Source organism: Corylus avellana, chromosome 8 (genome assembly GCF_965113065.1).
Source record: "Corylus avellana chromosome 8, dhCorAvel1.hap1.2, whole genome shotgun sequence".
Taxonomy (NCBI): Eukaryota; Viridiplantae; Streptophyta; class Magnoliopsida; order Fagales; family Betulaceae; genus Corylus; species Corylus avellana.
This window is the reverse complement of record NC_142497.1, coordinates 14,993,973-15,066,061: the sequence shown is the minus strand read 5'-3', so window position 1 is coordinate 15,066,061 and position 72,089 is coordinate 14,993,973. Positions and strand designations below refer to the sequence as shown.

The following is a 72,089-nucleotide window of genomic DNA, read 5'->3' as shown; positions in this document are numbered from 1 at the left end:
AGTCACACCCAACTCGGCGGACAAAGCCATCACAAGCTCTCATCTCTTACACCCAAATTAGCACACAATCATGTTCAACTTGCAACGCGCATTTCAAGGCCAAATTTCCCAGTTTCTCAAAATTACCTTTGCTTTCTGGCCGTCAACTCAGATTCCATGTGAGCACCCAAGATCTCCCATTTGTTTTTTGTTTTTTTTTTTTTTTTTTTTTTGCTTCTATGTTTTGTTGGTTGATAGTTTTTGTGTTTGGTGGGCAGGTGGGAGTACAGAAAGAGTATGCTTCTGGGGAAGAGGATGAGTCGCTTGCCTCTGACGCAACGTATCAGGACGAATTTGCTTGGTCTTCTGTGATTTTACCGTGCGTCTCTACCACTTTCTCTTGATTTCATGTTTTTTTGATAATGGGTATTCTGTAGTTTGGATGAATTTGATGGGTATCTAAAATCCAAAAGTATTGGTTAGCTCTAGCCTCTTGCATTGCATGTGAGAATATTGTCATTTATTTGTTATTGTTTACTTCAAGCTATGGTTTTCAGGATGTATGAATGCAATCGCAAAATTGGACCTTCAACCTGATTACCATATTGAATTACTCTGTTTTAGTTTTGGTGTGAAAGCAAGATTAATTAGTACTAAAAAAGTTGTAGGCTGTAGCTAACCATGCGTAATTCATGGTAGTGGGATTTATATCTTCGTTGTTTTGAATTTGAAGAGAATAGGGTGAATCAAGAAAAGAGTCGTGAATGAGGTTTTAGTGTGAATATGTTTCTCTGAAAAATAAACAAATCATTGCCTAAATTTAACTTTGTTCTTGCAATTTTAGGTTTTTGTTCCCAGCCTTGGGAGGTTTGTTATTTGGGTATGACATTGGTGCCACCTCTGGTGCTGCCCTCTCATTGCAGGTGCATGTTTTGTTTATTGACTTCTTTCTTATATATTTAATTTGCGTTTAGTTATCTTTCTTGTTGTTTTGATAACCATCGATTCATTTAGGTGTGTCTTATACAGCCGATTTAAGCATATACATTTTTTTTGTTGTTACAATGATGATTGTTAGTCACCTGAGCTCAGTGGAACAACTTGGTTCAACATTTCGGCCATTCAGCTTGGGCTTGTGGTATGGTTCGAGGATCAGAGTTACATTACTTCTGCCATTTTCTGGATACTTGCAGTTTGTTTTATGTTCAATCCATTCTTTTAATATTGAATTGAATACAGGTCAGTGGTTCACTTTATGGAGCTCTTTTTGGTTCAATTCTTGCCTACCCAATTGCAGACTTCCTTGGTATGTCCTTATTTACTCTTTCCTGAATTTTGGACCCTTTTTTATGATTTTCTTTCCAATATAATGGGTTTTCTCGTAAAGGGAGGAGGCGAGAACTTATCATATCAGCTGTGCTATATGCGCTTGGTGGTCTGGTCACTGCCTATGCTCCAGGCCTTAGTGTCCTTTTAATAGGAAGGCTGCTCTATGGCCTTGGTATTGGTTTGGTGGGCTTCTTTGAAACTCCCCCTCTTCTTTTCTGCAGTCTTAGCTGCTATTATGTACCTAGTCATGCTCTGACCTTCTTATAAGTGAGTTAATTTGGCAGACCATGCATGGAGCTCCTCTCTATATTGCAGAAACTTGTCCATCTCAGATTCGTGGAACTCTAGTATCTTTGAATGAACTCTTCATAGTTCTGGGAATTCTGGTATTCTTTACTCTTATATTATTCTCTATGTTCACTTTCTTGTCTGAAATAAACTGAGCTAGAAAATGAAATTTTCTGTAGTTGGGTTATGTGGTTGGGAGCCTTCAGGTTGATGTAGTTGGAGGGTGGCGTTACATGTTTGGAGTTAGTGCACCAATTGCTTTAATTATGGGACTAGGCATGTGGAGTCTTCCACCATCTCCACGCTGGTTACTTTTTAGGGCTGTTCAAGGTAAAGGGTCTTTACAAGATTACAAAGAGAAGGCCTTAATTGCCCTGAGCAACCTAAGGGGCCGTCCTCCTGGTGACAAATTGTCTGAGAGGCAAATAGAAGACACCTTTGTGTCATTGAAATATGCATATGACGATCAGGAATCTGAGGGCAGTTTCTTGGAGGTCTTTCAAGGCCCAGTTTGAATGCCTTTCTGATCGGTGGAGGTTTGGTCCTTTTTCAACAGGTATTTCTTCCTTTTTGCTGCTATGAATTTGTTTTTACATTTATCTTTAAACTCAAGTTCAAAGAAGCATGTAATGAAGAAATGTGGATTTTTTCTTGTTGGTAAGCCAATGCACCACCTGACTGTGACAGATATAACTGGGCAACCAAGTGTTCTATATTATGCAGGTTCAATACTTCAGGTACGTCATGGTTGAACTCAAGTCTGTTCTTTGGATAAAATGCTATCCCTTTATCTCATTTTTCCTAATGTAATGATATTCTTTGTGATTCTGATATTCAAGACTGCTGGATTCTCTGCAGCCTCTGATGCTACCCGAGTTTCAGTTGTAATTGGTGTGTTCAACGTATGTTTAATAATGTTCCCATGATGTCTTTGAACATGGGGGAAAGAGTCTCCCTGCCTTTATACCTCCTGGTAATGCTAATAATGATTCATTTGTGATTGTTTTCCTCCTTCAGTTACTGATGACATGGGTAGCTATCCTAAAAGTAGATAATCTTGGGAGAAGACCCCTGCTAATTGGAGGTGTCAGCGGCATTGTATGCATCAAATGACTATCAATCTACTACGTATCATGCATTATTCAATGTTTATTTATAAAGAAACATGATGAAAGCTTGACTATGTTTTTCTTTAAATTACCACAGGCTGTTTCTTTACTTCTACTTTCTGCTTATTATAAATTTCTTGGAGGATTCCCTTTTGTTGCTGTAGCTGGTCTTCTTCTCTATGTTGGTTGCTACCAGGTAACCATTTTCTCTTTTAAATGTTGGAATTTACTGCACTATTTCGTTCGAATATAACAATAAGGAGCACGTCTATTGTGGCTGAATTTCATTTTCTAACATCCATAGAAAATTCTATGTTAGAGAGCTACCTTGAGTTTTAGAATTTTCTGGGAAAAAGAAAGAAAAATGAAAGGGAAAGCAGTTAATACCTGATGAGTAGTGACAATTTTTTCTTCCTGACACGGTTGATGGGAATTTCTATTCATCATTAGATTTCTGTTCTTTGAATGGTCTTTCAGATATCATTTGGGCCGATGAGTTGGCTTATGGTGTCGGAGATATTCCCAATCCGGACAAGAGGGCGAGGGATCAGTCTAGCAGTTCTTACTAACTTTGGTTCAAATGCCCTTGTGACCTTTGCTTTCTTACCATTGAAGGTATTGATTTGCTTTTATCAATCCATTTCTTTCAAAGCTGGTATCTCATTGTTCATAGTTTTCATTCTCCTGTGATTGATTGAATACGGAATTCTGCTAAATATTGCAGGAGCTTCTAGGAGCGGAAAACCTCTTCCTTCTTTTCGGGGCTATTGCTTTGTTGTCACTTGTGTTTGTAGTGCTCCTTGTCCCAGAGACCAAAGGTTTGAGCTTGGAAGAGATTGAGACCAAAATTTCGAAGTGAAAGCTCGTATCTGTCGAAATGAATAGGTGAGCTTCCAATACGCCAAGAATTTTGGTTACTCTGTAGACTTGTATCCTGGCATGGCAATGGAAGATCGTCTCCTTTAAACTTCATCAATCTATCTGTCTTATAATTTCATAAAAGCAATCTTATTATTGTACATTATTAATGAAGGTCATCAAGAAGTTGCAACTTCAGGTAAAGGCTTTTCGGCTAGAATACTACTGGGCTTTCATTAACTAGATTAGAATCTTGGTGCGAGTGAACCAGAGATTAAATACTATACTTGATATTGTCCAAAGGCATAAAGAGAAAGAAAAGAAATCTGTTTTGACTTAGGAGATGAACTAGCCGTAGTTTGTAGTGCTCTTTCAGGACCAGATTTATGGATCAAAACCCATTTGCTTGGAGCTCTGGGTTGGACCTCTTAGATTCCAAAGATCCCAAATTCAAAGATCAAAATCAGATTTAGAAGAAAAAAAAAAAAACAATTTACCAGTTTAATTGGGAAGATTAATCTGATAAACTTATGAGTTCGGGCCTTGTAACCCAAATTATGACGGATCATCACCCTGCTAACACCATATTAATTTTGTGAAGTTCCATTGATCATCATTTCGACACTAAAATTATATCCATTAAAATTGCTGAGTGCATTCACTCTCATTCATCTGACTATTATAGTGAGAAATAGGGTAAGCAGCCGACACAACAAATCTATGTTCATAGATTCTTGAAACTATAGCGCATAAGAGTAACTCTAGTCATAGAGGTTATTTTTGCTACTCAAAACACGCATTGTTTTCATTTAGCTACTAGCTTTTTAATACAGACTCCACCATATTATCAATTTACTATCTACTTTCTCTAAATATTATTTTTAATTATTTTTTCCACTTCTCTCCCTCACTGTCCAGTCTGAATCCTACACCCAAAACAACCCATCTGGACTTCGATTCCTTATCGAGGATGGAGTTTCTACAAAGCTATATGTGATTACCCAACGCACCGAGAATTTTGACTGCAGTAAAGATTTTACTCCTAATGCATCAATGTGACATTCACTTTATACTTGAGTTTGCGATTATGTTAGGATTTTGTATCAATTTAGTAAGACCTTTCGGAGTTTTACATAATTTCATTTGGCAGTGTTATAAAGCAATGACAACTCCAATAGTCCGTTTAGCGCATTGTATTTGTACAAACACATTAATCAAAAGTTACACATAGCATGATCAAGATAAATTATCGTGATTGATGTGTTAAAGTCTTATCAAATGGAATACACAATCCTATTACTGGCCCCAAATATTAAATTGTAATCAAGGTTTATGGTTTAAGACATTCTGTGTGATAATCTCATTAATCACACGATAAATTATATTCAATGCAATTTATGGACCACTTATATGTATATTCTGAATAATAATCTCAAATGATAAACATGTAAATATGTTATATGCCCAATGCTCACAAATATATGAGTGAATAAACTACTTTATTTTATTTAAATCAAAATCTCCTACAAAAGAATTGGAATTTAGGGGCACTATAAGCTACCACCTCTCGGGATTAAATCAGTGGTAGACATGGAAGGAGCAGAAACTTGGGAAAAAAGAAATGACGTGAAATCAAATGATTCATTACTTTTAAATGAACGAAAAGAAGCACTGTGATGTAGTAATTCGCCCATATCAGCATCACCATCCAAAAACTGCACCGCTTGCTTCATGCTAGGCCTAGCAGCTAGTATTGAATGTGAGCAAAACTGGCCTAGTTTCAAAACCAATTCCTTTTCCTCCACCACATAATTACCTTCCAATCTTGGATCATTAGCATTAAGGATCTCCTTTTCTCCAGCACTCAGAGACCCAATCAACCAAACTTACTCGTCCAGGCAATCCCCATACCGCTATATCAGCCACGCCAGCACCTCTGCTACGTCAGCACATCGGCCACGTCAGCACATCGGCCACGTCAGTGCCTCTGCCATGCCAGCACCTTTTCAGGCTTGACTTTTCTTGTGTTGACTCTTGACTTTGACTTCTTTTAGTGTTGACTTTTGAGTTTGACTTCTTTGAATGTTGACTGTTGATTTTGATCGGACTCAAAGTTGACCAGGTGTTTTCTGTTCAATTTTTCATCCTCATTTCAAATTTGTTGTTTGTTTTTTTTTTTTTGCTTTTGGTATCTCTATATGGCACAAAATGAGATTTTTTTACTTTAAGGCGTTTGTTTTATGCGGTTCGAGTCGGTTCATGCATTGTTCAATTTGGTTCCACAGCCTTTTTCGGTGTAGTTCAACTCGGTTCAATCTTCTTGCGGTGGGCACTTTCGAGTCAGACCAATCTTTCCTCTGGTCCATGGGTTTTTGTGTAACAACCCAGTTTCATATTGGAAAGATGAGAAGAAGTCCACATAAAGTCGGTGGTTTATAAATATAGTCATGAGTGGTTTATCTAGGGAAGCTTCAAATTGACTAGTCATTTTGGGGTGATAGAGGAGATGTGGCTAACACTTTTCCTTGGGTTGTTACAAATGGTATAACGCCAGGTCTTGTGGTACTGGAGCATTATATGACATGGCCCTGGCGAGGACGTCAGAAATTTAAGAGGGAGAATTTGTAACAACCTGGTCTCACATTGGGAAGATGAGAAGAAGCCCACATAGAATGGGTGGTTTATAAAGATAGTCATGGGTGCTAAGTCCCACATTGCCTAGTTACTAGGTGAAACTGGACTTTATAATGAATTCTAGGGAAGCTTCAAATTGACTAGTCCTTTAGGGTGATAGTGTAGATGTAACTAGCACTTTTTCCTGGGTCGTTACATTTCTGGCCAAACAAGCCCCTTCAACCGGCCCACTTATGCCTTTGCAGCCGCTATCACTGGTCACTGCAACCTCTTCTTAGGCCATTGATCCATTACTAGTCAGAATTTTTGGGTCAAACCTTTCAACGGTCCACTGGTTTTCGGGTGTGATTATCCCCTTCAACCGGCCTTATTTAGTTCAGCCGACTAGGAGAGATGGCCTTACTTAGCTCACCTGACTAGGCGAGACGACTCTACTTAGCTCATTCGACCAGGCGAGATAGTCCATTACTAGTATATGGTTTTCCAGTTCAAATGCATGCCTTAATTCAATCAAGGCCCAAGGCCCATTACAGCAGCAGAATCTACTATTGCATACTAGCAACTTTTATGGCGTCACTCGGCAACTCTTTCGGCACAAGCAACTTTTTCGACGAATTCATCTTTCTCTTCCTTTCTTTTTCTCAATCTCAAGCTTACACTTTGAGTTTGAGGGGAGATGTTATAATATTTTATATTATTCTCTAGGGTTTATTGCCTTTCCTATTAGGGTTTATTTCTTACCTTAATTAGTCTAGGTTTTAATGTTTATCACTCATAACCTCTCTATATATAGAGGCTTCTGTATTCACATCAATCAATCAGACTCAATATAGAAGAAATATAGTCTATTCTATGCTTCCGCTCTCTCTCTCTCTCTCTCTCTCTCTCTCTCTCCTTCTTCCGCTCGCAATCTATTCAATAATATATTTAACAATCTGATACCACATCAACGGTCTAATGGCTTTCGAGTAAATTAGCAAACCGGCAGAAAATCGTCCAACCACAATATCATTGACCGTAATCAAATAAATGGCCATAATTCATTTGCGTTCACTCTGCTCAGTTTTCATCAAAATTATGGAAAATGATTTTCACAAAGAACATACCAAAATTCTTAGCAATCAAATTTTCATGAAACCTTGACATGTAAACTGTTGAAATTATACTGATGATGGAGAATATTGAACGGAAGTAAGATAAAAAATAAACACAAAGAACTTATAGGTGGTTTGGTGTTAGACACCTACGTCCCCCACTCGGAATACCTTTAAGGGCTACATTATGCTTATTAACTTGATTTGTCTACAATACAAACGTCCCTATTTATAGGGTAATGTCTAAATATAATTATTGTAATCAAATTCCCTTGATTTGATTATAATCTCAATATTTGATTACAATTAACCCATAAATAGAGAATATTTGATATCAGCATAATTATGGAATATACGAAAAATATTATATATTTTTCATATATTCCAACATAAACATTAGAAAATAATTTTTCTCACTTCATCCTCTCAAGTTACATCATGCTACATTTTCTTATTAACCTATAAGTACTCCGCTTCATCAATGCAATAGTTCATTAAATAGGAAACTATTTCTCTTAATTAACCAACAATTTTATAAGATTAGAATTAAATAACATTAAAAGTCTAATTAATTTTCATATGTGCCATGCAATATGGGACATTAAATTATTACATTTGAAACCTAGACGGTATAGTGCAAGTTTCTTCTTTCTCTTCTCTCCAACCTCCAAGTGATCTATAGGCGTTCTATGTGGCACGAGACAGCCAATTCAACGACCAACTCTTAGGATTGAATCAGTGCTAGACATGGAAGAGGAAGGTGCATAAGCCTGGGAAAAAGGAAAAGACATGAAATCGGATGCTTCATTACTTGTAGATTCACCAAAAGAAGCGTTGTCATGTGGTAATTCCTGCAGATCAACATCACCATCCAAAAACTGCATCACTTGCTTCATGCTAGGCCTTGCAGCTGGTATTGCATGTGAGCAACGCAAGCCTAGTTACAAAATCAACACCATTTCCTCCACCACATAATTATTCCCTTCCAATCTTGGATCGCTACCATCAAGGATAGCTCCTCTTTATATATAGAGGCCTTTGTATTCACATGAATCAATCAGACTTAATATAGAAGAGATGTAGTCTATTATATGTTTCTGCTCTCTCTCTCTTCTCTCTCTCCTTATTCCGCTCGCAATATATTCAACAATATATTTAACACTTTGATACCACGTTGATAAGAACAATAGATTGATAAATGAACTCCAATTAGGACTGGTGACAAACCTTTAATACAATTCTCAAGGAATATCTATGTTGCTCCTCTCCTTGTCTTATATATACTACGATTAGTAACGAAATAATAACAAGGAAAAAACAAGATTTAAGAGCTTAGCTACTGATAGACGTAATACATAAGATGAGATAAAGATAACACAACTAAGAGAACTACGGCTAGGATAGATAATCTTTGCATTGATCCTTCTCTTCCTTGATAATCTCCTTAGCAATCTGATCATCTGCTGCTTCCCTCATACCCTCGTATCGTGGAATAGGATCATGAGGTTGCCCGAGTGTCCTACGTGGAGTGCTATGATCACTACCCATGCATGAGACGAGACGAGTCGAAACAGCCAATTCAGCGACCATCTCTCAGGATTGAATCGGTGATAGACATGGAAGGACCAGAAGCCTGGGAGAAAGGCAGTGACGTGAAATCAGATGATTCATTACTTGTATATGTACCAAAAGAAGCACTGTCATATGGTAATTCCCGCAGATCAGCATCACCATCCAAAAACTGCACCACTTGCTTCATACTAGGCCTAGCTGCTGGTTTTGAATGTGAGCAAAACAGGCCTAGTTTCAAAACCAATTCTATTTCCTTCACCATATAATTACCTTCCAATCTTGGATCGCTAGCATCAAGGATATGTCCTTTTCTCCAGCACTTAGCAACCCAATCAATCAAAATCACCCGTTCAGGCAGTCCCAGGCCCTCTATAGGCTTCCTTCCACAAGCCACTTCGAGCAAGAAAGCCCCAAAAGCATACACATCAGTGAAAGTGGTTGCCCTTCCAGTTCTAGTAAGCTCTGGAGCCAAATAACCCACAGTCCCTACCACACGGGTGGTTTGAGGATTGGTGCCATGGTCGTATAATTTGGCAAGCCCAAAATCTCCTAGCTTTCCATTTAATTCAGCATCCAATAGAACATTGCTTGCTTTTACATCTCGGTGTAGAACAACCTGTTCCCACTCTTCATGGAGGTAGAGAAGGCCAGATGCTACTCCTCTGATGATTCTAAATCGTTGAACCCAGTTAAGATTTGTTTTTTCATTGCTATACAAGAACTTGTCAAGGTTTCCGTTGGGCATATAATCATACACCAAGAGGAGTTCTCCCCTTCGCCGGCAATAGCCCAGGAGCTGCACCAAGTTCCTATGCCTCAGTCTTCCCATGCTAACGATCTCAGCCACAAATTCCTTCATCCCTTGTCTGGAATCATGGGAGACTCTCTTTACTGCAATTTGTAGATTAGACGAAGGAAGTATTCCCATATAAACCTTTCCAAAACCTCCAATTCCAATAACCTCGGTGTCATTGAAACCTTTGGTTGCTTTGCGGAGATTATTATAGCTGAACCTGTGGGGACCATACTCCTCTTCCCAATCTTCTCGTACTTCTTCATATTTCTTCCTCCTCCAAATGTAAGCAGCAGCTCCAATGACGACTGTTATCAGCACTAGTGTACTGCTATGAGAGAAGAAATGATCGCTAGGCCAGGTTTCTCATTCCCTTTCTTCCCTGGAAGTGGTGGTAGGCTTGAAACATCAAGGCTTTGTGCTGGTCCACTTTTATTAAAGCTCCATCCAAGAATATATTGGTAACTTGTAACTGCACCTGTGGCTGAAGAGAAACCAACATACATAGATTCCAAGAGAATTTGAGACAGATCAATGGGTGTTGACAACAGAGCCCGGTCTGGTTTTGGGATTGTGGTTGGGGCGAGTGTTACAGTCAGTAACTTCTCTGCATCATCATAGTCTATCCAAAGATGCATTGGATTCCCACTCATGAGATCCAAGCTTATATTCTTCCCTTCTTCATTGGAAAAATACGTTGCAGGAGCTGATTCATTTGATATCATGCTGTTCACATCAACTCCCACATGATTCTCTGTAATATCTTCGAATTCAGGGTCGGGAACAGTATCAAGCTCGATGGCCAAGATGTGGTTTGTTAGATGGCCGTTATTTGAATCATTGAAAAGGCCCAGATACCCACTTGCTAAAACATGGGTGAAGTTTGTGGAGGCACTGATGGTGAAGGCAATGCCATGACCACCAAGGTTGTTCACCTCAGGAACCATGGCAAACACAAAGTTTGTAGAAAATGAAAGAGATGATGAATTTGTTGTGCTGAACTTTATTGGAAACTGATAGAAAGCGCGACCAACTTGTTCTTGTGAAAGGTTGGTTAGCTGCAATAGACCATTGGGGTGGATTTCTGCGATTCCATCAAGACCCAGATTGGCTTGATCATGGAAGCCATTGTAGATGAAGCCCTTTTCATCTTGAGCAAGGGCCAAGAGAATATAGGAAACATAGAGAAGTATCAGAAAATGAAGTGATCTAAGAACTATTGCCATTGGAAAAAGTACTTAAAAAAAAAAGAAAAACGAATTATATTCCTATTTGTAGACAGAAGAAGGCCTTTATTTGTTTAAATGTATCAAACTCATGAGAAATGACACATGCTTGTAGGAATATATAAAAATAATGAAAGGGAGGGAAAAGAAGTGGTTTCTGTGTTCACATGTCATGGCCAATCAATCAATTACCTTACAAAGAAGATACATCGTCTACTTGGAAGTTTGATTTGATATGCACTACCTTTGCTGCCACCTACGTTGCCTATGATTTGAAAGATTCTAACCAAAAAAAAAAAAAAGATTCATCAAATGAAAATGGACTGCATGCGGCTAAAAAGAAAAAAACATAGCATTGAGAAAAACCTCTTGGGGTTTATCGAAACCAACATATCTCACCCACCAAAGAGGACAGGTTTAGTCAATGTCTATACTCCACTTTCATTTTTTTTTCAAACCTCGTGCGATAGAAATTTCATTTTTCCAGTAATAAAGTTTTTGGCTTCCTTTCGTATCGGACAGTTACAGCCAAAATTGAGTGATGTGAAAAAAAAAAGTAAAAATACTCGGTATGCAAAAGTGAAATTTTTTTGTTTTGTAATGATGCTTTTATTTGAACAGTAATAAAAAGTGATTATTGTGATGTAAAAAGTAAAAATGTTAAGAGAGTTAAATTTTTTGGATGAATGGTAACGGGCTCTTGCCAAAGGTGCCTTTGCTTCATCATATATATACCTTTTGCAAACTTACTATCGCTTGAAATAAAATAGAATAAAACTTTCGGTGTCAATAAAAATTCCAGTGTCAATATAAATACTCTAACAAACTTTCAAGTGCTTACTGCTTAACGTAGCAGTGAAAATCATCATTTGATACTGTATATATTTTCATTTGTTATTTTATAAAATGTTGATTTTCATTGTTAATTACATTAGAAAGTGAGTACTTATAATCAAATAAGTAATTGAGAGATTGTGTATCACTTCTAAAATACTCATACAAGAAATTTGAATAGATAATATTAACCGAGTAAAACATCAACTTGCATTACAAAGAATTCTTGGTAGCTATTGCTTGTCAACCTTAGAAAAACCTTAGAAATTAAGCAATTGAAAGCTTACACTCAGGCCCCATTTTGTTTACAGAATAGACATTTGGAATAGTATGATTATTCTTATGGAATAGTTATTCTTTTGTTTGGTAAATGTCTATTTATAGGAATAGTTATTCCACATCCCTTAGAACATTTTCAATAGAGAAGCTAAATTATACTTTTACCTAAAATGACTAATCATATTTGTAAAAGATTGCTCCCATTGGATTAGCCAAAAATAATGCAAAATGAATATTTTATTAGATTAGCAAAAAAATATGCTGCATGTAGCGGCTCTTTTCTCAGGAGCCATTTCATTTTTTTATTGTTTCTCACCTATTTTCTCTTTTTCCAAAATTTTCTCTTGCTATTTCTCTTCCACATTTTTATTTTTCCAAAATTTTCTCCTACTATTTCTCTATCCACATCTCTTTTTTCCCAAAAGTTGAAAAATAGGATATTTAGGAAAAATGCAATCCTTATAAAAAAAAAAAATTAAATGATATAGATAAAAATATAACTAATGGAATGTAGGAGGCATTTAAGAATTCATTAACTAAACTAGATAAAGTGAATTTTGAGCGAAAAACTATATATATATATATATATATATATATATATTAAATTTCTCTCAAACATAAAAAAAAATAAAATAAAATCTTGTGAGTGGCCGCGCCACCCTTGAAGGGCCTTGTGGTGGACCAGTGAGGCCCCATGGGATGGCCACGTGCCATCGAGGGTGGCCAAGACCACCCCTGATAAGAATCTGGGGTGGCCTAACCAAAAATACTCTTTAAAAACTTAGATATTTTTCATAAACTCCATGTTGCTCTCCAGCATTTCAAATTTGAGTTTGAAGTCCATCACTTCATAATTTGTAAGTATTTTAAGTATTTTGAAGTTTATTATAATCTTCTTCAATTTCAATATTTAGTTTACATTACATTTTTTGTGAACATATTTATTTTTCATGTTTTCATATATATAAGACATCAACGTTGACTGTTTTTTTTTTTTTTTTTTTTTTCAAATTACAACATCAATGCAAACTCTATTTATGTTTTTGGGATGTATTTAATGGATGTTTTGATGAAGTATGGAAATATGATTTATGGAAATTTTCTGGAAGATAAAATGGAAAATGGTGAATGGGTAAACATACGGATATGGAAATGAATTATCTAAAAAGACAATGGGCTATTTCGAGTATAGACCATTAGACCCAACCTCCAATTCAACTTTATCCATATATCTTTTATCCTCAATATACTCATACTACTTAAACATTTCAGCTAACAAAGTAACAACTCTGAAATCGGCTTAACCTGATAATAGCAAATGGGCTTCAACTATTCAGGCCGAATACCCATATGTTTGAAAACTGAAATGAATGGGCTCCAAGTCGGAGATGATCGAGCCACTCCCCTTGGTTAATTTTGGATTAACACCAAATATGCGACTTAAAACTTGCATGAAAAAAAAAAAGAAGAACAAACCATTCAAGCTTAATCCATCATCCATCCATGCAAGAAAAATAAAAGCTAGAAAAATAAAAGCAAAAGCAAACCCCAAGGGGTTGGCTTGGTGGTTAGGGAGTAAAGCCTGGGGCTCTGAGTTTGCTCCTCAGTGGTCTCAGGTTCGAAACCCACCAGGTGCTACCTCCCCCTTGGGGCCACACCCCTCTGGTGAATAGCCAGTGACTTACCCTGTTCCGTGTAGGGAAACTTCCGAGGGTGCGGTGCACGGGGCCGGGGTTTACTCTGCAGGGGTGGGTCCGAAGGGCCCTGCCTTGTAGAGGTTCCTCGATATCAAAAAAAATAAAAAATAAAAAAAAATGAAATAAAATAAAAGCAAAAGCCATAATTAGAAAGATCCAACTCCATAAGATATATTCTCAATAAACTAATGTTTGCATGTCCCTGAGTCATTAGTCATTATTGTCTCCCATGTTTTGACAGATTTTAAGCCGTGAAATTTGATCTGCTTGCCTTTTTCTTGAGAACAATGGCCAAACAAGTATCTCTTTTTATTTCCTTGGTCCTTAAATCATCCCCGAGGAAGTGATATAAATATCTTGAGGTGCTTTGATATGTGATCGTATGTTTTTAGTGATGAGATATGGTTCATTACAATTGAACAAACAGTTATTTTCACGTTTATGAAATTATGAGATACACTTCATTTTTTTTAAAATGCCCACATAAAGAGAATGAAATTCGTTCTGATAACTTTCACTTCATAAGTCGTGGATTTCAATCGATTGAGCTACCTCTTGAGACGAGATACACTCTATATGAATCATTATGGTTTAATTGTTTTAATAAACTCTATTTTACCCAAAAAAAAATATCTGTAAATATTATAAGACCCTAAGTTATATACAAATCTGTTGAATGGAAAATAAATTAATGAATGGATTTTACACATGCATGATTTAGTGATTTAAGGAACATGCAATTTGTCCATTACAGAATTCTATTAATTATCAGTCTAAATGTCTAAGATTGTACTCATAAAATTACTCATTACTGGCCGCAAACATTAAATTGTAAACTCCAAGGTTTATAGTTTAAGATATTCTATGTGATAACCTTATTTATCATATCATGAACCATATTCAATGCAATTTATAGACCATTTACACGCATATTATAAATAACTAGCAGTAGCATATAACCCGCGCTCTGCGCGGGATTCTTTATTAATTTAATTTAATTTTAAAATTTAAATGCATCTCCATCTTACTTTAATACTTTTCATGTGAAGTGTATTGTATTGAACATGTACTTAATGAGACAATTACACACAAATGAATTAAAACATAAGACCATTAAATTTAGTTTAATTTATATAAACTAAAACATGGTAAAATCTTTGTTCCTGTCAGAGTAGTTTCAAATGAAAAGAAGTATAAAAAGATAAAAATATTTATAGCAAGAATAAAACTTAGATTATGATTATCAAAGCATTAAAAGAAAATTAGTAAGAATCTATCATATTGTTGGTGCTTTGTGTCTTACTTGTGTCCTACTAAGAATGATGTGGCTATTAAAATCACCATTCGATAAAAAATCAATAATTATCAATCACAAGCCCACTGGTGATTTTAATAGCCACATTATTCTTAGTAAAACACAAGTAGGCGTCCTAGAATTACTCGTGACACATATTATATTTTAATACAATTAAAACTCATATATTTCTCAACATTCGAAAAAAAAAAAAAAAAACATAGAAAAAGAAACAAAATATATTTTTATGAATACAAAATATTTTACTCAACATTTAATGTAATCAAATAAACCTTCTCACATCATATTCAATGCATAATTATCTGTTTCGTGCTTCTAAAAAATGAAAAAAAAAAAAAAAAAAAACATTCAAATGAATTACAACATAAAATAAACTAAAACATTTTAAAATCTTTGTTCCCATAGGTGTAGTTTAAAATGAAAAGTATAAAAGAAATAAAAATAGCAAGATGAAACACTACAAAAAATCATTTTTTTCTTGACTAGAGTTTTCAGACGTGGCGTTTCTAACGTGTGTTGAAGGTCAAAAACATAGGAGTCAGTAAATTTTTTTACTAACGTGTCAAACAGTAACACATTAGTAAATTTTAAAAAATTATTAAAAAATAATAATCTTTATTTTTTTAATTTTTTTCTGGAATTTTTTTTTCAATTAAAAAATTTATTAATTTAAATTATTTTTCAATTAAAATAATTATTTTTTAATCTTTTTCACCAATTTAACAATTTTGTTTCTCCATCTCTCACTCTCTTAATATCTCCATTTTCTCACTCTCTCTCTCTCTTCTTTTCTCCATTTTCAAAAACCCAAACCCAAAAAATCTTCAAAAAATCAAAAACTCAAATAAAAAAATCGACCTGAAAAATCAGAAACCCAAACGTCAAACCCAACAAATCTTCAAAAACCCAAAAAAAACTTCTTATCTTCTCTTCGTCTTCTTCTTCTAGCTCTTCTCCTTTTTTTTTTTTTTTTTTTTTCTTCTCTTCTCCTTTTCTTTTTCTTCTTCTTCTTCTGCTGCTTCTCCTTTTCTTTTTCTTCTTCCCTCTAGAGGGAGCTGGCCATGCAGAGAGACGAGGGAGATTGAGAGAGGAGAGAGAGAGTGTGGGGAAATAAAAGAAGAGGGAATAAGTAATAAGAAGAGGGTAAGAAGAGGGAAAAAGTTGAATATCCCGTTCAATGTTTTAGTGACGTGCTAACATTTAACACGTCAGAAATTTTTGACATATGAAAATGCCACGTCAGAAATATAACATGTGGTAGTTTCACATGTCAGAAATTTCTGACGTGGTAATTTAACACGTCAGTAGTTATTGACGTGTTGAAAATTAACATGTCAATAAAATATATAATTTTTAAAGTTTTAAAATCCTAAAAAATTTATTGACGTGGCAATGTCTAACACGTCAGAATTTATTGACGTGTGGATATTGCCACGTCACTAATTACTGACCTGCCAACTTTGCCACGTTAGAAAAATATTTACCGACATGGCATTTTTTGCCATGTCAGTAATTAGTGACGTGGCAAAAAAAATCGTGTACTGTAGTCACGTCAGAAATTGATTTTTTTTTTTTTTTTGTTTTGTAGTGAAAGTTCGAATTATAATTATCAAAATATTAATAAAAAAAATTGTAGGAAACTCTGATATTGTTGGTGTGCTACTTATTATATTTTAATATAAATAAAACCCATAAAGTTCTAATCATTTCAAAAAATACAAAACAAAATAAACAAAATATTCTCTATTCTTTTTAATACAAAATAAAACAAATATTTCACTCAATATTTAATGCAATCAAATAAATCTCTTTCAATACTTTCAAAAAAGTGTTAAACAATTCGAGTAAATCACAAAAACGAAAAAAAAAAACAAAAAACAAATACAATAAAATATTCAAATGAATTAAAACCTAAAATTTCATTAGTGTGATACCTATTATATTTCAATACAAATAAACTTTCTAGAGAAACAAACATAAAAATAATCAATTCATAGTCACTGAAAATCTATACATTGGTACCCAGAGGTAAATCCAAGCAACGAAATTTTCGATTAAATAAAAACCTTAGACTAAATAAAATACATAGCCAAATAAACAAAATCTTTTTTCTTTTATGGAGTTTGTGGTGCTCTTTTTGGACCAGATTTATGGATCAAAACCCATTTGCTTGGAGCTCTGGGTTGGACCTCTTGCATTCCAAAGATCCCAAATTCAAAGATCAAAATCAGATTTACCCAAAAAAAAAAAAAAAAAAAAAACAATTTACTAATTTAAATAGGAAGATTAATCTGATAAACTTATGATTTCGGGCCTTGTAACCCAAATTATGACGAATCACCCTGCTAACACCATATTGATTTTGTAAAGTTCCATTGATCATCATTTTGACACTAAAATTATATCCATTAAAATTGTTTATTGCATTCAGTCTCATTCATCTGACTATTATAGTGAGAAATAGGGCGAGTAACACACAAATCTATGTTAATAGATTCTTGAAACTACAACGCATAAGAGCAACTCTAGACTCAAAATACACCCTTTTTTTCATTTAGCTGTTGGCTTTAATTTTAATACAAATTTCAACATATTATCTATTCACTATCTACTTTCTCTAAATATTATTTTTAATTATTTTTTTCCACTTCTCTCTTCCTCACTGACCGGTCCAAAACCCACACCAAAAACAACCCATTAGGACTTTGATTCTTTATTGAGGATGAAGTTCCTACAATGTTATATGTGATTATCCAACGTACCGAGAATTTTGGCCGCAGTAAAGGTTTTACTCCTAATGCATCAAAGTGACCTTCACTTTATATTTGAGTTTGTGATTATCTTAGGATTTCGAATCAATTTAGTAATACCTTTTGGAGTTTTACATGATTCATTTTAACAATGTTATAAAGGAATGACAACTTTGGTAGTCCGTTTAGTGCATTGTATTCGCATAAACACATTAAATCCTATCACACGATGAATTATATTCAATGCAATTTATGGACCACTTATATGTATATTATGAATAATAATCTCAAATGATAAACATGTAAATATATTATATGCCCAACGCTCATAAATATATGAGTGAATAAACAACTTTATTTTATTTAAATCAGAATCTCCTACAAAATAATTGAAATTTAGGGGCACTATAAGCTATCACCTCTCGAGATTGAATTAGTGGTAGACATGGAAGGAGCAGAAACTTGGGAAAAAAGAAATAATGTGAAACCAGATGATTCCATTACTTTTAAATGAAACCCCATTTCCTGGGTCAAAGAGACTCCCAAATCAGCAATACAGGACTGCAAAATATGATCACTCCCATACAATGTTGGATACGTCTTTGTGCAGAGATCTAAATCCTTCATCAACACTTCTGCCAAAGGATAACTCAAAGCGTACCCTGCCCCATCAAATGACATCCCAAAAGAATGATCAAAATTCAAATTTATAAATTTATGACATCGATCCGTAAGAGTTAACTACAGACGAATCATTTTTAGTTTGTAGCTAATTTCTGTCATTGGTTTTAAATGTGTGGTACATTATTTGTATACTATAATGGCGCAACAACGCTTACAAATTCATGTAGCATGCAGAGATGAAACCAAGAATTCTTATATATTGATTAGGTCAAAGCGGGAACGAGGACCAATGAAAATATAGTAGTTTATATTGCACTGTCAGCAAATTAATAATATAATGCTAATTAAATTGAATGACAATAATAACCAAGTGCATAACATAAATGATTAACAAAAAAATCATACTTATAAGAGTTTAGAGGCATAAAACAAAATTGAAACAATATGACAGACGATATAGTACGTGCATAGTTTTCTCCATAATAAAAATCCAGCAAAATAATATTAAAATCTTTATATTTAATAATGAACAAGAGAATACCTTTTCTTATGTTATCCTTAAAGCTATATATAACAAGCCCCGATAGCACAGGATTAGTGAAATTTTGTTTGATGCTAAATTTACTATTTTGACCTTACTTATTGCATTGTCATCTTCAAAAAGTTATGGGCATTAATGTCTTTTGAACAGATCAATTTACTACTTTGACCTTACTTATTGCATTGTCATCTTAAACAATTATGGGCATTCATGTCTTTTGCACTGTTTGGGGTGGTTTTGGCTACCCCCTTGGCACCTTGGGGGTGGTTCGGGCCACCCCCATGGCCAAATCGGCTACCCCCAAATGGCTAAGGGGGTGGCTGTAGATTTTTTTCTTTTTGAAAAAATATATATTTTTAAAATTTTTTAATTAAAAAAAAAAATTTAATTAGGTGGCCACGTCATCATTGATGACGTGACCACTTATGTCAGGTGTTGAATTTTAATTAGTTCATGTGTCAGTGACGTGAATTTTCATTAAGCCAACTAACGGTCAATAGACGGAAGGACTAATTTGACCTTTGTCAAAACTACATGTACCTCCTGTGATAAAAATCAAGCCTTAGAAGAGAAAAAAATAAAGAAGTGAAACCCTAAAGAGATTTTTAGTATTTAACCCTTTTCTTTTACAAAATATACACTATAACTCAATTTGTCCGGCTACATTAATACCTCACTCCTTCTCCTGAATATTTGACATAACGTGAAGCACAAGATTTAATAATTTATGATGATTCGTCCATATGCAAGCGTTTCCCTTTTCTTAGCACCGATGCTTGATTCTTTGCTTCCAATTTAAAGGACAAAATATGTTTCAATAAACTTTATTAAACGATGAACAAAAGGGTAGCAACCCTTTTGCTATATATATGTTTCAATTTAAAGGACAACAATAATGCAAAAATTATTGTTGGGGGTGGTCCTCTCTATGTGGGGACCAACCCACTTGGACTAGCAAACAAAAAGGTAGCAACCATTTTGTTTGCTATATAAAAGGAACACACATACGTGTGTCTTGTGAGACAAAAAGACAAAAAGAAACAATGAGAAGAAAGGAGAGCTGCAGCGGCGCAAGGAGAGAGAAGAGAAAAGAAGAAAAAGGTTTTTCTTCACTGCATCCATTAGAAAAGAAAACGGTTTATCAAGATCGTTTGTGGTCCGATCTTGATAAAATGTTAGTATGTTGTTTCTGACAACGAGTGCTACGTATTGACTTGTGTCGATCATTGAACTTCCTATCCAGTCGCTTAGTTGCTAATACCTACTTGGTGAGATCTTTCTTTATTCTTGTTGGAATCCACTTTAGGATGATGAATTTATCTTTAATCCAGTAATGCATGTATTCTTAATGTGGTGATAACCTCTAGATATTTCTCTAGGGAAGACAGTTGTAAACTCATTATTGTTGATAGTGAAAGATTTGATTGGACTAGATCCCGTGATTTTTACTTTCGCATTGGAGGGTTTTTGTAACATCCTGATATTTCTCTCCTTCTCTTTCTTGTAAATTCGTGAGTGTTACGTTGCAACAACAAATATATCTAAATAATCCCACAGCAGAAATCTATATAATATTCCACAGCTTCTAATTTATCAATACAAAACAATACATCTACAATACTATTGTTTATATAAAGTACCCAAAATTATGTCGAACAAGGCATTTATACAAATCTACCCGACTGCCTGAATTCTAGACAAACTTCACCAACTTGATATTCTATACATCTCAAGAATGAACCTCTAATTACAACTGCAAAATTACCTTGATTGTCCATTCTTGCAAGTACTACAAAAACTGTGAAGTAGTGATTCAATTTATTCCCCGATAATATAAATCATTGTTGAATCATTATATCAAAAGGCCATACATGGATTTGTATTATTGAATATCAATATCACTCTCAGTAAGTAAGAATACTTACAGTGGATTACAAGTATGGATCATCATTGGTAATTACTACAATTCAATATAGTCTATTCATCAGTCAATGGTCACTCAATTGAACCCATACTAAACACTTACTCCTTTTATACCCCAATAAACTGCACCCCTATTTATTACCCTTAATCAATAACAAAAATCTAACATCAAGACCCATCCAATAAAGAATCAAATACTCACAAGAATCAAAGGGCTACAATAAGATGATTTTACCTATCTCAAAACGCTGGAGTTGGGATTACAGGTCAGCCACCTACTAGTATCTTTTCTAAATCTAATTTGTCAAGTCCGTTCTCTCTTGTGTTCTTTCTTTTCTGATAACTATGGGTATAGTAAAAGACAACATGTTCAATAGAGAGGCAATAAGAAAAGAGTAAGGTATTTTTTTATTTATTTAGAGGCACTTGTTATAGAAAGGCGTGGGAGAAGTAAAAGCTAGAAAACCTCGCAGGTATGACAGTCGTGATAAGTCAAGAGGAAAGTCCTACTAAAAAATAGACATAAAATGTTTTCACTATGACAAGCTTGGGCATATAAGAAGAGATTGCAGAAAGTTAAAAAGGGAATGGTTGAAAGAAAAAGATGAAGAACGTTAAAAAGAAAAAGACACTGCAGTAGTTGCATCTGATGGTGATGTGGTATTTGCTTTTGATGAAGCTTATGATAATCTCGCATGCGATGAATCTACGTAGGTAGTTGATACATCAACATCTTTTCATATTAGTCCACATAAGTGCTTTATTGAAAGAAAATTGGAGAGAGAAATTAATTGAACATACAAAAGAAGCCGAAGTCCCATTTATCTTGAAGTACTTCTCACTTTTACCATCACCTTTTTGTTATTTATTTCCCTTTTCTTTAACCCTATGTTATGTCTCAATAAAAGTTCTTATTTGATCTTGAGGAGTGTATGGTTCAGACATGTTCATGACTAATCAATGAGTGTGGCGTAAATTATTTTCGGCATCCTTTCATGAGACTACTTGTTCTTTCTTGACTAAGCATTTTTCATATGATTTATATGTGAGATATTTGCCTTTGCTTACATTATTCCACTCACATATTCTTGAGAGTGTTACACCTATTTCTGAGTGATTTTCATTGTTGAGCATTAACATAGGTAAGGCTTGAATCAAAACATACTTTCCAATAGAAATTCTATTTCATGCTTATCTGGACACTGAGAGAGTGTTTGCTTTGGCTAAAATTTTCTTTCACATTGAGTTTTGAAGGCATGGGAACTTTCTTTGGTAGTTGTCAGTATTTTGACTTTTTCTTTCCTTGAGTCCTTGTTCTTATGCTTTGTTTTGAATTGCTAGAGACTAGCAATAAGCCGGGGGGTGGATAATAGCTTAAATTAAAGTGTCTATTAAAATAAGCTTTATCCTACCTTATTTTCTATTAATTCTTGCATTTTATATTTAATTTTGGAATAATATTTAATTATTAAATGTGAGCTTAAAGTGATACTATAATGCAAGTTATTGCCTTTTCTAGGAAAAAAAAAAGGAATAAAAGAAAAGAAAGCCGAAGGAGACTTTTCTCATGAATTTGCAAAGCCATGCTTAGGTGGGAACTAGCAAAACAAAGACGAAGAGAGAAGACTTAAAAGGAGAAAAGCTAACATAGGGCCCGCAATAAAATAAGAAAATAGAAGAAATTGGACACCGCATGTGACACAAAAGGTCAAGACCGACTACAAATCCCCTATAAAAGGATTCTTATTATTTTGAAGGTTGAATTAAATCTATCGCTTTTTCTTCATGCTTTCGTACCAAATGGAATCCGCAACTTTTAAAGAACACTGACTTTGAACGTTTCACAGATATATAATTCAAACCTGTATGATACTGGAAAATACTTAAGCAAACTTGAAGATTATCTCCCCTCTTTTGTAACGACCTAGATTTTAAAACTCTTATTTAAATAATATTAAATAGATTAAAAGAATAATCGATGAATTAGAACAATGATATGTGGATTAATGATATTAAATAACTATTTAGTGTCATAAATTAATTTGAAGCTTTTCAGTTTTTAGCCTAAGAAACAGTGTCAAAATTTTCATACTGTCTAATGAGATTAAAACTGCTAAAGAAAGATACCAAGGCTAGCCACCTTTATTGAAAGCTTAAAGTCTTCTAGTAATGAGAGTTATGGGAAATATCATGATAATAATAATTTAATAAGGCAAGTGACCAAGTGGGGATGCAAATAGTTAAAGCCTAAGTTGAATTGGAAACTTTGTAGAGGCCAAAAATAGACTCAAACAAACTCGGATGAAGTCGAACCAAATATATAAAATGTTTGTCTCGGAGTCCTCTATCTGCTCTCAAAATTTCATGTCAATCGGAGTACGTTTGTATATTGAAAAATGGATCGAGATACATTGCCCTCATTTTGGACAAAAATACTAATTGGTATAGAGCATGAAATATGGACTTGGTTCATTCTTTTGGTTAAATACATCTCAACCCTGAGATCAAATGTGTAAAAATAAATCCTAACCATTCATTCTCTTATAAATAGAGCCTAAGCTAAAGTCACTTTCACTTGAGCTTTTCATTTACAATCTTAGAACAAGTAAAATTGTTTGCTCCTCCTTTCATTTTTTTTTCTTAGTTCTAGTCAAATACCATATAGCTTAGCTCTTTCTTGTAGTGTTCAAGTGTTCTTATTTTTCTAAACTAGCTACCTAGAGAAGATTTGGTGGAGTTTTACTTCTAAGGATTATTGGGTAAGTGTTTCTTGTATAACTATCATGATTTATTGCTTGTATCACTTGTTCTCATTTAATTGTTTAAACACCCAATAAGCGTATAATGTAAAATAGCGTAATAGATACAAGTGAATTAATGATAATGAGTTAGTAGACAAAATCAATTAAGGGCTTATGATATTATCTATATATTATTTACTTTACAGCTTTTACATTCAGTCATTTCTTTTATTGTCATTTAAATTTTAATTCATATTTTCGGCGGTCATCCCCAGAATATGAATTTAGTATTTACATTCAGTCATTTCTTTTATTGTCATTTAAATTTTAGTTCATATTTTTGGCGGTACGGACCATTGGTCTCATCCTCGAAATATGAATTCATTATTTACATTCAGTCATTTCTTTTATTGTCATTTAAATTTTAATTCATACTTTGGTAGGTACAGACCATTGGTCTCATCTCCGAAATATGAGTCATGCTTTATATATATTATTTATAATACTAGCTTGTATTTAGTGATACTGGCCATTAGCCTCGTCACCAAAAATGAATTCAGGCATAAAGCTAGTTATAAGTGACTATCTTAGATTAATATAATAAAATGAGTAACTAAAGATGAAGTGATGGATAATAAGTAAATATAAAAAGATGAGGGTCTTTAACCAATGATATTATTGGAGAATGAATTAAGTATTGTTTGTATGTATGTATTTATATGCAGAAGTGGAGCAGAATACTACACTAAGGAGAGTAAGTATGGCTATACTTACTGAGTACTAGCTTTGTTTTATTATTATAGGAATTCGTATTTTGTCTTATTATTATAGTTTTGCAATACAACTGCTGCATAATGTGTCTAATAAAATGGGCTGATAAGATAGCCACCTTGAAAACAAGCTGGGTGGATTGCCGCGAGGAACTGTCGGTATCTCAGTGGATGGGGGTATATAACTGTCCAACATGTCTAATATATAATTAAGCTGGGGCGGTGTAGTTGCCAGCACCAACTGGTAAACCTCTAAAGTGTGAGGGACATAATGAACGTAAGAGGGCTGAGAGATCATGACAAGAGGTCTGAAGAAATATTATTATAAAACACAAACTAATCAGTTATTACGGTGCATTCACAACTCATTCATTATTATATATTTTAGTTTTTAATCTTACTTGTTCAAACTAGTCTTTTTAGTCTTTATCTCTAGGAAAATAGATTACTCACTTGTTTGCCTATGTAAATATGATAACGTCATCTTTACATAGATCTTGATGTAGGAATAGAAAGTGAGGATGATGGTCCTTTTACTGGTTTTGATCGTTGATAAACCATCTACTGCAGGATTGATGCTTACTCTATGGAGCAAGTCTCATTTATGTTAATCGCTTTTATTACGTATGGTGATGTATGTGAACTTAATAAATATTACTATATTAATTTAGGTGCCCTCTGTGGCATATATTTGGTACACCTAGTGTGTACATATGTTGTAATGAAAACCAAGTTTCTATTTTATATCACCTCGAGGTATTTCAGTCAGCTCAATTGTGTTGTGTAAGTTATTCCTAGGTCATAGAAAAAGAAAAAAAATATATACATACTCCGCTGTAAGATTGTATTTTCTAAAGTTCCAGTGTCACGACTTCGATATTTACCAGCACAAATATCGGGGCGTTACATCTTTAGCTTAAAATCTTCTGGAGGAACATAGGAATGCAACCATACTTGATCAGAGCGCAATGATCCATAGCAAGTTTTATGGTAATCTCCATGAGGACAATAGATTTCATTACCATCACTGTAGACTCCAACAATAATTGCAATTTGATCGTGAGGATGTTCTTCAACTTGTCGACCCTCTGTTATTATGTTATCCTGTATATCCACTCATTCAAAATGAGTAATTTGGAATGCCTTAAAGTGACTGATGATCACATTCTCAAAATGAATGTTTATATTATATTTATATTTACATATTAGCCCTACTTGTTCATAAAAGAAAAGGCAAGATACTAATAAAAATTGTAAAAATTGACAATTTTTACAATTTTTTTTTTTTTTTCTCAAGGTGGGATTAACCTCACATGTTCTCCTTCTATTATGAACATGACAATTTTTACATGAATATTCAACCCTTGAAGTTAGATAACCATCTAACTTGAGGCAATATTGTTATTTTGTAAAATATATATTTTCCTAGTAGCATAGCTCATGAAAAAGAAACAAATGTAAAATTTAAAGGGATTTTTAACATAATTCTTACCATATTTTGTAACACCCCACCTCAATGATGCACAATATTGTCCGCTTTTGGCTCCCCCAAGCCAGACTTCCCAGGAGGTCACCCATCCTGGTGCTACTCAAGCAGAAGCACGCTTAACTGCGGAATTCTGATGGGATCATGACCATCACGACTTTAAAACGCGTTGTTCTCATTAAGGGTGTAGTATACATTTAAGCACATCCCCATCTCCAAACCCAAGCGATGTGGGATGTCACAATCACCCCCTCTTTGGACCCAGGGTCCCCATTGGCGACCCTCATAGGATTAGCCCATTCTTGGCATCCGTCCCAACGAGTGCCCGCTAGCGACCTTCATGGGCTTGTGCACGCTCCCTCTATCTCAGGCTAGGCAATGGTTGCAACACCCCACCTCAATGACACACAATATTGTCCGCTTCTGGCTCCCCCAAGCCAGACTTCCTAGGAGGTACCCATCCTAGTACTACTCCAGAAGAAGCACGCTTAACTGCGGAGTTCTAATGGGATCATAACCATCATGGCTTTAAAACGCGTTGTTGTCATTAAGGGTGTAGTATACATTTAAGCACATCCCCATCTCCATACCCAGGCGATGTGGGGCGTCACATATTTTCTTCTAGAACATGACGAACATCTTCATGAAACCATAATCTACTGCGCTTGCCAAGTTCTTCAGGTGATTGTTGTCGAACAATTTCTCTACCCATTTCTTGAAGCAAGTCATGCATCACCAATGATTTATCCGAAAACTCAGCTATGAGACATTTATCTTTTAGCTCTTCAATGCCACTATATGAGTGAAAACCACAACTATCAACTATTTTTGTGACATATTCTACATTCTCTCCTTTGAAGAAACATGCGATGTCAAGGAAAATATTCTTTGCATTTTCATCTAATCCATCAAAACTTATTCGAAGTCTTTTTTGAATATCATCTTGAGGAATTATTTTGTAATTGTCCAATTCACTTTTCCAATAAAAGATATCTTTACCTTTTAGACTTGAGCCTAGCACTTGCAAAGCTAGTGGCAATGCTCCAGCATAACACACTGCATCGTTTGTGACTTTCACATAATCATCATCAGGTCTATCTCTATTAAAGGCATGCCAACTAAAGAGCTTATGAGCTTTGAAGTAACCCAATTCCTTCACCTCGTAGGATAAAACTTGATGTTTAGTTAGTAAATGTTTATCTCTTGTTATTATGATGATTCTACTTCTTAAACCAAACCAATTACCTTTTCCAACTATCTTTTCTAATTGGTCTGAATGATCCACATCATCAAGAACTGGAAGTATCCTTATTAAGTGAAGCCTTTCTTGTATCAAAGTAATTCCTTGATCAACATTGTCAACCATTTGACTTGAACCTCCTAGGATTTTAGAAATAAGTTTAATTTGCAAATGGATCAGGCCCTTTTGTTGGAAGTTTCTCTAATGTTTTCAAGAAAACAACTATCTTCAAAATGAGAAGCAATCGAGTTGTAGATAGCTTTGGCAAGAGTTGTCTTTCCAATCCCGCCAGTTCCGAAGATCGCTATCATGCATGTGCTGTCATTATTCTCTATATCTAAAAGCAACTTCATATCCTGTACACGAGACTTTATAACAATTGGATATTGGGCAACTTGAAAGTTTGCCTTATTAACTAATTTTGAATTCACCCGTTCGATGATTTCGTCAATAAATTCAGGTTCATTCCTACCGATACAAAAAGAGAACAAAACATACTAACTAATTAGTTACCTTTAGATAAAAATAAGAGAAATTATGTATTAAAAAAGTAGGACTAGAAAGAAAAGTTAGTGATACATAACTATGAGGGGGTTTGTTATGCACCATAGCACTGTTCATACTTTTTGTAAAATAATAATAATAGTAATAATAATAATAATAATAATAATTGGTACAAAAAAGTGAAAAAGTGGTATTGAAAAGTATAAAATTTTGTTTTACAGTGATTTTTTTATTTGAATAGTAGTAAAAAATAAATGATGTGATATAAAAATAAAAATGTTTTAATGTTGATTTTTTTGAAAAATGGAAGCGAATAGTATTTAGGGGTGGGGAGGAGTTTGACAAACAACCCCGATATGTGCGCAACAAATGGAAAGTTCATTTTCCATTTTTTTTTTTTTAAGTCATGAAAAAGTTATATAAGCAAATTATCCCATCTAAACCAAAAGAATTGGCCGAGCTTAATTAATTTTAGAACAAAGATTATTTAAAAGTTTAATTACAAGCAGACATTTTTAAATGTAAAATTGTTCACATGCATGCATGAAAACATGTGTATTTGGCATGTACCATAATTAGAAGAAAAAAAGAACAATATAGAAGGAAGGCAACAAAGGTGGTTAGAAATACCTGTTTCCCAAATATATCCCGAATAAATTGGCCCCTTCTTTTAGGGCTCTCTTCCACCCCTCCACCTTCATTTCATCATCATTGAACCTTTTTGCAAGTTCAGTGAATGCTTCTCCAACCCTATTGGTTTGATGTCGTACTTCCGAAGGATTTACATCATAGAACAGTGGTAGATCTAGTATCTCCCTTGTCTTTCTGCACTCGAGGATCTTCATCAGCTCCCCCAAGCACCATCGGGATGATGCGTAGTTTTTAGAGAGTACAATGATCGAAATATTTGACTCTTCAATGGCTTTGACAAGTGCCGGTGAAATTTCCTCTTCGCTTCGAAGTTTGTCATCCATGAAGGTGTTGATTCCTTTTCGACGTAAATCTATGTATAGATGAGCAGTGGAAGTTTTATGAGTATCTTCGCCTCCAAAACTCTTGAGTACATCCCATTGAAATATGGAAGAAGAGAATGACAAAGAAGCTGTGTGGAAGGCCGTGGACGAAGTTGCAAGAGTACTAGTTAGTAGAGAAAATTGAGAGAGAATTGCAGAACCGCTAGCTATACCTCCCTAATTGTGCAAGTTTGTCAAGATAATAATGCAAGTTGTCACATGCTCGCGACACGTCAAATTAAAGAGAAATGAGAAACTTGTTGGCAACGGCAACAAGCTTATAAATATGGACTTTGACCAGCTTTATGGGAGTTTTTTGCTGCAAATGGCAAACCCACTACATTAAAGAGAAACAACTTGAACTTGTGCACACAACCACGTACTGGCTAATTGTGTGGTTGTTGACTAATTTTGGAGGGGCCATTAGCCAAACATATAAGACTTAATTTTTTTTTTTCCAGCTTTAGTTAGGGCCATCGCTCTTATTGGTCTCCACGTGGCTCCGTCACTTCTTAAAACTCTTCGTGTGAGCATAAATAACATAACTCTCCACCTTCATTTTCGGTTTAAATTTATTACAGAAAACCTTCCAAATGCATAGAAAACCCTCCAAAAATGGCGGATTGAGATTTTTTAGAATTCTCTTTAAATTTGAGATTTTGAAATTCATAAAATTTAGCTGTTCATCTCATCTAAACGTCTAAAATAAGCCATGTTTTAGCATTTAATGAGCAAACATGACTAATTTTAGACTCTTAGATCAGATGAATGGCTGAGAATCTCAAATTTAAAAGGAATTCTAGGGGATCTCAATCCACAAATGTCATATTAGTACAAATAATAATACAACACATTTCTCTTATAATTAAAAAAGAAAAACAAAAGAAAAAAAATATATAAATATAAAAATATAAAACCAAAATATATATATAGGGTTTGGTTGGATCACTCCAAATTGGCCAACAAGGTAGCCGAACCACCCCTAAGGATTTAGGATGGTTGGGCACAGTTTTTGTCAAAATTTCAAATAAAAGTTCAAGATAGGGAGTTATTTGTCATTTATACTTATCATATGGAGTTTTAAATAATTTTTTGGGAACACTTCACTTAACCCCCTTGAATTGTCATCACTTTTGCAATGTCCCCTTAAAGTTTAATTTCTCACAATTTAATTAGTGTATCTATCTTTCAATTGTTTGCAATCTCACCCATCCACTAAATTTTTCTAATATACTCCAATTTGTTTTAGGAAAAAAAGAAAAGAAAAAAATTACAAAGATTAAGGCATTGGTTCAAATTTAATAGCATGCACAAAAATTTAAATATTTTTTTCTAAAAAGGGGTATTTTGTTGGGATTTAATGGAAAATCCCAACAAAATCTATTGGTGATTTTAAAAGAAACATTTTAAAAGCCATTGGTGGTTTAATATTGACTTTAAATCTAGAGATTATCATTATTGACTTTTAATCTATTGGTGATTTTTAAAGTCACGTCACAATTGGGAGAACACTAGGAGAATACTACAAGAACACCTAGCATTTCCTTTTGTTTTATTATATTTTTTCAAAGTCCACCTTTTGGGCAAGAGGGAAGAAGGAAACATAATGAAGAGAAGAGGAGACGTAAGGAAAGACTTGTGTGTTTTGTTTGTAACTTCTATTTGGAGAATTGGGTATGTTGTCTATTCAAGCGTACGTGGAAGGAAATGGCCGACGAAAGCATTTGAGAGAATTGCTTGACCTCCCTCGACTCTGTTAACCATTATCTTATGATTGCCGTAAATGCTGAGGAATAGAAAAAGATGGTAACTACAGCTAAGAAAATTACTTGTGTAATGAAATCGTATGAGCAAATCATGTTTAGGTTTAAAGTGTAGAAGACAAAAAAAAAAGAAAAGCAAGTAATATGGTATTTAATGTTGTCAAAGGAAACGTTCACACTAATGCAAACAAAGGAAATATTCATTTATTCTGGTTAATTTCTCTTTAACATATATTTGGTGTATATAAGTGTGTCAGCGATTTTTTTTTTTTTTTTTTTTTTTTAATTCTGAAAAGAATTCCATCATCGTTGATTCTTTATTCATATAAAAAAATAAGAGCATGGCGCCCTAACAAAACCAGGTCACTGATACATCTTGAAATTTTTTCAATCCAAACTTGATCTATACTTTGGTAGACAACCAATTTGACTAGTTCATGGGCAGCAAAATTTGCCTCCGTTTTTATATGAACAATTTGCCACTTTGAACATCTTTGATATCATCCAAATTCCACAATGTGGCCATATCTTCTCCAGTTTTGTTTCTTGACATTGACTACGTTCACTATTGTGGGGGGCTTTCCAGCATGGATAGACAGGCTTGCCATTCTTTTTTTTTTTTTTTTTATTCTTTTTTCATCCTGTCCTACAATCTTCTTATATACTTCATATGATGCCACTGCCCCTTTTGCTACAATATTAGGGTCTAAAAAATCCCCCACCATGAACTACCATGTTCTGGCGAAACCACATTTTTCTAGAAATTACAACAAAGAGCTCAACTTCTTTAATGGAACATTCAGATTGTAATGCCTGCACAAGTTGCTTGAAATCAAATTCTTCCCTTGAATTGGGGTCCTTTTGTAGTGGTCCTAATTAAACTGAGTGAAAATGACAATTCATATAAGAAAGTTGGTTGATCTTTTCCAATGAGCTCAACTGAACAAAATACATAAGGGGATGAATGAAAGAACATAAGAACCAAGGTTTACTTACACATTTAGAAATTGAAAGAAGGTTTAGTCAATTATGTTTGCATTGATCAGTGAGGATCTTCTACACAACCGTGGCCTGCACTTCCTTCCTTTTTCAATTGCTACATCACCATGGTTGCCTCATGGCTAGACTGAATATTGCACAATCTTCTTGCTGCTTTGAGTATTATTAAAGGTACGATATTTAACACAAATCTGTGCATTTGTTTATAAGCTTATAAACAAGATTTGCATTGACTTTAGTTGCAGTCTCACTTGGATGACAACTCTTTTTGGATATTGAATTTTGGTTAAGATCACAAATACTGGATTTTGTTTTTCTTTATAACTTGAATAAAGATTATCTAGATTCATTAAACATTATAAATATTATTTAATTAAATGTTTAAATTTTACTGACTCGACATATATATAACCTTCTTATTTTTCATAGATGAGATATAGTACATAGAAAACATAAGGAAACTGGAAAAAAAAATATATATATAAAAAGATTCCGAACACACCTATAATTGTTAAGAATTAGGCGATTTAATAGGAACACATTTTGCATTATTTCTAACAATAATGAGGTTGAATATATAGGTGTTTACCAAATAATGTGTTAGGGTGAACACCAATTTCAGATGCTCAGCAGAATTAATCTACCCCTCTTTGTCCAAATTAAATAGTAACACAGTAGCAAAATAATAATCAAGCAAACCCACAAGCAAAACACCAAGATTTTTATGTGGAAAACCCTCCAATGCGAAGGTAAAAACCACGGGACTTAGTTCAATTAAATCTTCCACTATCAACAATAATGAGTTTACAATTGTCTTCCCTAGAGAAATATCTAGAGGTTATCACCACATCAAGAATACATGCATTCTTGGAGTAAACATAAATTCATCACCCTAAAGTGGATTCCAACAAGAATAAAGAAAGATCTCTCCAAGTAGGTATTAGCAACCAAGCGATTGGAGAGGAATTCCAACGATCGACACCAGTCAATACTCTAAAATTGCATCAAGATCAGACCACAAACGAGCCTCCAATCTCTGACGGATGTGAATAGGCGAAACCCTTGTTTCTTCTCCTTTTTCTTTTTCTTTCTCTCCCTGTGCCGCACTTTTTCTTTTCTTCTCCATATTTTTCTCTTCTTTTTGTCTCTCATAAACACACGTATAGTGTGTTAGAATTCTGTTACAAACAAAAATCTTTGTTTTGTTGTTGTCCATGTGGCCCCCACATAAGAGGGACCACCCAACAACTCTTGCCAAAGCCACCTACAACTCAATTGCCAAACAGTTTGAAGGTAGTTGTTTTCTTGAAAACATTAGAGAAACTTCTGGCCAAATGGACGGTTTAATCCGTTTGCAAAATAAACTTGTTTCTAAGATCCTAGGTGACGTAAGTCTAATGATTGACAATCTTGATCAAGGAATTACTTTGATACAATATAGGCTTTGCTGTTTGAGGGTACTTCTAGTTCTTGATGATGTCGATAAATTAGTTCAATTAGAAAAGTTAGCTGGAAAAGGTAATTGGTTTGGCTTAGGAAGTAAAATTATCATAACAACAAGAGACAAAGATTTGCTTCGTGCACACGGAGTTGATTCCGTATACCAGGTGAATAAGTTGGATCACAATGAAGCACTTCAACTCTTCAGTCGACATGCCTTTAAAAGTGGCGAACCTAACAATGATTTTATGGAACACACAGAACGTGTAATAGGTTATGCTAGGGGCCTTCCACGGGCGTTAGTATTGCTAGGTTCAAATCTATCTAGAAAAAGCTTGCATGAATGGAAAAGTGCATTGAATAGATATAAAAGCATCCCCAATAAAAAACATTCACTATATACTTTGAATAAGTTATGATGGGTTGGAGGACAATGTGAAAGATATTTTTCTTGACATTGCATATTTTTTCAAAGGAGAAAAGTAGATAACGTCAGGAAAATACTTGACACGGGTGATTTCCTTTCAGATTATGGTATAAAAGTGCTTGTAGATAAGTCTCTCACATCTATTGATGAGCTTGAGAGATTAACTATGCATGACTTGCTGTAAGAAGTGGGTAGAGAAATTGTTCGACAATGATCACCCAAAGAACCCGGCAAACATAGTAGGTTGTAGTTTCATAAAGATATTCGTCATGTCCTAGAAAAAAGTACGCAAAGACCTATGTTAAAAAACTTTATAATTTACAATAGTTTCTTTTTCATAAGTAACAATTTGCTCTCTGCAGTCAAATTCGATCAAAACACTTGACGGATTCCGATAGTGTGCCACATGAGAGCCAATAAAGTGACGACATGTGTCACTATATATATTCCAATATTAAAATGAGTAACTTGTTAATAATTTGTTAGAAACATCTTTATGAAACTACCACCTACTACGTTTGCCAGGTTCTTTGGGTAATTCTTGTCGAACAATTTCTCTACCCACTTCTTGCAACAAGTCATGCATAGTTAATCTCTGAAACACATCAATAGATATGAGAGACTTATCCACATGCACGTTTATACCATAATCTGAAATGAAATCACCCTTGTCTAGTATTTTCATTGCATTACCGACTTTTTCTCCTTTGAAAAATATGCAATGTCAAGGAAAATATCTTTCACAGTGTCCACCAACCCATCATAACTTATTCTAAGTATATCGTGATTTTTTTTTTATTATTTTGAATGCTTTTATACCTCTCCAATGCACTTTTCCATTCATGCAAGCGTTTACTAGATAGATCCAAACCCAGCAATACTGAAGCCAGTGGAAGGCCCCTTGCATAACCTATTACATGTACTAAAGCCAGTGGAAGGCCCCTTGCATAACCTATTACATGTACTAAAGCCAGTGGAAGGCCCCTTGCATAACTAGATAGATCCGACCTAGTCATAAGTTATTCTAAGTATATCGTGAATTTTTTTTTTTATTTGGAATGCTTTTAAACCTCTACAATGCACTTTTCCTTTCATGTAAGCTTTTACTAGATAGATCTGAACTCTGCAATACTAAAGCCAGTGGAAGGCCCCTTGCATAAACTCTTACATATTCAGTGAGTTCCATAAAATCACCATTTTGGTTTGCCACTTTTAAAGGCATGTCGACTGAAGAGTTGAAGTGCTTCATTGTGATCCAACTTATTCGCCTGGTATACTGAATCAACTCCGTGTGCACGACGTAAATCTTTATCTCTTGTTGTTATAATAATTTTACTTCCTAAGCCAAACCAATTACCTTTTCCAACTAACTTTTCTAATTGGACCAATGGATCCACATCATCAAGAACTAGAAGTACCCTCAAACAACAAAGCCTATATTGCATCAAAGTAATTCCTTGATCAAGATTGTCAATCATTAGACTTACGTCACCTAGGATCTTAGAAAGAAGTTTATTTTGCAAACGGATTAAACCGTCCATTTGGATATATCTTAGAGAGCATTAACTAGTTTTATAAAATTTTAATAGGTTTGAATATATCTCTTAATAAATGACGACATATACCAATTATACATGTACCAATTAAATTTTGTTACTTAATATAGGTACCAATTAATATTGTTATCAAATTTTGTTAACCAATTAATTTTTCATAACAATTAAAATTAATTTACTACCTAATTTTTTTAATACATATTGTGTAATTAATTTACTACCTAATTATAATTATTGACGTGTGGAACAAAGGCTCGTCAAAAATTTTTGACGTGGCATTTAGACACGTCAAAAATTTTTGATGTGTTAAAATCCAACACGTCAATAAATTTTTTATTGACGTGTTTATTTAGACACGTCAAAAATTATTGACGTGGCAAACATGAGTTACTGTTTGCCACGTAAATAAAGTCCCTGTTTTTTGTAGTGTCTCCTTAATCTTTACTTACTTGCTTTATTTCGTTACATTAGGGACAATGGAAGTTTTAGGGGGAGGAGCTTGATGCTTGATGTTTGTGGTTGTTTTTGTGTTGTTTTGTTTATTTTATATTTTCACAAAAAAAAAAAAAAAAAAAAAAGGTTTTGCTTTAGCATGAGTTTTATGTTTTAAGTTCGTTATGCTACTTCTACAAAAGAATGTCATTGCCTTCATGCTCAATTTATTGCACATGCACATGGCCACATAAACATGACTCTTTGTTGAGGATATAAGTGACTTAGAATATCTTGAGGATAACAAATGCGGAGATTTCTAACCCTTGTGAGTTTTGAGCCAATTATTCTTTGTAGAGGGTAAATTTTCGAGAGATCATATGTCAGTTGGAAGCACAGAAATAAATTCATTATAATAGTCTCATTATTCTTCTATTTGCCTGAATGCAAAAATCATGTATTTTATGCCACACTTGAATCTTTTGAAGTCATGAATATTGAAGAACTATGCAAATCCTTGGGAGATGAGATTAAGCTATTTTCTTTATTTTGAGCCCCAACATTCTTCGTATGATACACTATCACTAGTCACCCCATTGAGCCATATAATTAGCCTTTCTTTCTTAAACCCTTTCTCAAGTGTTTCAAGAATGAATTTTATCAAATTATTTCGGTGTGGTGGATTAGTGATTCAAAAGAAGATGAAGAAAAAAAATTGAAAAAAAAAAAGATCAAAAGAAAAGATTGAAAGAGAAGAAGAAGAAGAAAAAAAAGGTTGATGTTCAAGCGTGGAAGGTATACTATGGAAAAGAAATATAAGTGCTTGATTGAAAGAAAATTGGAGAGAGAAATTAATTGAACATACAAAAGAAGCGGAAGTCCCATTTATCTTGAAACACTTCTCACTTTTGCCATCACCTTTTTGTTATTTATTTCCCTTTTCTTTAACCCAATGTCCATGACTAATCAATGAGTGTGGTGTAAATTATTTTCGGCATCCTTTCAAGAGACTACTTGTTCTTTCTTGATTAAGCATTTTTCATATGATTTATATGTGAGATTTTTGTCTTTGCTTACATTATTCTGCTCACATATTCTTGAGAGTGTTACACCTATTTCTGAGTGATTTTCATTGTTGAGTATTAACACCGGTAAGGCTTGAATCAAAACATACTTTCCAATAGAAATTCTATTTCATGTTTATCTGGACACTAAGAGAGTGTTTGCGTTGGCTAAAATTTTCGTTCATTTTGAGTTTTGAAGGCACGGGAAATTTCTTTGGTAGTTGTTAGTATTTTGACTTTTTCTTTCCTTGAGTCCTTGTTCTTATGCTTTGTTTTGAATTGCTAGAGACTAGCAATAAGCTGGGGGGAGGATAATAGCTTGAATTAAAGTGTCTATTAAAATAAGCTTTATCCTACCTTATTTTATATTAATTTTTGCATTTTATATTTAATTGTGGAATAATATTTAATTATTAAATGTGCGCTTAAAATGATATTATAATGCAAGTTATTGCCTTTTCTTGGAAAAAAAAAAAGAGAATAAAAGAAAAGAAAAGAAAAGAAAGCCGAAGGAGACTTTTCTCATGAATGTGCAAAGCCATGTGTAGGTGGGAACTAGCAAAACAAAGACGAAGAAAGAAGACTTAAAAGGAGAAAAGCTAATGTGGGGCCTGCAATAAAATAAGAAAACAAAAGAAATTGGACACCGCATGCGACACAAAAGGTCAAGACCGACTACAAATTCCATATAAAAGGATTCTTATTATTTTGAAAAGGAGAAGAGCCACATCGCCGGTCTTGGCCGAGAGAAGAGGCCATACTGCATAAAAGAAAAGAAAATAACAAAACAGAGGGCTTAATGCGACTATTGTTGAGTATTTAGGGATTTATTCTTAATATTCAAGTTATTTCTTTTCTAGGTCTTTCTATTTATACATTATTAAGTATTTTAATATTATGAGTAGCTAAGCCACTAGCTAAGGCTAGGGGTGAAGCCTAGTATTTTTATCAATTGTTCTTCATTGATTAATGGCTGAATTTTGACTCATTACGATTTTTGTTTATATCAAATGCTTACTTTGTTTGATTTGTTATGATTGAAAAATATATTGAGTGCTTAATTTTTTGTCACATTGTTATTAAAAAATCAAATTCTCAACAAATCCTTGTTCAATCCTCGTTCGAAACCTTGGAAGACGACTGTCCAGAGTGGCCAAAAATGCCGCCATTGGAGCTACCATGCACTATTCGAAGAATTAGATTGTGCTGCCTCTTGCCAACACGGTGATCCGATTACCTCAATCATAGCACCAAACCACAGATCCGCCGCTGCCAAGTTCAGTCCACCAAGAACGCCTCCGTCTGAGCCTTGATGTGTTGCAGGCCACGTTAGCCCTAGTGTAGCGTCAACCCTAGTGCCACGTCAACACCTATGCAACATCAACGCTTCAACCACATTAGCACCCTGCCACGCCAGCACTTTGTCAGGCTTGATTTGACAGTTGACTTCGACCATATTGTTTGATGGTTGAATATTGACTTTGACTGTTGTTGCAAGGGTTGGCAAGGTGTTTTCTACTTATCTTTTCGTCTTGATTCCATAAGTCACAAAATGTGATTCTTTATCATGTTCAGGCTATATTGGATGGCACAAACTACACTCTCGATGGCACAAATTACACTCTGATTTTGCGTTTGAAATCTCTAGATGACACAAATCTCTAGATGCCTAGTCCCAATCTGTGTGTAGTTTTCTTAAAGGTTGCAAGCTTTTGTTTTATGTGACAGGGCATGCCAAAGAGCCTACTCAAGGCGCTACTTAAATTGATGAAGCTTTCCTTACTCACCTCATTGATTGTGATAGCAATCATCATCAGATTCTTACGTGGTTCTGCAACACCACTATTCCATCCTATTTTCATGCTATTTTGCAGTTTTGATGAAGGTAAGGGTGCTTGGAATATGAGAAAGCTGGTGTCCCTCTATATTTCTCAATAGTTTACTAAAGACAATTACGGACCAAAGGGTCATAACATCAAAAAACCTTAAAACATTTGTTAATAATCAAATGGTCAAACTATAATAAAAACTTATTAATGACTAACGGTCAAACCGCAAAACCAATTAAATTGATTTAGTCTTTTGTCATAAAAATAACGAACAAGCTTTAATGTCCAACTGAAATTTTTTTTGAAGAATTAGTAAACTAACTGCTTAAAAAAAGAATGTTTGTAACATATGTTACAAAACTTTGGCTCTTGCTCATAAAACTTTTTTACTCTATCCCTGGAGGAGGTTATCCTCTTCACCGTAAATATTCCTAGTGTTTTTTATGTGACTAAGGCCCTTGGCTTAGGCCCAATCCATTCATCCCCAATTGTGGGCTTCTGGGCTTGCAATAGCTACTTGGGCTGGCCAAGTGGGTAATGGGTATTGTCGTCTGGTGCAAGTTCTGCATCATCTCTAGCAATGCATCCAAGCTATAAAAACTAGGGTTAACTATTTTTCTAGCACCTCGGTTTGTACTTTTTTATTTTTTTTCCCTCTAGGTTACCAAAACAATCAACTCTAGTACTTCACCTATGGGAAAATACAAAATCGATACCTCGTTAATCTCTCACGCATCACTCCTAAAATATGCCACGTGTCCTAAAAACAAAAAATAAAAAAATAATAAACCGAGGTACTTTTTTAATGTGTAAAAGGGCATCCACTTGATTCCAAGATACTCCAATATTGTATATACTAACATGGGAGAAACTACTATATGAAAGTGAAGAGGACATAGAAAATCTATCAGGTGAGAAACATGATATGTGGGTGATCTTCCTGCATTCTTTAGTGACTATTAATGATTTCGTGCAGATTTGTCAATTGTCACTGCTGTCATAGCCCTTTATATTCTCCCAAGATGAAAATGGTCAGATTTGTCAATTGTTTAGACACCAGCACTGCACAGCTAAAACAGTAATGGGATATGTTCTGCTATTGAAAATTCCTCTTCAAGATCTTTACCAAGAACCACAGAGTTTTAGCCAAAAGGGTAACTGAATTAAGAAAACATGAGGGAATGAAAGAAAGAACATAAAAACCAATGTCTACACATGTAGAAATTGAAAGAGGATTACTTTCTATTTAATCTTCACATATTGCCCAATCACTTGAAAATAATACCGGAGCTGGAAAAAATATCAACTGAGATCCAAAACCAAGGAAAGGTCCCAGCAGCAATAATCAAAACTCTGCCACCAAAGAAACAGAAAAATGTTGGTTAGTTTAAAGGAATTTGATTTGGTTATCTTTTATTAATACACTTAGAGATTTTACAAAATCGATTGCAAGTAGCACCCACTTCCACAACCTTAGACATGTCCTTGCAAAATTCTTAAGTCGTAGGGATAAGTACATTGATTATTTATGTGGAGATGAACACAACAATAGGGTCTCATATAAAGTAGAAAAATTCATTTCAAAGTATAAATGCTCATTTGAGAAGATGATAGAAAAACCATGATAAATGAAAAAAGAAGAAGAAGGTAATGGCCTTAAATTCTCATTTCGCCTATATTCCTTCAATTGAGGAATGAAAAAATAGAGTCTTTCTTGGCTAAGTAATTGGAGTAATTTTAGCAAGCCTACTTTGTGTCCTACTAAGAATGATGATTGTGCTTTTCTGTAATAAATATAAATGGTCATGGAACTCGACGATTCTTTGGTTAATTGAGATATAGATAATATGTTCTCCATTTATTATAGTGTGTCACTATATCAAGTTGATTTTTTTTTTTTTTCTCTTTGTAGTTGTTGCTTAATTTTTTTTTTTTTTTTTTTTTTAAAAAAAAAAACAAAATTGTGAAGAAAATCTAACTAGACCTTGAACAATGAAAATAATTTCCTTTCTCAACAATTAGCAAAATTGCATATCGGGTTAACTCCAATCTTATAAAAGAGCATAATACTTTTTTTTTTTTTTTTTTTGACATGTCCACACAAGGGAAGAGGGAGGAGGGATTCGAACAAGTGACTACCGATTTATGAGGAGTAGTCTATTGCCGATTGAGCTACCACTTGAGGACAAAAGAGCATAATACTTGCACAAAAAACAAAAACAGAAATAAAAAAAGAATTATAAAGAGAGGCTATGGAGAGTAAAATCACTAACGTGACATCTGAAGTAGAAGTTGCAGCATGTGAGTTGCCTGCCAGATTGTCCAAGTCCCGCAAAACACGCAAAAGCCAAAGCAAAAGGAACTCCTTCAATATGCCAAGCAGGTCAAGAATTTAATAGTTTTCATTGCTGATGAATTTATGCCACCTAAATCGTAAAGCAGAAAACTATATATAAAAGAACGAACAAGACCCTAAAAAATAAAGCAACAGTAATTTCAAAGGGGTAACAAAATCGGATTTAAAAAAGAGATAAGTAAATCCACACCTAAATTACATTATTCTCTTCATACGAATTCTGAGTGCCAGGTGTTGAAGAATGTCGCTTTTGTTGTGGGTAACAATTGGATTCCAAGTTGTGCCATCATCATTCATCATCATTATCATGGCATCTCTTTGAAGGTTGAATTAAATCTATCGCTTTTTCTTCATGCTTTCGTACCAAATGGAATCCGCAACTTTTAAAGAACACTAACTTTGAATGTTTCACAGATATAAAATTCAAACCTGTATGATATTGGAAAATAGTTAAGCAAACTTGAAGATTATCTCCTCTTTTTAGCTTAAAATCTTCTGGAAGAACATAGGAATGCAACCATAATTGATCAGAGCGCAATGATCCATAGCAAGTTTTATGGTAATCTCCATGAGGACAATAGATTTCATTACCATCACTGTAGACTCCAACAATAATTGCAATTTGATCATGAGGATGTTCTTCATCTTGTCCACCCTCTGCTATTATGTTATCCTGTATATCCACTCATTCAAAATTTGTAATTTGGAATGCCTTAAAGTGACTAATGATCACATTCTCAAAATGAATGTTTATGTTATATTTATATTTACATATTAGCCTTACTTGTTCATAAAAGAAAAGGCAATATCCTAATAAAAATTGTAAAAATTGACAAAGGTTGTATGTATGTATTGTTAAGACCAACCTTCTCACTTTAAATAGCTAGATGTATGCGTTTTCAAAATTTTCGATTACGAAGCTGTAGGACATTCCCTAAAAGTTTTGTATTTAATTTTTTGTAAAACAATTTTTTTTTTTTTTTTTTTTTTTTTTTTGTATTTTGTTTTGAGAAATGTGTTTTTACCAAAAAATTAAAAAAAATAAAAAAGTCCAAGAATTATATTTAAACTTTTTATAAAGTTCAGTATAATCTTTAATTAAAATTTCTAATTGGGACTTCTTTTTTTTTTTTTTTTTTCTCAAGGTGGGATCAACCTCACATGTTCTCCTTCTATTATGAATATCACAATTTTTACATGAATATAAAAACCCTTGAAGTCAGATAACCATCTAACTTGAAGCAATATTGTTATTTTGTAAAATATATATTTTCCTAGTAGCTTAACTCCTGAAAAAGAATCAAATGTAAAATTTAAAGGGGTTTTTAACATAATTCTTACCATATTTTCTTTTAGAACATGATGAACATTTTCATGAAACCATAATTTACTGCGCTTGCCAGATTCTTTGGGTGATTCTTATTGAACAATTTCTCTACCCATTTCTTGCAGCAAGTCATGCATCACCAATGATTTATCCGAAAACTCAGCTATGAGACATCTATCGTTTAGCTCTTCGATGCCACTATATGAGTGAAAACCACAACTATCTACTATTTTTGTGACACATTCTACATTCTCTTCTGTGAAGATACATGCGATGTCAAGGAAAATATTCTTTGCATTTTCATCTAATCCATCAAAACTTATTCGAAGTCTTTTTTCAATATCATTGTTAGGAATTATTTTGTAGTTGTCCAATTTACTTTTCCAATAAAAGATATCTTTACCTTTTAGACTTGAGCCTAGCACTTGCAAAGCTAGTGGCAATCCTTGTAAAAGATAAAGACTCTCACAAGATAATCTCCAGTCTTATCTCAACAAACTCAAGATAACAAGCTGAAATTGAAACACTTTAGATTAGGATAATTACATATTTGAAATTGTATAGATAGATTACATTATCTCAAAAGAATTTGTACATTTGAATTTGAATTGTAACTCTTCATATTATATATATCATCAGCCTATGCTAGATTATAGCAAGGTGGAAAATATTCAAATTCTCTAACTTTACATGGTATCAGAGCTACAAAAAGACTAACGTCAATTTTTCTCTCCTTTCGCAGTTTTTTATCCTACGTATTTTTTTCCCCCTCACGTCAATACCTACTGCCCTTCATCAATGGCAGTTGTGCATTTTGCCTCCCGAAACCCACCTCACCGTGGTGGTTGTGGCAACTGTAGAGGCTACTTCAACAACTCCGGCCGTGGCTCCTCCCTCCACCGTGGATGCTACCGTGGCTCCTTTCCAAATGGTCGTGGCTCCTACAATCGTGGCTCCTCATCCACACGTCCTCTTTGCCAGATTTGTAATCGTCTGGGTCATGTTGCAATTGGTTGCTACCAACGCTATGAAGAGCATATCACCACCCGAGAGCCTCATCCCATCATGCAAGCCAACTTCTCTACTCCATCAGGCGGCCTAGACCAAAATTGGTATCTTGATTCCGGCACCACCCATCACCTCACATCCGATTTCAATAATCTCAACCACCGATCCATCAACAACGCTGGATCTGACCTAGTCGATATGGGTAATGGTACTGGTTTAACCATTCAAAACACGGGTGACACCCTTCTATCCTCTCCTAATGCATCTTTTTTGTTGCAAAATGTTTTACATGTTCCATCCATCACAAAAAATTTACTATCTGTTCATAAATTCACTCTTGAAACCAATACTTTCATTGAGTTTCATCCTTGGCATTTTTTTGTAAAGGAACAGGGGTCGGGGAAAATTCTTCTTCAAGGCCTAAATGATCATGGGCTACATAAGCTCCCAGTCAAGGTCTCTCTTAGTCGTCCACCTCCATATGTCTCTCCGTCCGCAATTCAGTCTCATTTATCCTCTGTGTTGCCCAAAACTGCATCTGCTCATGTTGGGGAACGCACGTCTCCTCAAAATTGGCATGCACGGCTTGGGCATCCAGCTTTTCGCATTTGTTTAAATGTTTTGTCTAGATTTAATTTACCAGTTTCTTCAAATAATCAGCCTTTGACATGCTCTACTTGTCATATGTCAAAAAACAAACAACTTCCTTTTTCTTTGTCCTCAACACGTGTTAATCATCCTCTTGGATTGATATACACTGATGTTTGGGGACCAGCTTCTATGTTTTCCACAAATGGTAATAAATTTTATGTTTCATTTTTAGATGCCTATAGTCGTTATACGTGGTTATTTCCAATATCTCACAAAAGTGATGTTTGCTCTATTTTTTTGCAATTCCAAAAATATGTTGAACGGTATTTTAACTCAAAAATAAAAACCATTCAATCTGATTAGGGAGGCGAATATCGCTCCCTCAACAAAATTCTCATAAATTTGGGTATTTCTCATCGTCTCTCTTGTCCACACACACACCAGCAAAATGGTGCTGTAGAGCACAAACACCGTCACATAGTCGAAACTGGATTAGCTCTACTCTCTTAGGCTCATGTTTCATTTGAATATTGGGAACAAGCTTTTCAAACTGCATGTTATCTCATAAATCGCATGCCCACTCCTCGTTTGAAAAATTCATCTCCTTATGAAATTTTATTCAAAGATTCTCCGAATTACACACTTTTACGTATTTTTGGGTGTGCTTGTTGGCCAAATCTTCGTCCATATAATTCTCATAAACTGCAACCTCGATCTGTGCAGTGTATTTTTTTGGGTTATAGTATACGTCATAAGGGTTATCAATGTCTCAATCTCAAAACTGGTCGTCTTTACATGTCCAGAGACGTTGTTTTCGAAGAAAAAATATTTCCCCTCCAAACTCCTTTATCCATTGAAACACAAAATCCTCCTGATAATACCCATCTCTAACCAACAAATCCTATTATTATCCAACAACCTCTATCTCCAACGTCTGACACCTACCCTCATGCAATACCCCTCCAATCTAGAATCCCACCCATACACGGCAATACCCCCGCAGTTAGAATCTCACCCGTACAAGGTAATAATCCTCCAGCTAGAGTCCCACTCCCACCTACACACGACAATAACCCCTCAACTAGAGTCCAAACTGTGTGCCCATCCATTCCTCTCTCCACCTAACCCGTGACTTATCCTTCTGCACAACCCATGCCACAAACTACATAAACTCACGTACCCAATATTCTCTCCCCAACAAATCCCACGCCCCATGTGCCCTTGTCCCCTGCTCAACAGCCCCTCCATCACATATCTTCATCTTCTTCTCCAATTGCCGAAACTAACCCAGGTATCCCTATACCAGTTGTACCAGTAAACAACCATCCAATGCTCACACGAGCAAAAAATAATGTTACCAAACCGAAGCCCTTCTCTGATGGTTCCACAAAATACTCATCCCCACACGCTCTCATAGCTGATAGTGCTCTCAATGTTACAGAACCCACATGCTATACACAAGCCTCCATGGATCCTCACTGGAGAACGGTTATGAATTCTGAGTTAGATGCACTCTTACAAAATAATACTTGGTGTTTAGTTTTGTTTCTACAACCAAGAATTTAGTTGGATGCAAATGGATATTTCGTATAAAAAGGAAGGTGGATGGTTCAGTTGATTGCTACAAGGCACGATTAGGGGCAAAAGGATTTCACCAACAAGCTGGAATTGACTACTCAGAGACCTACAGTCCAGTAATTAAACCAACAACGGTAGGTTTAGTATTGTCTATTGCAATTTCATCTGGTTGGTCACTTAGGCAAATTGATATTCAAAATGCCTTTCTACATGGTAATTTATTTGAGGAAGTTTACATGTCACAACCCCTTGGTTTTGCCCACCCTTAGTTTCCTAACCATGTTTGTCATCTTAAGAAAGCCCTCTATGGTCTCAAACAGGCACCACGGGCCTGGTTCTCCAGATTGAGCAATAAATTACTAGAGTTTGGTTTTAGGGCTTCAAAATCAGATACCTCTCTGCTCATATATAAATCTGCTACTTGTACCATATATGTTCTTATATATGTTGACGACATAATTATCACAAGCTCAGTTGCATCAGAAATTGATAATTTACTCTGTAGCATGGCATTTGAGTTTACAGTAAAAGATTTGGGTGAGTTAAATTTTTTTCTTGGCATTGAGGTCTCATGCCTACCAAATGGTGTTCATCTCTCTCAGCATCGTTATATGCTAGACATTTTAAAGAGAACAAAAATGGCTGATGCAAAACCTGTTTGCACTTCGATGTCTACTTTAATTATTTATCTACATTTGATGGTATGGTATTTTCGGAACCCACCCTCTATCGAAGTACGATTGGTGCCTTACAATATCTGTCTATCACTCGACCTGACATAGCTTTTACAGTGAATAGATTGTCACAGTTCATGCACAAACCTTTATTACCTCGCTGGCAGGCTACAAAAAGGTTACTGAGATATTTAAAGAAAACAATTCATCTTGGTTTAAAAATTCAGCAATCCACATCCAATAAACTGCAAGCATTCACTGATGCTGACTGGGCTGGGTGTCAAGATGATCGTCGGTCTACAGGGGGTACTGCGTTTTTCAAGGAAAAAATCTTGTGTCATGGAGTTCTAAAAAGCAAGCAACAGTGGCTCGGTCAAGTACGGAAGCTGAATACTCGGCACTAGTAAACACAGCAGCAAAATTAACATGGCTACAATCCCTTTTATGGGAATTGGGGATCACTGTCTCACATCCTCCAGTCTTGTGGTGTGACAACATAGGCGCCAAGTATCTCTCATCCAATCCGGTCTTTCATGCTCTAACCAAACACGGGAAAATTGACTTTCATTTTGTTAGGGACATGGTAGCTTCAAAATCTCTAGACGTTTGGTTTATCTCATCCGAAGATCAAGTTGCAGATATCTTCACCAAGCCTTTATCCTTAATCCGGTTTTCAAATCTACGTGACAAGCTTAGAGTTGTACACCCCACTGAGCTTGAGGGGGAGTGTAAAAGATAAAGACTCTCACAAGATAATCTCCAGTCTTATCTCAACAGACTCAAGATAACAAGCTGCAATTGAAACACTTTAGATTAGGATAATTACATATTTGAAATTGTATAGATAGATTACATTATCTCAAAAGAATTTGTACATTTGAACTTCAATTGTAACTTTTCATATTATATATATCATCAGCCTATGCTAGATTATAGCAAGGTGGAAAATATTCAAATTCTCTGACTTTACAATCCTCCAGCATAACACACTGCATCATTTGTGACTTTCACATAATCATCATCAGGTTTATCTCCATTAAAGGCATGCGAACTAAAGAGCTTATGAGCTTTGAAGTAACCCAATTCCTTCACCTCGTAGGATAAAACTTGATGTTTAGTTAGTAAATGTTTATCTCGTGTTGTTATGATGATTCTACTTCTTAAACCAAACCAATTGCCTTTTCCAATCATCTTTCCAAATTGGTCTGAATGATCCACATCATCAAGAACTAGAAGTATCCTTATTAAGCGAAGCCTTTGTTGTATCAAAGTAATTCCTTGATCAACATTGTCAACCATTTGACTTGAACCTCCTAGGATTTTAGAAATAAGTTTAATTTGCAAATGGATTAGGCCCTTTTTGTTGGAAGTTTCTCTAATGTTTTCAAGAAAACAACTATCTTCATAGTGAGAAGCAATCAAGTTGTAGATGGCTTTGGCAAGAGTTGTCTTACCAATCCCGCTAGTTTCGAAGATCCCTATCATGCATGTGCTGTCATTATTCTCTATATCTAAAACCGACTTCATATCCTGTACATGAGACTTTATTCCAATTGGATATTGGGCAACTTGAAAGTATGTATTATTAACTAATTTTGAATTCACCCGTTCGATGATGTCATCAATAAATTCAGGTTCATTCCTACTGATAGAAAAAGATAACAAAACATACTAACTAATGAGTTACCTTCAGATAAAAAGAAGATAAATTATGTATTAAAAAAGTAGGACTAGAAAGAAAAGTTAGTGATACATAACTATGAAGGGGTTTGTTATGCTCCATAGCATTGTTCATACTTTGTGTAAAGTAATAATAATAATAACAATAATAATTGGTATAGAAAAGTGAAAAAGTGGTATTGAAAAGTAGAAAATTTTGTTTTGTAATAATTTTTTTATTTGAATAGTAGTAAAAAATAAATAATATGATATAAAAATAAAAAGGTTTTAATGTTGATTTTTTTGAAAAAAGGAAATGAATAGTATTTAGGGGTGGGGAGGAGTTTGACAAACAACCTTGATATGTGCGCAACAAATGGAAAGTTCATTTTCCTTTTTTTTTTTTTTTTTTACGTCATGAAAAAGTTATTTAACCAAATTATCCCATCTAAAACAAAAGAATTGGCCGAGTTTAATTAATTTTAAAACAAAGATTATTTAAAAGGTTAATTACAAGTAGACATTTTTAAATGTAAAATAGTTCACATGCATGCATGAAAACATGTGTATACGGGATGTAGCATAATTAGAAGAAATAAAGAACAATATAGAAGGGAGACAGCAAAGGTGGTTAGAAATACCTATTTCCCAAATACATCCCGGATAAATTGGCCACTTCTTTTAGGGCTCTCTTCCACCCCACCACATTCATTTCGTCATCCTTGAACCTTTTTGCAAGTTGAGTGAATGCTTCTCGTTTGATGTCGTACTTCCGAAGGATTTACGTCATAGAACAGTGGTAGAACTAGTATCTCCCTTGTCTTTCTGCACTCGAGGATCTTCATCAGCTCGTCCAAGAACCATCGGGATGATGCGTAGTTTTTAGAGAGTACAATGATCGAAATCTTTGACTCTTCAATGGCTTCGACAAGTGCCGGTGAAATTTCCTCTCCTCTTCGAAGTTTGTCATCCATGAAGGTGTTGATTCCTTTTCGACGTAAATCTGTGTATAGATGAGCAGTGAAAGTTTTACGAGTATCTTCACCTCTAAAACTATAGAATACATCCCATTGAAATATGGAAGAACAGAGTCATGACGAAGAAGCTATGTGGAAGGCCAAATATGAAGTTGCAAGAGTACTAGTTAGTAGAGAAAATTGTGAGAGATTTGCAGAACCGCTAGCTATACCTCCCTTATTATGCAAGTTTGTCAAGATAATAATGCAAGTTGTCACATGCTCACGACGCGTCAAATTAAAGAAAAATGAGAAACTTGTCGGCAACAGCAACAAGCTTATAAAGATGGACTTTGACCAGCTTTGTGGGATTTTTCTGCTGCAAATGGCAAACCCACTACATTAAAGAGAAACAAATTGAACTTGTGCGCACAACCATGTACAGGGTAATTGTTGGGTTGTTGACTAGTTTTGGAGGGGCCATTAGGCAAACATATAAGACTTAATTTTTTTTTCCAGCTTTAGTTGGGGCCATCGCTCTTATTGGTCTCCACGTGGCTCCGTCACTTCTTAAAACTCTTTGTGTGAGCATAAATAACACAACTCTCCACCTTCATTTTCGGTCTAAACTTATTATAGAAAACCTTCCACATGCATAGAAAACCTCCCAAATGGCAGATTGAGATCCCTTATAATTCTCTTTAAATTTGAGATTCTCAAATTCATAAAATTTAGCTGTTCATCTCATTTAAATGTCTAAAATAAGCCATGTTTTGGCATTTAATGAGGAAACATGACTTATTTTAGATGCTTAGATGAGATGAATTGCTGAGAATCTCAAATTTAAAGGGAATTCTAGGGGATCTCAATCCCCAAATGTCATATTAGTACTAATAAAAATACAGCACTTTTTTCTTATAATAAAAAAAAGAAAAAACAAAAGAAAAAAAATTATATATAAATATAAACATATAAAACAAAAAAAAATATATATATATATAGGGTTTGGTTGGACCACTCCAAATTGGCCAACGAGGTAGCCGAACCACCCCCAAGGATTTAGGATGGTTGGGCACCGTTTTTGTCAAAATTTCAAATCGAAGTTCAAGATAGGGAGTTATTTGTCATTTATACTTATCGTATGGAGTTTTAAGTATTTTTTTGGGAAAACTTCACTTAACCCCCTTGAATTGTCATCACTTTTGCAATGTCCCCCTAAAGTTTATTTTCTCACAATTTAGTGCATCTATCTTTCAATTGTTTGCAATCTCACCCATCCACTAAATTTTTGCAATATACTCCAATTTGTTTTAGGAAAAAAAGAAAAGAAAAAAATTACAAAGATTAAGGCATTGGTTCAAATTTAACAGCATGCAAAAAAATTTAAATATGTTTTTCTAAAAAGGGGTATTTTGTTGGGATTTAATGGAAAATCCCAACAAAATCTATTGGTTATTTTAAAAGAAACATTTTAAAAGCCATTGGTGATTTAATATTGACTTTAAATATGGAGATTATTATTATTGACTTTTAATCTATTTGTGATTTTAAAAGTCACATCACAATTAGGAGGACATTAGGAGAACACTAGAAGAACACCTAGCATTTCCTTTTGTTTTATTATATTTTTTGAAAGTCCACCTTGTGGGCAAGAGGGAAGAAGGAAACATAATGAAGAGAAGAGGAGACGTAAGGAAAGACTTGTGTGTTTTGTTTGTAACTTCCATTTGGAGAATTGGGTCTAATGTCTATTCAAACATACGTGGAAGGAAATGGCCAAGCAAAGCATTTGAGAGAATTACCTGACCTCACTCGACTCTGAACAATTTGCCACTTTGAACATCTTTGATATCATCCAGATTACACAATGCGGCCATATCTTCTCTAGTCTTGTCTCTTGACATTGGCTGTGTTCACTATCTGGGAGGCTTTCCAGCATGGATAGACAGGCTCGCCATTCTTTTTTTTTACTTTTTTCATCCTGTCCTACAATCTTCTTATATACTTCATATGATGCCACTGCCCCTTTTGCTACACTATTAGGGTCTAAAAAATCCCCCACCATGAAGAACCATGTTCCAGCGAAACCAATTTTTTCTAGAAACTACAATAGAGAGCTCAAATTCTTCAATGGAACATTCAGATTGTAATGCCTCCACAAGCTGCTTGAAATCAAATTCTTCCCTTGAATTCTGGTCCTTTTGTAGTGGTCCTAATTAATCCGAGTGAAAATGACAATTCATATAAGAAAGTTGGTTGATCTTTTCCATGCCAATGAGCTCAACTTAACAAAAAAACATAAAGCGATGAATGAAAGAACATAAAAACCAAGGTTTACTTACACATTTAAAAATTGAAAAAAGGTTTACTCAATTATGTTTGCATTGATTAGTGAGGATCTTCTACACAACTGTGGCCTGCACTTCCTTCCGTTTTCAACTGCTACTTCACCATCGTTGCCTCATGGCTGGACTGAATATTGCACAATCTTCTCTTGCTGCTTTGAGTGTTATTAAAGGTACGATATTTAACACAAATCTGTGCATTTGTTCATAAGCTTATAAACAAGATTTGCATTGACTTTAGTTGCAGTTCCACTTGGATGACAACTCTTTTTGGATATAGAATTTTGGTTAAGATCACAAATATTGGATTTTGTTTTTCTTTATAACTTGAATAAAGATTATCTAGGTTCATTAAACATTATAAATATTATTTAAATAAATGTTTAGCTTTTACAGACTCGACATATATTTAACCTTCTTATTTTTTATAGATGAGATATAGTACATATAAAACATAAGGAAACTAGAAAAAAAAATATAAAAAGACTCCGAACACACCTATACTTGTTAAGAATTAGGCTATTTAATAGAAACACATTTTGCATTATTTCAAACAATGATAAGGTTGAATATATAGGTGTTTACCAAATAATGTGTTAGGGGTGAACACCAATTTCAGATGCTCAACGGAATTAATCTACCCCTCTTTGTGCAAATTAAATAGTAACATAGTAGCAAAATAATAATCCAGCAAACCCACCGGCAAAACACCAAGATTTTTACGTCGAAAACCCTCTAATGCGAAGGTAATAACCACGAGACGTAGTCCAGCTAAATCTTCCACTATTAACAATAATGAGTTTACAATTGTCTTCCTTAGAGAAATATCTAGAGGTTATCACCACATCAAGAATACATGCATTCTTGGATTAAACATAAATTCATCACCCAAAAGTGGATTCCAACAAGAATAAAGAAAGATCTCACCAAGTAGGTAGTAGCAACCAAGCGATTGGAGGGGAATTCCAACGATCGACACCAGTTAATACGTAGCACTCGTCGTCGAAAGCAACACTCTAAAATTACATCAAGATCAGACCACAGACGAACCTCCAATCTCTTACAGATGTGAATAGGTGAAACCCTTTTTTTTTCTCCTTTTTCTTTTTCTTTCTCTCCCTGCGCCGTACTCTTTCCTTTCTCCTACTTATTTCTCTCCTCTTTTTGTCTCTCATAAACACACGTATAGTGTGTTAGAATTCTACTACAACCAAAAATATTTGTTTTGTTGTAGTCCATGTGGTCCCCACATAAGAGGGACCACCCAACAACTCTTGCCAAAGCCACCTACAACTCGATTGACACACAGTTTGAAGGTAGTTGTTTTCTTGAAAACATTAGAGAAACTTCCGGCCAAATGGACGGTTTAATCCGTTTGCAAAATAAACTTCTTTCTAAGATCCTAGGTGACGAAAGTCTAATGATTAACAATCTTGATCATGGAATTACTTTGATACAATATAGGCCATACTGTTTGAGGGTACTTCTAGTTCTTGATGATGTGGATCAATTAGTTCAATTAGAAAAGTTAGCTGGAAAAGGTAATTGGTTTGGCTTAGGAAGTAAAATTATCATAACAACAAGAGATAAAGATTTACTAGGTGAATAAGTTGGATCACAATGAAGCCCTTCAACTCTTCAGTCGACATGCCTTTAAAAGTGGCGAACCTAACCATGATTTTATGGAACTCACAGAACATGTAATAGGTTATGCAAGGGGCCTTCCACGGGCTTTAGTATTGCTAGGTTCAAATCTATCTAGTAAAAGCTTGCATGAATGGAAAAGTGCATTGAATAGGTATAAAAGCATTCCTAATAAAAAACATTCACAGTATACTTAGAATAAGTTATGATGGGTTGGAGGACACTGTGAAAGATATTTTCCTTGACATTGCATATTTTTTCATAGGAGAAAAGTAGGTAATTTCAGGAAAATACTAGACTAGGGTGATTTCCTTTCAGATTATGGTATAAAAGTGCTTGTGGATAAGTCTCTCACATCTATTGATGAGTTTGAGAGATTAACTATGCATGACTTGCTGTAAGAACAGGGAAATTGTTCGACAAGAATCACCCAAAGAACCTGGCAAACGTAGTAGGTTGTAGTATCATAAAGATATTCGTCCTGTCCTAGAAAAAAGTACGCTAAGACTTATGTTAAAAAACTTTTATAATTTACAATAGTTTCTTTTTCATAAGTAACAATTTGCTCCATGTAGTCAAATTTGATCAAAACACTTGACGGATTCTGTTAGTGTGCCACATGAAAGCCAATAAAATGACGACATGTGTCACTATATATATTCCAATAATAAAATGAGTAATTTGTTAATAATTTGTTAGAAACATCTTTGTGGAATTACAACCTACTACGTTCGCTAGGTTTTTTGGGTGATTCTTGTCGAACAATTGCTCTACCCACTTCTTGCATCAAGTCATGCATAGTTAATCTTTCAAACTCATCAATAGATATGAGAGACTTATCCACAACCACTTTTATACCATAAGTTGAAAAGCAATCACCCTTGTCTAGTATTTTCCATGCATTACCTACTTTTTCTCCTTTGAAAAATATGCAATGTCAAGGAAAATATCTTTCACAATGTCCTCCAACCCATCATAACTTATTATAAGTATATCGTGAATTTTTTTTATTAGGAATGCTTTTATACCTCTCCAATGCACTTTTCTATTCATGCAAACTTTTACTAGATAGATCCGAACTCAAACTTACTAAAGCCTGTGGAAGGCCCCTTGCAAAACCTATTACATGTTCAGTGAGTTCCATAAAATCACCATTAGGTTTGCCACTTTTAAAGGCATGTCGACTGAAGAGTTGAAGTGCTTCATTGTGATCTCACCTGGTATACTGAATAAACTCCGTGTGCACGATGTAAATCATTATCTCTTGTTGTTATGATAATTTTACTTCCTAAACCAAACCAATTACCATTTCCAACTAACTTTTCTAATTGGACTAATTGATCCACATCATCAAGAACTAGAAGTACCCTCAAACAACAAAGCCTATATTGTATCAAAGTACTTCCTTGATCAAGATTGTCAATCATTAGGCTTACGTCACCTAGAATCTTAGAAAGAAGTTTATTTTGCAAATGGATTAAGTCGTCCATTTGGCAAGAAGAAATTGGACACCACATGCCACACAGAAGGTCAAGACGGACTACAAGTCCTCTATAAAAGGATTCTTATTATATTGAAAAGGAGAAGAGCCACAACACCCGTCTTGGCTCGGAGAAGAGCCCATACGGCACAAAAGAAAAGAAAATAACAAAGCAGAGGGCTTCCTGCGACTATTGTTGAGTATTTAGGGATTTATTCTTAATATTCAAGTTATTTCTTTTCTATGTTTTTTTATTTATACATTTTGGGGATGCTTTTTAATTTGAGAATAATTTCGTGTGACAAGTTTATTTTGACTCATTATGATTTTTGTTTATAGCAAATGCTTACTTTGTTTGATTTGTTATGATTCGAAAATATATTGAGTGCTTAATATATGGTCACATTGTAGAATCCTGCTTGACTAACTCTTGTGATTTTATTTTTTGTGTGGACTCTATACATGGATTAAAGGTAAATCTATGGAAGCCTATAATTGAATTACCACCTCATGAGCTCAACCTTTTGCCGTCAAGCGAGAATGTCCGAAAGGTTAAATTAAAACCCTTGCCAATGGCACACAAGTATGCACATTTAATATCAAAGAATGACTTTCTTGTGGTAAACCCATCGAAACTTGATACTTTCCATTGGGGTAAATCATTTAATGTTGCGAATGACTATAAAAGCATGATGTGTTGGAAGATTGCAGACAAGAAAAAGATGAAATAAAGAATCATGCATGTTAAGATCTGCAATCAATTAGTGTTAGTTTTTGTGTCGAAGTTTAGGTTATCTTTGTTTTTGTTTCTTTTTTTGTTTTCTAAATTTCTTTTGCAGGTAACAGTGTCAAGTTGTTTCATCACTTCAAGGTACTCTCACTACAAAAAAAAAAGTTTTTTGTTGACCAATAGTTTCTGACGTGTCTAGCATATTGACACGTCAAAAACCTTTTTTGACGTGTGTCAAAGGTTAATAAGGCGGGTGTCAAAAATTTCAATTTTTTGACATGCCAATTTTGACACGTTAAAAATTACTGACGTGTCAGAAATTGGCATGTTAAAAATTCTTTTTTGACGTGGCAGTTTCACCACGTCAATAATTTATTGACGTGTCAAAAAGTGGTACATCAAAAAAATTATTGACGTGTCATAAAAAAATTATTGACGTCACTAAAGTTTAAAAAAATATTAAAATAAAATTAATAATTAAAAAAAAATCATAATTTAAAAAAAAAAAAAAATTCGGAAGTTTTTTTTCAATTAAATTTACTTCATGATTAATTTATCATCAAAAATCCAATTGCAACTTAAAACCCGTATAAATCCCTACAAACGTTGAACACCCATATATATCTAACTATTGAAGGAAAATTCCCAAAATCTCGTCATGAATTCACTACACAAGTATTCCGATCTCTAAACATCTGGTAGAAATTCTTAAAATACTTCAAACCCCCAAATAATGTCGAAGAACAAATATAAAAGTGGGTTAGCCAATTAAACAACAACAAAACAAAAAAAACTTCTATATAAGAGACTAACAGATATAGAATAACTCAAATTCAAGCATTTATACCTTAAAATCCCCAAAGATTCAGACCCCTTCCCTTCTCTCTCCATTTCTCTTTCTTCTTCACCTTTTCACCTCTTCTCTCGTAGGTTCGTTCTCTTCTTTTCTTTTACTTTGTTTAAGCTACCAACAAGGGAGGTGGGCGTGAGAAGAAGAAGAAGAAAAAAAAAAAGAATATATATATATATATATAAAAGTGAGAACCGAAAGACAAGCAGAAAGAAGGAATTTTGGAGAAGAAATTAGTTGAAAGGACAAGGCGAAAGGTAAGAAAATAAGGAAGAGACCTCATCTAGAAGACGAAAAGAAAAGGAAAAGAAAAAAAATGACAACTTATTTGAAAAGGAAGGCTGTGGGCGCACACGGGGAGGAGAAAGAAAAAGCGGAGGGAAAAGGACAGAAAAAAAAAACGAAAAAGGGGTCCAGCTGGTTTGGCGCCTTTTCGATGAGGTTTCTTGACGTGTCTACCGTAGACACGTCAATAAATTATTGACGTGTCACATGTGGCACGTCAAGAATTTCTTGACGTGCCACATGTGACACGTCAACAAAGTCATCATATTATTATAACATTGCATAATTTTTATTATTAATTAATAACCATATATATTTTGTTACCTAATATTAATTATTTCCAAATAAATTAAAGAATACAAATTAAGTGCGCACGAGCGCGCGCACACACACACACACACACACACATATATATATAATAAAAGCATTGCATAATTTTTATTATTAATTAATAACCATATATATTTTGTTACCTACTATTCATTAATAGCCATAAATTAAAGAATATAAGACACATATATATGATAACCATATATAGTGAAAGCATTGCATATAAGAGACAAGAGAGCATTAACTAGTTTTATAAAATTTTAATAGGTTTGAATATATCTCTTAATATATGACGACATATACCAATTATACCTATACCAATTAAATTTTGTTACTTAATATATGTCTCAATTCATATTGTTATCTAATTTTGTTAACCAATTAATTAAATTTTGTTACTTAATATAGGTACAAATAATTAATATTATTAATTAATTAATTTTTGACGTGCGAAATAATGGCACGTCAATAATTATTGACGTGTCAAAATGTGACACGTCAAGAAATTATTGGCATGTAACATTGACATGTCAAGAAAATATATTGAAAATAATAGAGAAAAAAAATTATATGATCAGTTATTTAAAAAAGAATACTATATACTTAAAACTAAGATAATACATATATGTATTAATATTCCTACAATATTGAAAACGTGATATGTGTTAATACTATATCATTTTAATTAATAACCATATATATTTTGTTACCTACTATTAATTAATAGCCATAAATTAAAGAATATAAAGCACATATAATAACTATATATATAGTGAAAGCATTGCATATAAGAGACAAGAGCATTAACTAGTTTTATAAAATTTTAATGGGTTTGAATATATCTCTTAATATATGATGACATATACCAATTATACATATACAAATTAAATTTTGTTACTCAATATAGGTACCAATTAATATTGTTATCTAATTTTGTTAACGAATTAATTTTTCATACAAATTAAAATTAATTTACTACCTAATTTTTTTAATACATATTGTATAATTAATTTACTACCTAATTATAATTATAATTAATTATAATTATTGACGTGTGGAATAAAGGCACGTCAAAAAATTTTGACGTGGCATTTAGACACGTCAAAACTTTTTGACGTGTTAAAATCCGACACGTCAATAAAAAATTTATTGACGTGCTTATTTAAACACGTCAAAAATTATTGATGTGGAAAACATGAGTTACTGTTTGCCACGTCAATAAAGTCCCTGTTTTTTGTACTGTCCTTTTAATCTTTATTTATTTGCTTTATTTTGTTACATTAGGGACAATGTAATTTTTAGGGGGAGGAGCTTGATGCTTCATGTTTGTCGTTGTTTTGTTTATTTTATATTTTCACAAAAAAAAAAAAAAAAAGGTTTCGCCTCTTTAGCATGAGTTTTATGTTTTAAGTTCATTATGCTACTTCTGCTAAAGAATGTCATTGCCTTCATGCTCAATTTATTGCATACGCAGATGGCCACATAGACATGACTCTTTGTTAAGGATATAAGTGACTTAGAATATCTTGAGGATAACAAATGTGGAGATTTCTAACCCTTGTGAGTTTTGAGCCAATCATTCTTTGTAGAGGGTAAATTTTCGTGAGATCATGTAATTTGGAAGGGCATAAATAAATTCATTATGTTAGTCTCATTATTCTTCTATTTGGCCGAATGCAAAAATCATGTATTTTATGCCACACTTGAATCTTTTGAAGTCATGAATATTGAAGAACTATGCAAATCATTGAGAGATGAGATTAAGCTATTTTTCTTTATTTTGAGCCTCAACATTCTTCGTATGATACACTATCACTAGTCACCCCATTGAGCCATATAATTAGCCTTTCTTTCTTAAACCCTTTCTCAAGTGTTTCAAGAATGAATTTTATCAAATTATTTCGGTGTGGTGGATCAGTGATTCAAAAGAAGATGAGGAAAAAAAATTGAAAAAAAAAAAAAATCCAATGAAAAGATTGAAGGAGAAGAAGAAGAAAAAAAAATGGTTGATGTTCAAGGGTGAAGGTATACTATGGAAAAGAAATATAAGTGCTTTATTGAAAGAACATTGGAGAGTGAAATTAATTGAACATACAAAAGAAGCCGAAGTCCCATTTATCTTGAAATACTTCTCACTTTTACCGTCACCTTTTTTTTATTTATTTCCCTTTCTTTAACCCTATGTTATGTCCCAATAAAAGTCCTTATTTTTTTTTTGACGATAAGAGTCGTATACTTTTATTGAATCTCGTCCCCAAGAGGTAACTCAATCGGCTAGGAACCACGCCTTATGAAGCGGAGGTCACTAGTTCGAATCCCTCCTCCCCTTCTTGTGTGGACATGTCAAAAAAAAAAAAAAACTTTTATTGAATCTCAAAAAGGTAAGAATGAAAGGGAGGAAAGTGATTCCTCTCGCCTTACAATACCACAAATACATGGTGGGATTGATGTCCACCTAACGGTATCTATGACATGGGTCCTAGCTTCTACAGCTAGTTCGTGGGCAACAGCATTTGCCTCTCTTCTGGCGTGGGTTAAAATCGCCTGGTTCAAACCTTGAAGATGTTCCTTTATGGCTTCGGTTAAATGACCATGCATGCTTTCACAGGGTAACTCTGAATTTACTTCTTTAACTACCTGCAGTGCATCACCTTCAAACCATGCCTTCGAGTAGCATTGTTCAATGCAAAACTGGACTGCATGGAGTGCAGCATAAATTTCTGCTCCCACCGGACTGATATCAGTGCGCATTTGTTTACTGAGTGCAGCCAAGAAAGATCCCTTCTCATCTCTACCTACAATTCCCAAACCAATTATTTTTTCCTTAGCATCCACTGCCACATCCCAATTGAGTTTAACCATTCCACTTGGTGGCGGCTGCCAAAGAATTCGTTCCTCCTCCTCTATCATTGATCTTGAGGAGTGTATGGTTTAGACATGTTCATGACTAATCAATGAGTGTAGTGTAAATTATTAAAATAAGCCGCCGGGGAGGTGGGGAGGATAATAGCTTAAATTAAAGTGTCTATTAAAATAAGCTTTATCCTACCTTATTTTATATTAATTCTTGCATTTTATATTTAATTGTGGAATAATATTTAATTATTAAATGTGAGCTTAAAAGGATATTATAATGCAAGTTATTGCCTTTTCTAGGAAAAAAAAAAAAAGGAATAAAAGAAAAGAAAAGAAAAGAAAGCCGAAGGAGACTTTTCTCATGAATTTGCAAAGCCATGCGTAGGTGGGAACTAGCAAAACAAAGACGAATAAAGAAGACTTAAAAGGAGAAAAGCTAACGTGGGGCCCACAATAAAATAAGAAAACAGAAGAAATTGGACACCGCATGTGACACAAAAGGTCAAGACCAACTACAAATCCCCTATAAAAGGATTCTTATTATTTTGAAGGTTGAATTAAAGCTATTGCTTTTTCTTCATGCTTTCGTACCAAATGGAATCTGCAACTTTTAAAGAACACTGACTTTGAATGTTTCACAGATATAAAATTCAAACCTGTATGATACTGGAAAATACTTAAGCAAACTTGAAGATTATCTCCCCTCTTTTGTAACAACCTAGATTTTAAAACTCTTATTTAAATAATATTAAATAGATTAAAAGAATAATCGATGAATTAGAACAATGATATGTGGATTAATGATATTAAATAACTATTTAGTGTTAAAGATATATTACATTGATTTTTGACCTCTTTTGTATATTACTTCGATTCTAATATTTTGCTTCACTAATATGTTTATGGGCATAATTAAACCCAATTTAGTAAATAAATTATTTATATTGGCATTTAGTGAAGTCATAAATTAATTTGAAGCTTTTGAGTTTTTAGCCTAAGAAACAGTGTCATAATTTTCATACTGTCTAATGAGATTAAAACTGCTAAAGAAAGATACCAAGGCTAGCCACCTTTGTTGAAAGCTTAAAGTTTTCTAGTAATGAGGGTTATGGGAAGTATCATGATAATAATAATTTAATAAGGCAAGTGACCAAGTGGGGATGCAAATAGTTAAAGCCTAAGTTGAATCGGAAACTTTGTATAGGGCAAAAATAGACACAAACGAACTCGGATGAAGTCAAACCAAAAATATAAAATGTTTGTCTCGGAGTCCTCTATCTGCTCTCAAAATTTCATGTCAATTGGAGTACATTTGGACATTGAAAAATAAATCGGGATACACTCCCCTCATTTTGGACGAAAATACTAATTGGTATAGAGCATGAAATATGGACTAGGTTCATTCTTTTGGTTAAATACATCTCAACCCTGAGATCAAATGTATAAAAATAAATCCTAACCATTCATTCTCTTATAAATGGAGCCTAAGCTAAAGTCACTTTCACTTGAGCTTTTCATTTACAATCTTAGAACAAGTAAAATTGTTTGCTCCTCCTTTCATTTTATTTCTTAGTTCTTGTCAAATACCATATAGCTTAGATCTTTCTTATAGTGTTCAAGTGTTCTTATTTTTCTAAACTAGCTACCTAGAGAAGATTTGGTAGAGTTTTACTTCTAAGGATTATTGGGTAAGTGTTTCTTGTATAAATATCATGATTTATTGCTTGTATCACTTGTTCTCATTTAATTGTTTAAAGACCCAATAAGCGTATAATGTAAAATAGCGTAATAGATACAAGTGAATTAATAATAATGAGTTAGTAGAGAAAATCAATTAAGGGCTTATGATATTATCTATATATTATTTACTTTACAGCTTTTGCATTCAGTCATTTCTTTTGTTATCATTTAAATTTTAATTCATATTTTCGGCGGTCATTCCCAGAATATGAATTTAGTATTTACATTCAGTCATTTCTTTTATTGTTATTTAAATTTTAGTTCATATTTTTGGCGGTACGGACCATTCGTCTCATCCTCGAAATATGAATTCAATATTTACATTCAGTCATTTCTTTTATTGTCATTTAAATTTTAATTCATACTTTAGTAGGTATGGACCATTGGTCTCATCTCCGAAATATGAGTCATGCTTGATATATATTATTTATAATACTAGCTTGTATTTAGTGATACTGGCCATTAGCCTCGTCACCAAAAATGAATTCAGGCATAAAGCTAGTTATAAGTGACTATCTTAGATTAATATAATAAAATGAGTAAGTAAAGATGAAGTGACGGATAATAAATAAATATAAAAAGATGAGGGTCTTTAACCAATGATATTATTGGAGAATGAACTAAGTATTGTTTGTATGTATGTACTTATATGCAGAAGTGGAGCAGAATACTACACTAAGGAGAGTAAGTATGGATATACTTACTGAGTACTAGCTTTGATTTATTATTATAGGAATTATTTTTTTGTTTTATTATTATAATTTTGTAATACAACTGTTGTATAATGTGTCTAGTAAAATGGGCAGATAAGATAGCCACCTTAAGAACAAGTTGGGTAGATTGCCGCGAGGAACTGTCGGTATCTCAGTGAATGGGGGTATATAACCGTCCAACATGCCTAATATATAACTAAGCTAGGGCGGTGTAGTTGCCAGCACCAAACAGGTAAACCTCTAAAGTGTGTGAGACATAACGGACATAAGCGAGCTGAGAGCTCATGACAAGAGGTCTGAAGAAAGATTATCATAAAACACAAACTAATCAGTCATTACGCTGCATTCACAACTCATTCATTATTATATATTTTAGTTTTTAATTTTACTTGTTCAAACTAGTCTTTTTAGTCTTTATCTCTAGGAAAATAGATTACTCACTTGTTTGCCTATGTAAATATGATAACGTCATCTTTACATAGATCTTGATGCAGGAATAGAAAGTGAGGACGATGGTCCTTTTACTGGTTTTGATGGTTGATAAACCATCTACTGTAGGATTGATGCTTACTCTATGGAGCAAGTCTCATTTATGTTAATCGCTTTTATTACGTATGGTGATGTGTGTGAACTTAATAAATATTACTATATTAACGTAGGTGCCGTCTGTTGCAGATATTTGGTACACCTAGTGTGTACATATGTTGTAATGAAAACCATGTTTCTATTTTATATCACCTTGAGGTATTTCAATCAGCTCAATTGTGTTGTGTAAGTTATTCCTAGGTCATAGAAAAAGAAAAAAAATATACATACTCCGCTATAAGATTGTATTTTCTAAAGTTGCAGTGTCATGACTTCGATATTTGCCAGCTCAAATATCGGGGTGTTGCATCTTTAGCTTAAAATCTTCTGGAAGAACATAGGAATGCAACCATACTTGATCAGAGAACAATGATCCAGAGCAAGTTTTATGGTAATCTCCATGAGGACAATAGATTTCATTACCATCGCTGTAGACTCCAACAATAATTGCAATTTGATAGTGAGGATGTTCTTCATCTTGTCCACCCTCTGCTATTATGTTATCCTGTATATCCACTCATTCAAAATGAGTAATTTGGAATGCCTTAAAGTGACTGATGATCACATTCTCAAAATGAATGTTTATGTTATATTTATATTTACATATTAGCCTTACTTGTTCATAAAAGAAAAGGCAAGATACTAATAAAAATTGTAAAAATTGACAAAGGTTGTATGTATGTATTGTTAAGACCAACCTTCTCACTTTAAATAGCTAGAAGTATGCGTTTTCAAAATTTTCGATTACAAAGCTGTAGGGCATTCCCTAAAAGTTTTGTATTTAATTTTTTGTAAAACACTTTTTTTTTTTTTTTTGTAGTTTGTTTTGAGAAATGTGTTTTTACCAAAAAAAAATAAAATAAAATAAAAAATTCCAAGAATTATATTTAAACTTTTTATAAAGTTCAGTATAATCTTTAATTAGAATTTCGAAATGGGACTTTTTTTTTTTTTTTTTTTTTTTCTCAAGGTGGGATTAACCTCACATGTTCTCCTTCTATTATGAACATCACAATTTTTACATGAATATTCAACCCTTGAAGTCAGATAACCATCTAACTTGAAGCAATATTGTTATTTTGTAAAATATATATTTTCCTAGTAGCTTAACTCATGAAAAAAAAAAACAAATGTAAAATTTAAAGGGATTTTTAACATAATTCTTACCATATTTTGTAACACCCCACCTCAATCACACACAATATTGTCCGTTTTTTGCTCTCCCAAGCCAGACTTCCCAGGAGGTCACCCATCCTGGTACTACTCCATCAGAAGCACGCTTAACTGTGGAGTTTTGATGGGATCATAACCATCACGGCTTTAAACGTGTTGTTATCATTAAGGGTGTTGTATACATTTAAGCACATCCCCATCTCCATACCCAGGCGATGTGGGACGCTACAATCACCCCCTCTTAGGACCCAGCGTCCCCGCTGGGGACCCTCATGGGATTAGCCCATTCTTGGCATCTGTCCTAGCGAGTGCCCGCTAGCGACTTTCATGGGCTTATGCACGCTCCCCCTATCTCAGGCTAGGCAAAGGCTCTGATACCATTTGTAACACCCCACCTTAATGACACAATATTGTCCACTTTTGGGTCCCCCAAGCCAGACTTCCCAGGAGGTCACCCATCCTGGTAATACTCCAGCAGAAGCAACCCTGATATGTGCGCAACAAATGGAAAGTTCATTTTCCATATTTTATTTTTTAAAGTCTTGAAAAAAGTTATTCAAGCAAATTATCCCATCTAAACCAAAAGAATCGACCGAGTTTAATTAATTTTAGAACAAAGATTATTTAAAAGTTTAATTACAAGTAGACATTTTTAAATGTAAAATAGTTTACATGCATGCATGAAAACATATGTATATGGGATGTACCATAATTAGAAGAAAAAAAGAACAATATAGAAGGAAGACAGCAAAGGTGGTTAGAAATACCTGTTTCCCAAATACATCCCGGATAAATTGGCCACTTCGTTTAGGGCTCTCTTCCACCCCTCCACCTTCATTTCATCATCGTTGAACCTTTTTGCAAGTTCAGTGAATGCTTCTCCAACCCTATTGGTTTGATGCCGTACTTCCGAAGGATTTATGTCATAGAACAGTGGTAGAACTAGTATCTCCCTTGTCTTTCTGCACTCGAGGATCTTCATCAGCTCACCCAAGCACCATCGAGATGATGCGTAGTTTTTAGAGAGTACAATGATCAAAATCTTTGACTGTTCAATGGCTTTGACAAGTGCTGATGAAATTTCCTCTCCGTTTCGAAGTTTGTCATCCATGAAGGTGTTGATTCCTCTTCGACATAAATCTGTGTATATATGAGTAGTGAAAGTTTTACGAGTGTCTTCACCTCTAAAACTCAAGAATACAACCCATTGAAATATGGAAGAAGAGAATGACGAAGAAGCTGTGTGGAAGGCCATGGACGAAGTTGCAAGAGTACTAGTTAGTAGAGAAAATTGAGAGAGAATGGCAGAACCGCTAGCTATACCTCCCTAATTGTGCAAGTTTGTCAAGATAATAATGCAAGTTGTCACATGCTCACGAGGCGTCAAATTAAAGAAAAATGAGAAACTTGTCGGCAACGGCAACAAGCTTATAAAGATGGACTTTGACAAACTTTATGGGAGTTTTCTGCTGCAAATGGCAAACCCACTACATTAAAGAGAAACAACTTGAACTTGTGCACACAACCACGTATAGGCTAATTGTTGGGTTGTTGACTATTTTTGGAGGGGCCATTTGTGACGACCCGCTTGATAAAAGCATGATTTAAATTTTTTTTTTTTAAAAAAAAAAAACCAATAACCCACAATAAAGTGGATTGTCACAGTGGCATGGCGATACCGCAGTATGCCACGAACCCATGCATTAACCTGATTGACAATATCATAAGTCTCACAGAGCTATATGCATCGTTCATGATTCATCAGAGTTCATATCCTTGCAGTGGAATATAAATATCATAAGACATAACATAACACATTAGAGCTGACAAATACATCTAAGTAAGTAAAGCTTACATACAAAAGAATGGCTATATAGAAGTGTCACATACGACACAAGCCATATACAAAATAACAATGCCTAAGCATATACATGAATGCTCTACAAAAGAGGGCTATCAACTAGTCCTACAAAATAAACACCCAATGTGTCCAGGCCTCAGGCACCGTGGTAACCCAGATACATAGCCACTGGATCATCATCTAGGGTCCCTATACCTGCATCAACAACATCGTCTGCACCATGGGAATCACCACCACCCATGATGCAGACAGATTTCATGAGCCCGCCGTCTCCATAAAATAGAGACGCTCAGCAATATAGAACTCACTAGGCTTTCAAAAAGAATCATCATTTGAAAACATACTAGATCAGTTGTGAAAGTATACGTAAGCCCGATCTTCCGCTCTCGGAACATGCGCATACTAACCCATCTAACTTTATACATACTTACATATTATATAGCTTAACAATAAAACATATGAAAAGTCACCATGTATCATCTATCCATAACGATATACATACGCACGGTTCCATCTCCCGTCTCGTATGCGTACCGATACGTCTAGCATAAAAATCATCATATGCAACAATGCAAGCATCATATATCATCATCATCATCATAACATTCATATGCCATGCAAGCTCATGCTCATCATTGTCATTCTTGTTTCTTGTTTCACTGTGTACCATTAGTCCCTGTCCTTACTCTGTTTGCCTCTACTTGTGCCATCTACAGAGTAAGGCCAATCCTTGTTTTGCTTGCCCCTACTTGTGCCATCTACAAAACAAGGACCGTTCTTACTTTGCTTGCCGCTACTTGTGCCATCTACAAAGTAAGACCAGTTACCTTTACTTTAACATCATTTGTCTCTGTCCTTACTCTGCTTGCCCATACTTGTGCCATCTACAGAGTAAGGCCAATCCTTGTTTTGCTTGCCCCTACTTGTGCCATCTACAAAACAAGGACCGTTCTTACTTTGCTTGCCGCTACTTGTGCCATCTACAAAGTAAGACCAGTTACCTTTACTTTAACATCATTTGTCTCTGTCCTTACTCTGCTTGCCCATACTTGTGCCATCTACAGAGTAAGGCCAATCCTTGTTTTGCTTGCCCCTACTTGTGCCATCTACAAAACAAGGACCGTTCTTATTTTGCTTGTCGCTACTTGGGCCATCTACAAAGTAAGACCAGATACCTTTCCTTTATCATCATTTATCCCTAACCTTACTTTGCTTGCCGCTACTTGTGCCATCTACAAAGTAAGGCCGGTTACCTTTTCTTTAACTTCATTCGTCCCTAGCCTTACTTTGCTTGCCGCTACTTGGGCTATCTACAAAGTAAGGCCGGTTACCTTTTCTTTAACTTCATTCGTCCCTAGCCTTACTTTGCTTGCCGCTACTTGGGCCATCTACAAAGTAAGACTAGTTACCTTTCTTTTAACATCATTTTCATGCAATCATATGCTATGCATACTTATGTCAATAAATCCTTGAACTTATATGCTATCATAACTCATACCATAAAATCATAGAATCATGTCGTAAACCATACGAATCATCGAAATACTCATGACAGCATAATCATCACATTATCTTACAAATCCATAAAAGCTCATAGAAACATTGCATCAAACATTCATCCAACACATCTCATAGAACATCACCAATAATCATAGTATCTCAAACATCACACATCAATCGTTCAACCAAAACATCTTTTATACTTTAAAAATAGAACCCTTTATGCCCAGTAAGTAAAATACTTACATTTTTCGCTTGAGTACCCTTCGGTGGATTCTTTTCTCAACCGCAATGCATCTAAGCATTTACATAATAAACACATAATTAAGCTCTATTCTTAACTTAACAATTCACACTCCATAAAGATACTTGAGCACTACAAGTATCACGCTCCATTAGCTAGTGGATTAATTATCTAATAACTTAGTTACATTGAACTATGATTCTACATCGTTATATATTAAATCACTAAATCTTGAAGCATATACATAGACTCTAGGTTAAGCATTACACTTAACCCATAATTGTTATTCTCTTCTAAGCCATTTAATCTAGCAATTTACCCCAAACTTTATAATTCTCATAACACTTACTATAATCATGATTCTAATATGACATTAGAACCTAAACCCATATTCATCAATTTCCATGGAATCCCATGAAAACCTAGGATTAATTAACACTTGAAATGTAATTAACCCAATGAAACAACATTGCTATTGTTCATATACCTAAAGCCCCAAATTAATTCAAACCATATAAAAGTAGGGTTTATGTCCATATTTTACCAATAAGTAAAATTGGGGTTTCAACCCATTAATAAAATAACCCAAAACTTGAATAATGCATAGCAATCCACTACACACAAAAACCCCAAGCTAATTTTAGGAATTAGGCTTCTAATTAAAATTCCCCAATTTTTGGACCTAATTAGAAATTCCCCAAATAAACATGCTTTCAAGCTTGATATACAATGGGTAGAACAAAACCTTAAAGAGAAACTAAAAATTCAACCATATAACAAAATCCTCAAAATTCCTTTCAAGAACCCTAGTTTTTGGACCTAAAGAAATCCCTAATAATTCATGTCATTTTCGTTTCCTACAATCAATGGGTAAGAAGAAATCACAAAGAAAAGCTTTAGCATTTACCATTCAAGCTTCCATGGCCAAAATCCCCCTTCAAATTCGTCACTTCCCTTTTCTTTTCTTTTTCTTCTTTCTTCTTCTCCTTCTTCTTTCTCTTTCTTTCTCCCAGCCAGCACTACCCCACTCTCTCTCTCTCAATCTGCAGCTCTTTCTCTCCTAATCTAGGCCGTGTGTGTGGGTGTGTGGAAGGAGAAAGAGTGAGGGAAAATGGGAAAAAAGGGGGCGGCTGCTGTGTGTGTGCATGAATGGGGGTGAGGGAGAAAGAAAGAAAGGAGGAAAAGAAAGAAAGGATGGGGGAAAAGTGGGCTGCTGCAGGGGGCCCACCAAAAGACTTGTATTATTATTATTTTTTTGCATTTTTCTTTTAAAACTAAGGAGATAAGGTATCTCCAATGGCCAATGAAAATTTGACATGTGGTATAGGATAAGATTCTATTTCTATTTTAATGCTCCAACTATTTAGAATTGCAAGATTTACCCCTACCATTTATTTCAACTACAATTTACCCATACATATAATTATTTACCATACTAGGACTTATTATCACACTAACATTATTATTAGTTAATCTCTTTATCACTTTAAACTTACATTACATAAGTATATCATCATTAAATAATATTGCTATTATATTATTATCTCACAAATATTATTATTATTATATCTATTATTCTAAATCATCTCATGTACAATTTTATCATATTAATAATAAACTTAATAATTATCTAGGACGTTACAGCATTAGCCAAACATATAAGACTTAATTTTTTTTTTTTTTTCCAGCTATAGTTGGGGCCATCGCTCGTATTGGTCTCCGCGTGGCTCCATCACTTCTTAAAACTCTTCGGCTGAGCATAAATAACACAACTTTCCACCTTCATTTTCGGTTTAAACTTCTTATAGAAAACCTTCCAAATGCATAGAAAACCCTCCAAATGGCGGATTGAGATTTTTTAGAATCCTCTTTAAATTTGAGATTCTGAAATTCATAAAATTTAGCTGTTCATCTCATCTAAACGTCTAAAATAAGCCATGTTTTAGCATTTAATGAGCAAACATGACTTAATTTAGACGCTTAAATTAGTTGAATGGCTGAGAATCTCAAATTTAAAAGGAATTCTAGGGGATCTCAATCCCCAAATGTCATATTAGTACTAATAAAAATACAGCACTTTTTTCTTATAATAAAAAAAGAAAAAGAAAAAACAATATATATATATAAAACAAAAAAAATATATATAGGGTTTGGTTGGACCACTCCGAATTGGCCAACGAGGTAGCCGAACCACCCCTAAGGATTTAGGATGGTTGGGCACGGTTTTTGTCAAAATTTCAAATAAAAGTTCAAGATAGGGAGTTATTTGTCATTTATACTTATCGTATGAAGTTTTAAGTAATTTTTTGGGAAAACTTCACTTAACCCCCTTGAATTGTCATTACTTTTGCAATGTCCCCCTAAAGTTTAATTTCTCACAATTTAGTGTATCTATCTTTCAATTGTTTGTAAGCTCACCCATCCACTAAATTTTTCCAATATACTCCAATTTGTTTTAGGAAAAAAATAAAAGAAAAAAATTACAAAGATTAAGGCATTGGTTCGAATTTAACAGCATGCAAAAAAAATTTAAATATTTTTTTTTCTAAAAAGGGGTATTTTGTTGGGATTTAATGGAAAATCTCAACAAAATCTATTGGTGATTTTAAAGAAACATTTTAAAAGCCATTGCTGATTTAATATTTACTTTAAATCTAGAGATTATCATTATTGACTTTTAATCTATTGGTTATTTTAAAAGTCACATCACAGTTGGGAGGACACTAGGAGAACACTAGAAGAACACCTAGCATTTCCTTTTGTTTTATTATATTTTTTCAAAGTCCACGTTGTGGGCAAGAGGGAAGAAGGAAACATAATGAAGAGAAGAGGAGACGAAAGGAAAGACTTGTGTGTTTTGTTTGTAACTTCCATTTGGAGAATTGGGTCTGTTGTCTATTCAATCGTACGTGGAAGGAAATGGCCGAGCAAAGCATTTGAGAGAATTGCCTGACCTCCTGACCTCCCTCGACTCTGTTAACCATCATCATATGGTTGTCGTAAATGCTGAGAAAGAGAAGAAGATGGTAACTACAGCTAAGGAAATTACTTGTGTAATGAAATTGTATGAGCAAATCATGTTTAGGTTTAAAGTGTAGAAGACAAAAAAAGAAAAGAAAAGCAAGTAATATGGTATTTAAGGCTGTCAAAGGAAACATTCACACTAATGCAAACAAAGGAAATATTCATTTATTCTTGTTAATTTCTCTTTAACATATATTTGTTGTAAATAAGTGTGTCAAGAATTTTTTTTTTTTTTTTTTGAAAAGAATTCCATCATCTTTGATTCTTTATTCATATCAAAAAATAAGAGCATGACGCCCTAACAAAACCAGGTCACTGATACATCTTGAAATTTTTTCAATCCAAACCTGATCTATACTTTGGTAGACATCCAATTTGACTAGTTCATGGGCAGCAAAATTTGCCTCCCTTTTTATATGAACAATTTGCCACTTTGAACATCTTCGATATCATCCAGATTCCATAATGTGGCCATATCTTCTCCAGTTTTGTCTCTTGACATTGACTGCTTTCACTATCGTGGGGGGCTTTCCAGCATGGATAGACAGGCTAGCCCAAATGTTAGGGGTGAACACCATTTTCAGATACTCAGCAGAATTAATCTACCCCTCTTTGTGCAAATTAAATCGTAACACAATAACAAAATAATAATCAAGCAAACCCACAGGCAAGACACCCAGATTTTTACGTGGAAAGCTCTCCAATGCGATGGTAAAAACCACGGGACCTAGTCCACTTAAATCTTCCACAATAAAAAATAATGAGTTTACAATTGCGTTCCCTAGAGAAATATCTAGAGGTTATCACCACATCAAGAATACATGCATTCCTCTTGGATTAAACATAAATTCATCACCCAAAAGTGGATTCCAACAAGAATAAAGAAAGATCTCACTAAGTAGGTATTAACAACTAAACGATTGGAGAGGAATTCCGACGATCGACACCAGTCAATATGTAGCACTCGTCGTCAGGAGAAATACTCTAAAATTGCATCAAGATCGGACCACAAACGAACCTCTAATCTCTGACGGATGTGAATAGGCGAAACCCTTTTTTCTCTCCTTTTTCTTGTTCTTTCTCTCCCTGGGCCACACTCTTTCTTTTCTTCTTTTTATTTTTCCCTTCTTTTTGTCTCTCATAAACACACGTATTGTGTGTTAGAATTCTACTACAAGCAAAAATCTTTGTTTTGTTGTAGTCCATGTGGTCCCCACGTAAGAGGGACCACCCAACAACTCTTGCCAAAGCCACCAACAACTCAATTGCCACACAGTTTGAAGGTAGTTGTTTTCTTGAAAACATTAGAGAAACTTCTGGCCAAATAGACGGTTTAATCCGTTTGCAAAATAAACTTCTTTCTAAGATCCTAGGAGGCGTAAGTCTAATTATTAACAATCTTGATCAAGGAATTCCTTTGATACAATATAGGCTTTGCTGTTTGAGGGTACTTCTAGTTCTTGATGATGTGGATCAATTAGTTCAATTAGCAAAGTTAGCTGGAAAAGGTAATTGGTTTGGCTTAGGAAGTAAAATTATCATAACAACAAGAGATAAAGATTTACTTCATTCACACGGAGTTGATTCAGTATACCAGGTGAATAAGTTGGATCACAATGAAGCATTTCAACTCTTCAGTCGACATGCCTTTAAATGTGGCGCACCTAACAATGATTTTATGGAACTCACAGAACATGTAATAGGTTATGCAAGGGGCCTTCCACGGGCTTTAGTATTGCTTGGTTCAAATCTATCTAGTAAAAGCTTGCATGAATGGAAAAGTGCATTGAATAGGTATAAAAGCATTCCTAATAAAAAACATTCACTGTATACTTAGAATAAGTTATGATGGGTTGGAGGACACAGTGAAAGATATTTTCCTTGATATTGCATATTTTTTCAAAGGAGAAAAGTAGGTAAAGTCAGGAAAATACTAGACAATGGTGATTTCCTTTCAGATTATGGTATAAAAAGTGCTTGTGGATAAGTCTCTCACATCTATTGATGAGTTTGAGAGATTAACTATGCATGACTTGCTGTAAGAAGTGGGTAGAGAAATTGTTCGACAAGAATCACCCAAAGAACCCGGCAAATGTAGTAGGATGTAGTTTCATAAAGATATTCGTCATGTCCTAGAAAAAATTACGCTAAGACTTATGTTAAAAAACTTTATAATTTACAATAGTTTCTTTTTCATAAGTAACAATTTGCTCCCTACAGTCAAATTTGATCAAAACACTTGACGGATTCCGTTAGTGTGCCACATGAGAGCCAATAAAATGATGACATGTGTCACTATATATATTCCAATAATAAAATGAGTAATTTGCTAATAATTTGTTAGAAACATCTTTATGAAACTACCACCTACCCACTTCTTTGGGTGATTCTTGTCGAACAATTTCTCTACCCACTTCTTTAAGCAAGTCATGCATAGTTAATCTCTGAAACTCATGAATAGATATGAGAGA

At 34.3% G+C, this 72,089-nt stretch overlaps 1 protein-coding gene, 1 long non-coding RNA gene and 4 pseudogenes across 3 annotated transcripts in view; 1 reads left to right on the top strand and 5 right to left on the bottom strand.

The window, feature by feature from the left end:
- Positions 1–3,761, top strand: part of LOC132164475 (D-xylose-proton symporter-like 3, chloroplastic) — a 3,810-nt pseudogene extending 49 nt beyond the window's left edge. Inside the window, exons 1-14 of the transcript XR_015912973.1 lie at positions 1–158; positions 258–358; positions 824–902; positions 1,058–1,117; positions 1,219–1,285; positions 1,367–1,491; positions 1,593–1,694; positions 1,776–2,152; positions 2,259–2,333; positions 2,436–2,498; positions 2,614–2,694; positions 2,803–2,901; positions 3,183–3,320; positions 3,430–3,761. The exon at positions 1–158 is cut by the window's left edge and continues 49 nt beyond it. The product of XR_015912973.1 is annotated as a D-xylose-proton symporter-like 3, chloroplastic (transcript). The remainder of the gene's footprint in view (positions 159–257; positions 359–823; positions 903–1,057; positions 1,118–1,218; positions 1,286–1,366; positions 1,492–1,592; positions 1,695–1,775; positions 2,153–2,258; positions 2,334–2,435; positions 2,499–2,613; positions 2,695–2,802; positions 2,902–3,182; positions 3,321–3,429) is intronic.
- A 5,109-nt stretch (positions 3,762–8,870) lies between these two features.
- LOC132164636 (L-type lectin-domain containing receptor kinase IV.1 pseudogene) lies at positions 8,871–9,751 on the bottom strand (annotated as a pseudogene).
- Positions 9,752–9,976: 225 nt separating this feature from the next.
- On the bottom strand, positions 9,977–10,882 carry LOC132163095 (Concanavalin A-like lectin family protein). The gene has a single exon (XM_059573291.2). It carries the CDS (start codon positions 10,880–10,882, stop codon positions 9,977–9,979), a length of 906 nt encoding a protein of 301 aa, XP_059429274.2.
- A 15,567-nt stretch (positions 10,883–26,449) lies between these two features.
- Positions 26,450–34,244, bottom strand: LOC148584160 (disease resistance protein RPV1-like; annotated as a pseudogene).
- Positions 34,245–40,754: 6,510 nt separating this feature from the next.
- On the bottom strand, positions 40,755–58,832 carry LOC132162981 (disease resistance protein RPV1-like; annotated as a pseudogene).
- Positions 58,833–64,787: 5,955 nt separating this feature from the next.
- LOC148584159 (uncharacterized) lies at positions 64,788–67,732 on the bottom strand. The gene is made up of 3 exons (XR_015913011.1): positions 67,502–67,732; positions 66,597–66,647; positions 64,788–65,063 (listed from the first exon to the last, which is right to left on the bottom strand). It is a non-coding gene; the product is annotated as an uncharacterized LOC148584159 (long non-coding RNA).
- Between the last annotated feature and the right edge of the window lie 4,357 nt (positions 67,733–72,089).

Excerpts from the sequence above, each read along its gene's own strand:
- LOC132163095 (XM_059573291.2), bottom strand. The coding sequence starts at position 10,882 with ATGGCAATAGTTCTTAGATCACTTCATTTTCTGATACTTCTCTATGTT.